General features: G+C 48.5%; 2 protein-coding genes across 7 annotated transcripts; both read left to right on the top strand.

Moving 5' to 3' along the window:
- Nucleotides 1-19,498: 19,498 nt before the first annotated feature.
- Nucleotides 19,499-51,016, top strand: CADM3 (cell adhesion molecule 3). 6 transcript variants are annotated; one of them, XR_013959507.1, is made up of 11 exons: nt 19,728-19,959; nt 37,373-37,474; nt 39,703-39,843; nt 40,341-40,493; nt 41,224-41,361; nt 41,696-41,866; nt 44,108-44,198; nt 44,553-44,722; nt 47,537-47,662; nt 48,708-49,102; nt 49,708-51,015. XR_013959507.1 is itself a non-coding variant. In XM_080649352.1 (10 exons), exons 1-10 carry the CDS (start codon nt 19,878-19,880, stop codon nt 48,824-48,826), a joined length of 1,293 nt encoding a protein of 430 aa, XP_080505478.1. In that variant the 5' UTR covers nt 19,702-19,877; the 3' UTR covers nt 48,827-51,016. The 6 variants fall into 6 exon arrangements, 2 of the variants coding, with proteins under 2 accessions (XP_080505478.1, XP_080505479.1); XR_013959508.1 differs by having other exon boundaries at nt 48,708-49,176; nt 49,708-51,009; XR_013959505.1 differs by lacking the exon at nt 37,373-37,474 and having other exon boundaries at nt 19,499-19,959.
- ACKR1 (atypical chemokine receptor 1 (Duffy blood group)) lies at nt 50,652-54,027 on the top strand. Its single transcript, XM_080649357.1, has 2 exons — nt 50,652-52,569; nt 53,007-54,027. Exons 1-2 carry the CDS (start codon nt 52,459-52,461, stop codon nt 54,003-54,005), a joined length of 1,110 nt encoding a protein of 369 aa, XP_080505483.1. The 5' UTR covers nt 50,652-52,458; the 3' UTR covers nt 54,006-54,027.
- Nucleotides 54,028-70,884: the final 16,857 nt, after the last annotated feature.

A 70,884-nucleotide genomic window follows, 5' to 3' on the forward strand; every position in this document is an offset into this window, starting at 1 on the left:
CCTGCCTGGAAGACTGCTATTCCTCTGGGAAGACTCAGCTCAGTCACCTCCTTTTCTCAATCTCCCCTGACATCCACCATCACCCTAAGCAGATTGGATCACACCCATCTTCACACTGTTACACACCCTGGGCATGTGGCTATTGGCGCACTGAGAACACTGTATTGCAATTGATTCTGTGCATGTCTATCTCCACCCAGTTGGTGAGCGACTTGAGTTCCTTCAACCCTTGTCAATCTAAGTGACTAGAATGGATTTCTGTCTCCCAAGCACAGAGATGGTTCCATAGTGCCTCAGTTACTTATTTTTATAACGGGAATATTAGATGGAAACTGTTAAAGTGAGACCTGAGAATTTGAGACTTCTGCTGTTCTACCTTAGCATGGTAGCTGAAACATTCAACTTTCTTCAGTCTACTGAATAGATGGGTTCCCATAAGCTTAAACTCAACATAGTTTAAGCAATACTAATCTTCCTCCATCCTAAAATACTACACCCCTCAAATTGGTTCTCCTGACTCCACTATTTCTTTCCATGGTTCAGCATTTTCCAATCACTCAAACCCCTAAGCTGAGAGCCACTCTGCCTTCTCCTTCTCTCTGGCTTCCCATAACCAACATCAAATGTGGTATCTCATTTCTTTCCTAATGCTCCTGCCCTAGCACAAGAATGTTTGACTTTGTTCCTGGATTTCTATAATCACTCTTTAACAGACCTCCTTAGATAAGCTTTTAAAAAATAAGTTTTAGTCACTCGACACATAAGCATATGGTTGCTTTAAAAAATTAAGCATAGGAGAAACCAAGATGGTGGCATAGGTAAACACCTAAACTGCTGCCTCACACAACAATTTCAAAACTACAACTAAAAGACAAAACGGACATCATCCACAACCATAGGAAGGCTGGCTGAGTGGAAATTCTACAACTAGAAGGAAAGAGAAAAGCACATTGAGACTCACAAGAGCTGAGAAAAACAGAGGTACGGAGCCACGCACACGGAGAGGGCTGGCAACTGAGTACGCAGCTGGCTTTCACAATCGGGAGGGAGACAAAAGCTTCTGACTGGAACTGAACTCCAGTTCTGGGCAAGACTCTGGGGACCCAGACTCATACGGGGAGAAACTGGACTGTCTGGCAGCGGGCGAAACTTGAGGGCAGCTTTCTCTCAGAGGTGCTTGCAGTGATTACCACGGGACACTGAGATCCAGGGGCCTCTTAGGGCAGAGCTGAAGGAAAGCCATTGCTGTCTGCTCTACCCTGAGACTCCGCTCCATCCAAGCTGAGCACAGAGGCTTTTGCAAATTTTGTCTCATAAGGGTGTCTCCAGCACAGAAGTTCTCCCAGCATAGACACAGCTGATCCTCACAGTCAATTGGCCTGGAGATCAATTCCTCCCAGTAATACCAACAACAACAAGACTGTGCACATATCCCACAAAGGGGTGCACCAAGAGTGTCCACCTCAGGTAACTGGGGAGGCTGAGCCACTGGGCCCTATAGAACACCTAGCACACAAGGCCACTCGATCAACTCAGGGAAGCAGCCAAAATGCAGAGACAAAGAAACAGGTCACAAATGAAAGAAATGGAGGAAAGCAAACAACTGGATATAGAGTTCAAAACCATGGTTATAAGGTTTTTCAAGAATTTTCTAGAAAAGGCTGATAAATTTAGTGAGACCCTCGAGGATATGAAAAAGGACCAACTAGAAATTAAGCATACACTGACTGAAATAAAAAATAATATACAGAGATCCAAAAGCAGACTAGAGGATCGCAAGAATCAAGTCAAAGATTTGAAATACAAAGAAGCAAAAACACCCAACTGGAAAAGCAAAAAGAAAAAGAATCCAAAAATATGAAGCTAGTGTAAGGAGCCTCTGGGACAACTTCAAGTGTAAAAACATCCAAATTATGGAGGTGCCAGAAGAGAGCAAGATACTGAAAACCTATTTGAAGAAATAATGACAGAAAACTTCCCCCACCTGGTGAAAGAAATAGATTTACAAGTCCAGGAAGTGCACAGAACCCCAAACAAAAGGAATCCAAAGAGGACCACACCAAGACACATCATAATTAAAATGCCAAGAGCAAAAGACAAAGAGAGAATATTAAAAGCAGCAAAAGAAAAACAGTTACGTACAAGGAAGCACCCATATGACTGTCAGCTGATTTCTCAACGGAAACTATGCAGGCCAGAAGGGAGTGGCAAGAAATATTCAAAGTGATGAATAGCAAGAACCTACAACCAAGATTACTCTACCCAGCAAAGCTATCATTCAGAATTGAAGGTCAGATAAAGAACTTCACAGATAAGAAAAAGCTAAAGGAGTTCATCACCACCAAACCAGTATTATATGAAATGCTGAAAGGTATTCTTTAAGAAGAGGAGGAGAAAAAGGTAAAGATAAAAATTATGAACAACAAATACATATCTATCAACAAGTGAATCTAAAAATCAAATGAATAAAAAATCTGATGAACAGAATAAACTGGTGAATATAATAGAATCAGGGGCATAGAAAGGGAGTGGATGGACAATCCTCGGGGGGAAAGGGGTGTGGGGGGTGCGGGAAGAGACTGGACAAAAATCATACACCTATGGATGAGGACAGTGTCGGGGGGACGGGTAAGGGCAGAGGGTGGGGTGGGAACCAGGTGGAGGGTAGCTATGGTGGGGGGGAAAGAGGAACTATTGTAATAATCTGAACAATAAAGCTGTATTAAAAATAAAATAAAATAAAAATAAAAAATTAAGCATACAACATAAACAATTATTGCCCCCTCTTATGTCTTAAATCTTATTCCCACCAGAGGAAAAATAATTTCTCTGCCCAAGTTTAACATGTATCTGAATAATAGTGTTATCAGGAAAATTGGGGTATCTCTTTCCACACTGAGTGCTGGGGTTGGAGACCTTATGATATCTCAAGAAAAAGAATTTTCTGAGAATGACATGGGAGGATGAGTGATTTTTATTTTTGTGGAATTATATCCCTGGGTTCCCAGAGTCCCATTTACCTTAACCCAGTCCTGGGAGAAGTGTAGCTGGGGTTTCAGTACCCCTGGAAGCAAAGCCAGGGTCCAGAGTTTCCATTCCACGTTGCAGCCAGGACCAGTTGAGCATGAGGCTAGTTCCGGTCCATTAGTCCATTGTGTGTGGGGCCCACATGGCTGTGGGCCTGTGGGCAAATACAGGGGAGCCAAGAGAGCATGTTCCCTACAACAAGAGGCCCAAGAGAGTCAAGAGCACAAGAGAGCTAGCTCCTTTGTTTAGGGGATTAAATATCCTAAATCTCACACCCTTGCAGTGGCCGTGCCTCTTCTGGTCAATGGCCTGTTCCCAGGTGTGACTGACAGGCAAGCACCTTCCCTATGTCACCCCAACTTGACTGGGCAAGCTTCTGTCTCCCCTCTGTTGGACCCCTGGGGAGTGTAAAGTTGTAGCTTCTTGGCGAAGCGGCCCAAATGACCTGCTTATAATGTCTGGCCTTCCCTCTGCCCCTTCCCTGTTGTTGGTAACCAGGTTAATGACAATGGTGTCTATGGGATATTATCAATGCCTGCTATGTGCCAGGCACTACTCAAAGCACTTTTTAAAAAATTTAAATTCTTTATTGTTGAAAGTATTACATATGCCTCCTTCCCCCCGCCCCCCCCCATTTCAAAGCACTTAAAATAGATTAATTTATTTAAGCCTCATCATACAACCCTAGTGAATATGTACTATCATTATCTTCACTTTCCATATAAGGAGAATAAAATCTTGAGAGGTTAAGCATCTAGCCCAAGGCCATACAGCCAGTAAGTAGCTATTCATTCGCTGTAACACACATTTACATACATATGAAATGTAACATATGCAAATGTCTGTTAGAAACAGCCTTTTCCCCCCTATTTTAGGCAAAGAGAATAATAGTATGTGTATTTTCTTTGTGTTTTTACTTACCAATATATTTATCTTGGTTATCTTTCCATGTTGGCACATATAAATTTACCTCATTGTTTTTAATGGTTATGTGTTATTATAAAGTCTGAATGTGGTATAATTCACTTAACCAATTCGCTATTGAAGGATATTTCCATTGCTCACTACTAAAAACAGTGAGGTGAACTGCCGCTTTCTATGTAAATCACAGCATTCGCGTGTGCATAGATCTACAGAACAGATTTGTGGAAACAGTGCAACTGGACAACCAAGGGTCCGCGCTGCCTGTCACCACTTGAGCCAATTGAGCAGAGACAGGTTGAATCCTATATGAGTGTTCATTCCAGTACTGCCGGCAGCATGGAGAGCAGTTGGTCGCCCACAAAAATCTGCTCTGCCCTCCCCTCCCCGCTCCCCCCCTTCCTCCCTCCCCGCCTGGCCCGTGGGCTGGTTATACACACACAGGAGGGAGAAGACAGCTACGTGCAGCTGCGAGCTGCAAATGTAACAGGGAAAGGGGAGGGGAGGGTCTGCAGTCGGCCTTCGGGAGCTCAGTGTCCGATAACAAGGTGGCTAATCTTCTAAAGGCGCAGCCCATTCCTGGGACCGAGACTGGTCAGCGTTCCTGAGAAAACTCCCGGAGCGGGTCAGGGCCCAACACAGCAACCAAATCAAAGCCTGGCCTGTCCTTGGCCTGTTCTCAAAATGTAGTTCCTTTCTGAGTCATGGACCCATGGAGGCATCTTATCTTTCTACAGCCTTGCTTCATCCTCCAGTGTCCCGGGTCTGTAAGAAAACTTCTCACCTACAGTTAGTGAGGTGAGTAATTATTAGACAACTGTAGCTCTAGTCTCATTACATGTCCTTCCCCACTCTCAATAGCACTGCTGGTATTTTCGTATTTAATTTTTTAAAATATATCTTTATTGACCCCAGAGAGGAAGGGGGAGAGAGAGAGAAACATCAATGATGAGAGAGAATCACTGATGGGCCGCCTCCGGCACGCCCCACATCGGGGATCAAGCCCGCAACCCAGGCATGTGCCCCTGACTGGAATGGAACCTGGGAACATTCAGTCCTCAGGCCAACGCTCTATCCACTGAGCCAAACCAGCCAGGACTACATATTTAATTTTGATACATACTGTCAAAATGTCTCCAAAGATGCTTCACAGATTTACATTTCCACCAAAACAATACATGAAGATGCTCGTTTCCCCAAATACTTGCCAACACTGGATATTATTCATCATTTTAATTTTTAACTATCTAGGGTCTCTTAGTCGCTTTAACTTGCATTTCTCAAAATTCAAATGCAGTTAATCATTTTTTCAGATGTTTATTGGGCAATTTTATTTTTTCTAAGAATTTCTACTTATATCTTGTGTCCAATTTCCTCTTCAATTGCTTTTCTTTTTATGTGTTGTCAACATAAGAAACATTCAAACCTGTAAAAAAAAATTGTGAATTTATCTGAGCAAAACTGTCAACAATTGCTGGGAAACAAAATCTCAACGGATTGAGATCATGCTCCAAAGAATGGCAGTTTTGCACCTTATTTTATATGTTACAATTAAAAGAGAAGACTTACAATCATTGGTGATAGGTTAGGGAGGCAGAAGAAGGCAGAGAGGGAAACCTCTGGGACTGGATGAAAAGTAAAATGGTAGACACGTACTTCCTTTACAGAGGTGGGTGCAGGATACTTCACAGTTAACAATTAACATGATAACAATAACAGTGAGATTTATGGTCTCCACCCGGGTGCACTGGTTGTGCCCCAAGGGGTCTGGAAAAGGGGGCGTTACACTAACAATATAAAGATTGACCTTTGTCAGGGAAGATTCTCGCCTCAGACCTAACTTACCCATCATAAACTGCTTTTAGTTAGTAAGTTTTAATCTCAGACCCTCTTTTATAGTTACGTTAGGTCTCTGAGTGTACAAGGCCATCATACAGGCCCTCCCTGAGCTTGTCAGGTGAGCATGTGGCCTCTTTTTATCCACAGTGTATTTATTGGATATTCTGCATATTACCAATTGAGTGCATTGCTCTATAAGCTGTATATAAAAATTTCCCACTCTGTAATCTACTTTTAAACTTTGTCTGTGCTGTCTACAATATATCAGTTTTACAAACTCATGCAGTGAAACTTGTCAGCCGTTTCCTTTCTGGATTCTGGGTTTTGTGTCTTGCTTAGGAAGGCTTTTCCCCACTCCAAGATTAAACATTTTTCTAGTTTTTTAAAATGTCTTTTAGTTGTGTTTTGTTTATAAAAGTGAACACTTCAGTACATCTGAAATTTGTGTTTGTCTATGGTTGGAGGGAGGGCTCAACCTCCCCCACCGCATAACCAGCTTATTCGAATGACATTCATTAACCAGTCCCAGCCCTGGTAGTATATGATGAAGGTAGCACTCTTCTTCGTCCCCGAAGTTCTCACGTCAGTTTGTCACTATGCTTTCTCTCCTGTCCCATGCAACTATTTGTATATTCCTGTGTAATACTTCAGTGTGTTCCTTGCTATAATTTAAAGTAACTTAGGATAGCTGGAAAACCCTCTTCCACCCCAAACGCCAAGTGTTTTCAATCGTGGCTAATCCTTTGACTTTATTTCCCATGGAATGTTAGAATTGACTGGTCAAGTTTCATAAAATAAACTATTGGGGTTTAGCATAGGATTACACTGAATTTACAGAGGAAGAGGAAGAAAAGATTAACATCTTTGCCATCCTGAATCTGAATGTTAGGGGCAAGAAAGGAATAGTGGGGACTGGCTATGGTTGTGGGAAATATTGATCATGCTCTGTTAACCATGATTGCCTTGTGTTGGTTAAAGAAAGGACATTCCGACCTGGCTGGGAGTTGTACACCCTCGGGACCTGGGAGTCAACCTTGGACCTGGGAGTCAACCTTGGAATGTGGTCCGTTCTCATTGAAAGATTAACACCCTTGTTGCCCAAACAATGGAGTCCCACTCCAGCCTCCTACTTCCCCATGCCTGTAATCCAATCTCCCTGTGTAATCTTTGTCCTGCCCTATATAAGCAGCTGGCTTATGGGGGGCGGCAGAGCAGATGTTTGTGGATGACCTGCTGCTCGCCCATGCTGCCGGCAGTATTGGAATAAACAGTCCTTTTGTGAACCTCTGAGTGCGTATGGTTTGTCGCTTCCCGCCGACCTGATTTCTGCCATAACATGAAGATTAATCTTTAAATACCAATTCAATCACATAACATTACGTTAAAAATATAATTCTTCAGTGTCTGGTTTTCAAGTCTTTCCCTCTCAAATTTGGTTTAAAGCCACCTCACCAACTTTATTACCCTTTATTCTCATCCACAAATTTTTTCAAACTGGTGTACTTACTGTATCCTAAAAAAAATCCTTCATTCCCCTTGCTAAACACACTATGCAATTAGGAGAGGGATGGAGCAGATGTGTCCTTGTCTATACATCTTCGTTCTTAAGCACTGGCATGTGGGGCCATCCAGGATCCACCACTACCCTTTAGCAAGACAAAAATAGCTGTGTTTCTCCTTATTAACTTAAAGAGATCTGACTTTGAGAGCAGAAATAGGGCATTTCTATGATTAAATAATCAATGGCAACATACTGCCTTTTCAGCATTCATAGGAGAGCTCGATGTTGAATAGGGCAACAGATAATAGGATTTGAAATTTAGAGACTTACTGGCATCCAAACTCTAAAAATGCATAATGTTTCCTACAGAATCTCTGACAGATGAGATAAATATTAGAAAGAAATGAGAAAAGGTTAGAACTGAGATAATACTACCTGAGAGGAGGAGGCTGACCTTACAAAGAGATACCACCTCATACCTGTTAGAATGGCTATTATCAATAAGACAAGTAATAACAAGTGTTGGAGAGAATGTAGAGAAGGGAACCCTCATACACCATTGGTTGGATGTAAATTAGTGCAGCCACTATGGAAAACAGTATGGAGGTTCCTCAAAAAATGAAGGCCAGAGCTACCATATGAGTCAGCAATCCCCCTTCTGGGTATCTACCTGAAAAAAATTGAAAATAATTATTCACAAAGTATATGTACTCCTATGTTCATTATGCAGCATTATTCATGGTAGTCAAAACATGGTAGCTAAGTGTCCTTGGGTGCATGATTAGGTAAAGATGATGTGGTGCATACATACAATGGAATACTTCTCAGCCATAAGAAAAGACAAAATACTGCTATTTGTGACAACATAGATAAATCCTGAGAATACCATGATAAGTGAAATAAATCAGATGAAAAAGGACAAAAAACATATGATGTCACTCATTTGTGGGATATAAAACAAAAAGCAACAAATGAACAAAAAACAAACTCGGATACAGACAACAAAAAGGTGGTTTTCAGAGAAGACGGGGTGAAGGAACGTTAATTGGGTAAAGGGAGTCAAATATATGATGTCTGAAGGAAATTCAACTTTGGGTGGTGAGCACACAATGGAATATACAGGTTATAATGAAGTTGCACTCCTGGAAGTTATATAATGCTATTAACCAATGTTACCCCAATACATTCAATTTAAAAATTAAAAAGAGTCATATATTTAAAAATAATTAAATAAACTTAAACAATGTTTTATGTACATGTTCTTTTTTTTAAAAAAAAAAATATGTTTTTATTGATTTCCTAGATGAAGGGAGAAAGTTAGAAACATCAATGAGAGAGAATTATTGATCAGTTGCCTCCTGCACACTCCACAGGGGACGAGCCCGCAACCCGGGCATGTGCCCTGACCTGGAATTGAAGACTTCCTGGTTCATAGGTCAATGCTTAACCATTGAGCCCCCCGCCAGGTTTATGTACATGTTCATAACTCAGAGCTAGATTGGCCAAGAAGCTGGGAAGAGGCTGCATTACAGCAAAGCGACCACACTGAGGGAGCATAGGATCAGGAATGGCGAGGGATCAGCGTGGCCACAGGAGGGCAGCAGAGAGCAGGCTAAACAGAAGCGCCCTGGGTAAGAATGAACGATTTATTGGAATTTCAAGTCTAGATCCAACCAGTACTTTATGTTTATTCAGACCGTGGGCACAGAGCAAGATTCCGTGGCACACCCCAGTAGAGCAGGGAACATGTCACACATGTGCTCCAAAGCGAAGGGGCACTAACTAACCTGCACTGATTTCTCAACTAGGAGTTTTGCGTAAATGTCCTCATTTAATCTTCACAGGGTGCCTACAAAACAGACAACAATAATGTCCAATTTTTAGCAAATGAAAAAAAACTGACCTCAAGTAAAGGAAGTAGCCCAGTTGGTATTCAAGCCCGGTGAGTCAAACTTCAAACCCACGCTCTGTCTCACTCCTGTGCTCTCTCTTCGATGAGCTGAGTCACGAGTGGCTCCTCGCAGCTGGACCCAGAGCTGTTTACTCTTCTCAGAGCAGGACACACGGTCGTCCCTGGAACGTCACAGTCCTCACCAACAGTACCTTCACAGGACTGCAGCGAGAACCCCTCCAGGTGCCTGCCTCCACTTCTGGCTCAGCCGCAGGAACAGCAGCAGCCATGGTCAGCCGGACAGGTATGTGCATGTGGGGACGCTACTCCACAAACAAGCCATGGGACTGGAAGCTCTGGTGGCAAATCGCATCAGATGTCACCTGGCTAGGCAACACTACTCTAGTAGTAGCAAGCTCTGGGCTTAGAAAGACCTTAGGACCAAAATGGACCACCGCTAACCACCAGTGAGCCAAAGAAAACAGAGTAAAAAATCAAGAATAACAGAAAAACATACAAGAGGGCCTGAAATAGCATCTCATGTTCAACTCATAACCATTAACCTTACCCACCTACCGGACCTGTTCTGAACCCAACTACCTGAGAAAAAAGGATCAGAGAAGAGATTCTGAAATGATAAAAGAATTGGCAGGAGGTTAAGACTCTTGGTCTCTTATACAGGAAGTTGAGGGGCAATTTAATAACAGTCTTAAAGCCTCTGGTTCTCAACCTTTCTAATGCCTCGACCCTTTAATACAGTTCCTCATGTTGTGGTGACCCCCAACCATAAAATGATTTTCGTTGCTACGTCATAACTGTAATTTTGCTACTGTTATGAATCGTAATGTAAATATCTGTGTTTTCCGATGGTCTTAGGCGACCCTGCTAACAGTTTTCAACCTGTGGGTCACAAACCACAGGTTGAGAACCGCTGCTGTAGAGCCTAAGACCATCGGAAAACACTGATATTTACATTACGATTCATTAACAGTAGCAAAATTACAGTTATGACGTAGCAACGAAAATCATTTTATGGTTGGGGGGGTCACCACAACATGAGGAACTGTATTAAAGGGTCGCGGCATTAGGAAGGTTGAGAACCACTGCCTAAGACATAAATTAACTCACTCAGTTTTCCTCCCCTCCCCCCTCCAGTCTGCCCTGGAGATGACCCCCAGCTGGTTGCCAGGGAGAAGGTTTGAGGAACGGTGGCCACTGAGTGCAGGCTGTTCCTGCCAGGCCCGGCCTCAGGTGACCATCCATCCCAGTTTGTCAGGGACTTCCCCACTGTCAGCACTGGAAGTCCTGGAAAGTGCCTCAGTCCCTGGCAAGCCAGGAAAGCTGGCCATCGATCCTAACCCCAGTCCCACACAACTCCAGGCTGCTGTGCACCACTGTCAGCATCTGTGGGCTCCACCCCATGGGCCATGCTGTGTATTGATGTCTGGGTTCTACAACCATGTTCTAAGTGTCATATGCACCTTACCCATAGGTTCAGACAAGACCACACTCAGTGGGTCCTATGCAATGTCATGATACTGTATTAGTGGTCCCCGGAAGGGTCAGGCTTCTTAAGCAAATGAGATGTATCCTCCAGTCCATCCATCCACCGCTGCCAGAATTATCGCTCTAAAATGCAAATCTGGTACTGACATTTCCCAGCTTAACACCCTTCAATGACTCCTTGTCTGCAGAATAAAGAGCAATCTCTAGCCTAAATTCCCGTCACAATCTAGCCACACTGTCTATACTGTTTTCCCCTTCCCCGCTTTTGCATATGCTGTTCCCTCTTTTGTAATGCCTGGTCCACTCTTAGTCATTCCTTCAGGTCTTCTGACAAATTGGAAAGTCTCTGACAAATGTAATCTCTGCCTCTTTTTTCATTCTGGAGTGACTTCTATACGATAGTACTGCAGCATTTATCCCATGGTGTAGTAATTATGGGTTTGCTTTGTGTCCCTACTGGACTAGAAGTTCCTTGAAGGTAAGTTTCATGACTTATTGACTCATCTTTGTATTCTCAAGATCCCAGTGTTTTGTTTTGGTTTTTCTTTTTAACATTCACGCCTATTTTATGCTGCTGAAAAGCAAAGCCATTACTCTCAGATTGGTTTTAGTAATCAAGTATTTTGCATCCCTGAATATTATCCCAGCCTTGACCCTTGCATTATTCCTCATGGATAAAATGAGGCTCAAAATGGGTGGGAGTTGAAGTGGGATAGTCTTTTTATTGTGTAATAGAAGAACAAAACCTGAGAGTTTATAATTTTTTTATACACTGCAACAAAACAGCTGGGACAAAACACCCAATTTCAACTAGCATTGTGCATTTCATATAAAAAATCAATAAACTATAAGTGAATGATCAGGACTTCTATTCTGAACACATGATTTTTTTTGTGTTCTTATTCATTTACCAGGTGTGACTATAAAATGGTAAAACTCTTGTTTGACTTTGTATTAACAAATAGACCAGAATGACACTGTTCAGAAATTCCTAGAACTACTCTTGGGGAACTGCCTTAAAAAGCAACGTATTAGTCCACTCATAAGCCATTTCTTATTACTTTACAACCAAATCTTGTTTTTGTGTTACCCAACATGAACCTGATGTTGAGTAATACAACATTTATTCTTAAGACTTGGATCCTAAAGACATTTGGCTATTTTCAAAATTAAAAGCCAGTCTGAAAGAATAAGAACTTCCCACAACTGATCAACTGATGATGTGCAAAAGGATGGGGCAGGCTCTAAAGCCAATTCCAATAATTATAAAATGTTCCTTGAATAAGTAAATAAAAATGTGTATATACTAGAGGCCGAGGCCCGGTGCACGAAATTCGTGCACGGGGGTGTGTGTGTGTCCCTCAACCCAGCCTGCACCCTCTCCAATCTGGGACCCCTCGAGGGATGTCCGACTGCCCGTTTAGGCCCGATCCTGGTAGGATAGGGCCTAAACAGGCAGTCGGACATCCCTCTCACAATCCAGGACTGCTGGATCCCAACTGCTCACCTGCCTGCCTTCCTGATTGCCCCTAACCGCTTCTGCCTGCCAGCCTGATCACCCCCTAACCACTCCCCTGACAGCCTGATTGATGCCTAACTGCTCCCCTGCCAGCCTGTTTGCCCCAGCTGCCCTCCCCTGCAGGCCTGGTCCCCCCCCAACTGCCCTCCCCTGCAGGCCTGGTTCCCCCCCAACTGTTCTCCCCTGCAGGCCTGGGTCCCCCCCAACTGTTCTCCCCTGCAGGCCCAGTCGCCCCCAACTTCCCTTCTCTGCTGGCCTGGTCACCCCTAACTGCCCTCCCCTGTAGGCTTGATCATCCCCAACTGCCCTCGCCTGCAGGCCTGGTCCCTCCCAACTGCCCTCCCCTGCTGGCCTGATTGCCCACAACTGCCCTCCCTTTCAGACCTGGTCCCTGCCTACTGCCCTTCCCTGCTGGCCATCTGGTGGTGGCCATCTTATGTTCACATGGGGGCAGCCATCTTGTGTGTTGGAGTGATGGTCAGTTTGCATATTACTCTTTTATTAGATAGGATAGAGGCCTGGTGCACGGGTGGGGGCCGGCTGGTTTGCCCTGAAGGGTGTCCCAGATCTGGGTGGGGGTTCCCTTGGAGCGTGGGGTGGCCTGGGCGAGGGGCCTGTGGTGGTTTGCAGGCCAGCCACGCCCCCCGGTGACCCAAGCAGAGGCCCTGGGATCTGGGATTTATTTATCTTCTATAATTGAAACTTTGTAGCCTTAAGTGGAGGCCTGGGCCAGCCAGGGTGTGAGGAAAGCTTGGCTTCCTCCATTGCCAGGGAAACCCAAGCCTCCTGCTCACTCCGTGGCCACAGCCATCTTGGTTGGGTTAATTTGCATACTCGCTCCTGATTGGCTGGTGGGCGTGGCTTATGGTTATAGCGGAGTGATGGTTAATTTGCATATTACTCTTTTATTAGATAGGATGTATATTACAATGATTCACCTTATTTTGGACACATTATATCCATAAGAACATATACATACCTATAGGGGTACACTAATGAAATGTGTTATATAGATACTAGAGGCCCAGTGCACAAAAACATGCACGGGGGGTGGGGGGACCCTGGCCTGCACCCTCTTGTAATCCGGACCCCCTCAGGGGATGTCCGACTGCCAGTTTAGGCCTGATCCCTAAACTGGCAGTCAGATGTCCCTCTCACAATCTGAGACTGCTGGCTCCTCACCACTCGCCTGCCTGCCTGCCTGATAACCCCTAACCACTCTGCCTGCCTGCCTGATCACCCGTAATTGCTCACCTGCCTGCCCGATCACCCATAACCACCTCTGCCTCAGCCTCCGCCACCATGGTTTCATCCGGAAGGACGTCTGGAAGGTCATTCAGCTGTCCAGTCTAATTAGCATTTTATGCTTTTATTATTATAGATATGTGCTTCTGAAACGAAATTTGTACACTGTGGGGAGGGGTGGTCCCTCAGCCTGGTCTGCGCCCTGTCTCGTAGTCTGGGACCCCTCAGGGGATGTCCGCCTGATCGGGCCTAAGCTGGCAGTCAGACATCCGTCTTGCAGTCTGGGGCTCTCGCAGTCAGGGATCCCTCGCTCCTTACTGTCAGCCTGCAGCAGAGCCTGGTTTCTGGCTGAGTGGCACTCCCCTGTGGGAATGCACTGACCACCAGGGACAGCTCCTGTATGAGCATCTGCCCCCTGGTGGTCAGTGCGCATCATAGCAACTGGTCATTCCGCTGATTGGTTGATTTGCATATTAGCCTTTTATTATACAGGAATATTTCAGCTTAATCTACTAGAATTAACTGAGAATCTATTCTTTGTCCATTTCTACACTAAGCAAGATTAACAAGATTCACGAATATATCACTCCTGCCCTCGAAAAGCTCACAGTTAGAGAAGAAAAACACATAGACTAATCATTGCAACACAGCAAAAGAAGTATAACAGTGGAAGTATATGGTCAGTGTGATGGTGGCGCCCAGCAAGGAGTGATTCTCTCTGGGTAGAGGGCTTCCCAGAGATGGTGGCACCTCATCCATGTTTGAATGGATAAACACAAGCACAAATTTCACCAGGCTTAACAAGATGGACAATCCAGGTGTAGGGGACAGTATGTGCGAAGACACTGTCACACGAAACCACATAGTGTGCTTTGGCCATTACAAGTCGTTTGATATTGCTGGAGCACGAATGCAAGTGGGGAAATGCAGAGGCTACCGATACAGATACACATAACCGAAAATGTGTATTTTTGTTTGTAGATAATTATGAGTGTCTACTGTCTTTCCAAAACACATCAATCAGCCCAAAATTGAAGCAATAGTAACACTCATATTTACAACATGGTTTTTATTTTATTTTCTGAATTCATCACAGAAATGTCCCTGGTCTCCACTCATATGTGTTCTATTCCCTGACTGCTATCTCGCCTCTTACACGTTTCTCCCTGTGCTCTAGTTCTATCGCTCCTTTTCCCCTTGTAATGTTTCCTCCCACATCGATGAGTCCAGTCTCATAGGTAATTCTTCTATTTTTTCTTCAGAAGCAAGATCAAATAATCTGTCCTTTTACAAGCCTTCTTGGCTAAGTCTACTGGTGAAAAATGTAGGCTTTGGAGGAAGACAAATCTGTATTTGAAACCCAGGTCTCTCATTCACCATCTTTGTGCTCTTGTGCCAATAACTTGGCTTCTCCAGGCCTTGCTGTCCTCGTGTGTGAAGTAATGTATACTGCACAGAGAGCATGTGAATATTAAAAGGTATAATACATTGAAGAGCTTAGCATATAGAACCTTGGCCTTTAACAGTCATTGCTAATCGTAAATTCACATTGTCCAGTGAGCTTCGTGTCTAAGTCCTGTACATACACAGGTGGTTGCACTGGCGTTTACCTTGACCTTCCCTGCCTGCTGATGCCATGGGAGGCCAGGCTACTGTGCTGCACAACCAACTCCAATGACGCCCCTGGGTGTGCAGGGTGGCCAGGCTGGAAAGGAGAAGGAGGCTTTTACTTTCACTTTGTTTCTTTTTTTTTTTTAAATATATTTTATTGATATTTTACAGAGAGGAAGGGAGAGGGATAGAGAGCCAGAAACATCGATGAGAGAGAAACATAGATCAGCTGCCTCCTGCACACCTCCCCCTGGGGATGTGCCCGTAACCAAGGTACATGCCCTTGACCGGAATCGAACCTGGGACCCTTCAGTCCTCAGGCCGCCGCTCTATCCACTGAGCCAAACCGGTTTCGGCTCACTTTGTTTCTTTCTAGTTTGATTGTTTTAACTTTATAAATACACTAGAGGCCCGGTGCACGAAATTCGTGCAAGGGGCTCGGCCCTCGCAGCTGTGGCGGCTTGCCTCGGCCCTTGCAGCCCTGGCTTCATCCAGAAAGTCGTCCGGAAGGACATCTGGAAGGTTGTCCGGCTGTCTGGTCTGATTAACATATTACGCTTTTATTATCATAGGTTATTTTAATGTTTCTAAGTGTCAGTGGGGTTTTGGGGCAGAGAAATTTGGGCTTTGTGTTTGGTTGGTTGGTCAGCTGGTTTCTACTTTGTGTTACTATTTAGTTGATAAAATCCAATAATATACTTGGGAGAAACTCAGTATGTTAGAAATCACTCCAGTTAGAATTAGGATTTTGAAAAAAGTATTTGTTGGTGGAAAAAGGAATGAGTACCAGCTATCTAGTCAAGTAGAAATTAAAGAGTGGATTTGAATTTAGTATTTACAAATTGCATAATCTAGTTAAACCTTTGTTTCCACATAGTTGTAAGGCAGCTAATAATGCCAACCACGTTAGGATGCTTTCAGGTACCTGAGTGAGATCGTGCACATGTAAAGTACCCAGTGCAAGTCGGCATCCAGTGGGTTCTCAATAAATGCTACCCAAGATCATTTTTATTATGTGCAAGTTGCTGTCCTAGTTGCTGGCTTATAACAGGTTAGAATTAAGATACTGGTTAAAATTGACAATTAATTTGGGTTTGGTATTAGGATTAGTGGTTAGAGTCTATGATAGATTAAGGCTAAGACTGAAATTAGAACTCAATGAAGGTTAGAATTAAAACCCATACAGAGCTTACCATTAAGGATGGGGCTCATTAAAACTGGATAGTGGAAGTAAGAAGCAGAATAGGGAGCACTGGTTTAGTTGGGTGGAAAATTAAAGAGGAAAACAACATGGAAAATCTATGTAGAATTTACTGATAAAGAACAAGTCACACAGAGAAGGGTTAGAGTGTGAAGCAGAACTGAGCCAAGTTGCTGAGTTGTTTTCCCCCCTCCAGGTGCTGCCATCCCCCTCCCAGAAGAATATGTAGTATTCACCCCACTCAGGCCGAGTCCCTCCTCTCCCTCCACAGAGGCAGCGTGGGGAGCGGAATGCCCAGGGCCCACACAGCTGTGTCCAGCCCAGCACTGGTGCCAGCTTCACATTCCACGCCCCCAGTGACCCAGGCTATTGCTGAGTGGACAGGGCATCCAGGAGCCAAAACCTGCATTCCCTCCACTCCCCTTCTCTACCTCCAACCCCCAGTTTTCACTGTGGCTACCAGTTCTTTAACCCCACCGACTACCTACTCCAGACTTTGTGCAAATCTCTGGGAAACACATATTGCAGCCACAGCATTTTCAAGTGGTAAGTAACTGCAGAGATCACAATCCAACATGGATACTTTTATTTTACCTACTTTTACTTGTAGGTCAGTCTTCTTTGTAAAACCCCATTCCTGGAGTGCCTGGATAGGGCACCTGTAAGATGCTGGGTGCACAAGAACAGTTACAGATAGGGAGTTATGCCAATGTAGACATCCACATCTGCAGGAGAAACGACCCTCTTGCTCTGAGCTAGGCGGGAGGGAGGAATTTCTCCTCTTGTACAAACTCTACAAATTGGGATTGTTTCTACTTATTCCTCCTGCCTCCAAGGGTGGGGCGTGTCTCCCCTATCCGGTGCTGGTAACCCTTTACTGTACAGCTACGTGAGCACAGAAAGTGACCTAGTGTCTCTGAGTTTCCTTTTCATCATCTGTTCAACAAGGGGTATTAATTAGGTAATCTTAAAGGTCTCTTACAACTCGAATACTCTTTTATTCTGTGATTCTAAAAGCCAACGACTGCTTACAATTCCCAGGCCTAAAGTGCTGCCAGACTGATGCTGATGATGCAGAAAAGGGGAAGGGAGCCAGGAGGAAAAGAGCATTCCAGAGTCTCATTTGCTTGTGCTCAATACTCTCTCTCCAGAACAGCTCTCCTGCTCTCCACCCACACTTGGTTCTGCTCCCAGGCAGTTCCAGGACAAGGCAGGCCTGGGCCAGCTGGGTCATGAAAGGGTTCAGAGAGAACAGGCCGAAGGGGCCACTGCAGAGCAGCGGATGCAGAAGACCATGAGTCAGAGGTGCTTGGAACCTAATCCCACACCCTGCCGTCCCCATCCCACTCATCCCCAGTCTCACCCCCTCACCCCATCCCCACACTAACCTCTTCTCTATTAAGCCCACTTACATGATCTCTAAGGTTTCTTCTAGCTCCAAAGGCAATACTCTTTATCCATCAAGATGCTTTAACTAGGATAGCCTGATCCTTCCCCTCCAAAGTCCCATTCTCTTTTTGAAACATACCTGCTCCTTGCTTTTCTCTGCATGATAAACGTAGGCCAACTTGGTCTCACCTCTTTAAGACAGTCCCGTTTTCCTATGATCTCCCCCTCCTCCACCCCATGGACCATCCTCTCCTCTCTCTTACACCCAGGTCTTTACATCCCTCAACCACACTACTCCCTCCATCTCTGCCTCTCAGATATTTCAAGGGGCCAGAGAACCCAGGGAGGAGGAATGGTTTGCTGTCACTGGCAGGGGTCAAGGTGGCTCAAGGTGGTCAAACACTGTACTGCCAGCAATTCTTAACAACTACTCAGCCACTCCGGGAATGTCCGAAAGGCAGGCAGAGAGCTCTTCTCCCAGAACCACAGCTAAGCTCTAGAAGCAGCGAGGGGAAAACCGCGGGGCAGCACCTGGCCATCCTGGAGGATGTCCTTGGAGAATATTCTCTCTTGGCCTCTCCATCAGTGACTAACATTTATATAGAGCTTTACTGTTTACAAAGTACTTCCCACATCCTTGTCCTTGCATCCATCACAGAGGCCTGAGAAAGCCTGTCTGAGAGGGAAAAAGAACCTAGACATGAAGGATTAGCAGGCTGAGGCCCAGGAGGGGACTCAGCACAGGAGGGGACTGGTCCAAGAGTTGAAAAACATGGGCCCAAATCCCTCCTCTAGGGACAAAACATTGCCTCACATAGAGAGAAGGCACCGTGAAGATCGTGTTGTTCCATGTCCTAACAAACACTTGTGTTTTCTACTCTTAACTGTCAGCATAACCTTGGGCAGATCAGTTAATGCCCTTTAGACCTAAGGTGTACCTGAATAAGAGGCTGAACCAAATATTTTAAAAGAATGCTTACAAATGCAAAATTATTGGATTCGGAGATTGTAACATTTAGAAGCTCGGTTTGAGCAAATGGACTCAGAAGGATCCCTTTCTGAGATAGACCAAGGCTCTCCAGAGATACTCACACTCAGGAACAACAGCCCCAGGGACTTGGCAGCCTGAGCCAAGGGGAGGACAGACACCCTGCCTCTCCTCCATACAATGTCTGGCCTCACAGTCAAGGGCTGCATTCGTCACATATACATTGGTCCTTAAAGGGAGCTTTCTCAGGGTCTGTAGATCAAACCATTCATTCAGGAATCTCACTCATGAAAACTTGAAAAAACAGGATCCTCTGAAAGATTAAGAAAAAAAAACCGGAAAAATACTGGAGGGACGGACTGGGAGTAAAGGGGGACATAGGGAAGATTAAGGGGAAACTGCTGAGCTGCTGTGTAGGCCACTGGGTTGGGTAGGAGTCTGAAGGGAAGTCACTGCTTCGGGGGAGGGGGTAATTTCCATGACAAGGGATGCAGGGAAATGTTCAGTCTCATGACCTGTGGGTTTGTTGAAAGATGCCTATCAAGGGAAATCGCCTGGGGCCACAGCTGTTGCCCTAGTGCTAACTGAGTGCCTTTGGGTGAGAGCAACTAGGGGGGTTAGTGTTTAGGAGAAGGTCAAGGTAACTGGTTACCCAATGGGATGCTGTCCCTGGGCGCACTGTTGATGGGGGACCCCCAGGGCTCTTTGGGATCTCAGTTGCCAAAGAGAAGAGGGAGGGGCTGGAGGGCCTCGGGCTAGTGGGCACACCCTGGTCCAGGCCTGCAGTGGCCGCTCCCGCCAGCTGGCCCAGGGCCATGCCAACTCCTTCCCTCCACCCCAAACCTAAGAGGGGTGCGCGCGGGTCCGTGGCTGAGCCAGCTCCCTCCCTCGGCTCCACACCCGAGCCCGGCTGGCGGAGCTCCCCGGGGAGAGGGCAGGAGACACCACGCCGGCGCGGAAGGGGTGTGGGGGGCAGTGGGAGCGGGGAATGCTGCAGTCTGTACCCCCCCCGCGCCCAGCCCAGCCCCCCGCCACCCCCCTCCACCCGAATGGTTTGCTCCAAGCGTCCTATTTAATCCCCGCGACTGCAGCAGCGCCAGCTCCCTCTCGGTCCAGCCTCGGCCCCGGGGTTGCAGCGGCTCCTGGGCGCCCCCTGGTCGGCGTCGCTGTCCACCTTCCCCGTGCCAGCCCCCGGGGACCCGGCCGCCCGCGCCCAGCAGGGAGCCCTCCGCCAGCGCGATGGGGGCCCCCTCGGCCCTGGCCCTGCTCCTGCTTTGCGCTTGCTGCGGGGCGCCGGGCTGGGCCAACCTCTCCCAGGACGGTGAGTGCGGGCGGGGCGGCGCCGGGGGAGGGGGCGGCCGCCGGCGGGGGTGCCCGCGGCACCCGGGGCCGAGGGGTTTGTTGGCTTTGTCTGGAACCTGGGGTTCAAGTCGCCAGCCATTGGTAGTACCCCCGTGTCTGTCTGAGCATCTGTGTCTCTGTGGGTCGTGGGTGTGCCGGGTGTGCACCCTCCTTGCACACCGCCGATGTGTCTGCGCGTGCCCCGGGCGGGGGTCTGCCACGGCAGCCCGGGGTCTGGGTCTGGGTGTGGGTATCCGGGCGTCTGGGTGTGCGCGTCTCCGCTGGTGTCTGTGCTGCGTTCCTGTGTCAGTGTCTGTGTGTGTGTCTGTGTCAGTGTGTGTTGGGGGCGGAGTGAGACAGTAAGGGCGTGTGTTGGTTGTTTGTGTCTGTGTGTCTGGAGGGTTGGGTGGCCAGTGCCACCCCCAAACTGCTATATGCAAACATTCCTGCTCCCCCACCCGCGGTGGACCTGAGTGGCCGGGGAAGGGGCCTGAGTGAGGCTGTGGAGGGGGCGTGGGCAAGGCGGGCGGTGGGGGGGGGGGTTCTCCTTGGAGCAAAACAACAACACCGGGCGGATGGGGCCCCGGGAAGGCAGCGTCGCCAGCGGTGGCCGAGGCTGGGAGAGCAAACCCAGGAGGGAGCGGAGGAGGTGGAGGTTGATTGGGCAAAAGGAAGGATCAAGATATTCGGGAAGCAGGATGCACGGAAAACCCAAAGCTTCCCAGAGCTAAACATTGATTTTCTCAAATTTGGGGTGGGGTAGCACACCTAACCCCCTAACCCGTGTTTGCAACTCAACCCTCCTTTGGTTTGTAATGATAGGAGGTGAAGGGAGAGTGCCGGGAGGAAGGAGGCGGGGCCAGGGGCGAGGGGACCTGGGGAAGCCCCTCCCCAGCCTGGACCGGCTATGTAGGTCAGCGTTGTGTGGGCACCTCGGCTTTCTCAAAGGCTGCTGATGGCTAATTGGGGAGTAGGGACAGTTTATAAGGAGACAGGAAGGCAGCCAGAGCTCAGGGCCGCGGGTCCCAGCGGAGGGAGGGCAGGCTACGGAGGGACTGAAGGAATGCATCCTCCAGTCACCAGCCCAGTCGGAGCTGGGCAAAGGGTGGGGGTGGGGGAAGGGGAAACGGGACCTTTGAGAGGAAAGGGATCCGGGGTGAGTGAGGGGGAGGATGGTAGCTATGCCCAGCCAGATGCCAGCGAGAAAAACAGAAAGAACCGCAGGGGAGGAAAAAAGGGAGGAGGCTCCTAGGTGATGGTCTCAGTGGCCAGGAGGGATGGGCACAGGGCGGGGTCCGGTGGAAAGGGAAGGGATTGAAGCTGGGGAGGATGATGTAGAGAATTTCATTTGAAGAAAACAGGCCAAGAGCCAGAGTGCTGGAGAGAGAGAACCACTCCATCCTGACCTCCTCCCCCAGCCCTGTCTCTAGCATGATAAAGGGGCTTCCCCCGCTGGGGGACACTGGGATCCCACTCCCTGCAGCGAGCGGGCTGGCTGACTCCTTCCACCCAGTATCCAGCAACGCACCCCAAAGGGAGCTCCTGCCTGAGTCACCACAGAGACAGCAGCCTCCCCTCTGCTGTGTGGATCCCCGTCCCCAGAGGCCTGCACGGCTGACCCAACTCACTGAGAAGGTGTGGAGAGTCAGGATGGAAGGCAAGTTAAGGGCAAGGCCAGGAGAGGCACTGGGCGTTTGTACCACCGTATCAACCCTCTAATGGGCTTTGACTTTCAACTCAGCCCCTGGCCTTCCCACCCTGCCAGCTGCATTTGGGAAGTGTGGGACAGGCGTGGCCCACATTGCAACTGTTCCGCAGTGGGAACTAATGGTGCCAGGCTGGACCCTAACCAGAAAGAAGTCATCCCGAAAGCTGTGAGCTCTTCAACCCTAGAACGTAAACACTGGAGAACAGAGTACATCTCTGTGCTAGCTCAGTCTTCACCAACTGCACTATTCTTTTCTGGTCCTCAGCTTGGGGACCCAGCTGCCACACAGGCGTAAGGTTGAGAGGAAGAGAAATGCTCTCTCCTCATATTTAAAGTATAGCCTGGATGGGGGAGATGGGGAAGAGGTCTGTTAACTAGGAAGAGGCAAAGCAAGCATCCTTTTCTTTGTGGAGCATTATCTGTCCAGACAGTGGGCTCATGTCTGGTGTGCAGTGTCTCAGGATGCTCAGATGTATGAGAGCAACAACCACTTAGGGTCTTTTATCTAAATTAATTCTATCTCTTAATTTTTGGATCTAACCATGCCAGTTCTGATAGTGGGAGGTAGGCGCATAGGTATGTTGCTCATGGATGAAGTCATTCAGACCAGGATCATGTAGAAGGGATATCTGGTACCCCTCAGTTGGTCTGGGGCCCCTGGGCAGGAAGCTAGGCGGCTCAGAACATACCTGGTAATGTTCGACCAAAACATGGAGATATGTGGTACGAAGGTTTAAGGAAAAGATACCTTAATGCACGGATGCTTGAGTGGTCCAGGGCATGTGGTAGAGCGGCTCGTGCCACTTACTGGTAGAGTAAGAAAAACAGATTTCATGTGCTACTGAGGTTTGTTGCTTCCTGGAGTACAGCATACATTTCTCAGCCTCCGAAGGCTGAACAAGGATGAGAGGATGGAGAAGGGCAGCAGTGATATCTGAGCCTGGCCATTAGTGCTGTGGCTAGAAGCTCAGGAACAGTGTAGACATTCAGAGTTTTCCACCTGACCCTTCCTTCTCACATTTCCCCTCTAGGAGGGGCAGAAGTTAGCAGCTCCAGGTGTGGGAGGAATACAAGCCCCATGAACTTAATTTGTCCTGTGGTTCTGTCTCTGGTGAGCATTTTGACATTCAACATTGTGACCAGCCTTCCTTGGGTTCTTCCTTCTCAAGTGCCTTCTAGCACTGCGTGAGGTGATCCAGTGCAGAGACAGAGGAGTGGGCAGCCTCACTTTGCTTTAGACCAGGTCATAGCAGGTTAACCTTGCACTGCACTGCCCCACACATGAATTTCTTTTCCCTTCCCAATGACCTTCTGTTCACTGCCATCCATTCTGCAGCCCCCTGGCCAGGTGCCCAGTGTAGAGATCATGCCCAGTGTGCCAGAGGAGTCCAGAAGGCATTCGCTCCAGAGCAGCTTCCATATCTGCTTGGCAGACCTACTCCACCCACTTTCTGTTCCTGGTTGCGGTTGTCACTGCTGTGTAGTCTCTTCCTGTTCCTGTTCTCTTGGGAAGGGTGTGCTCTCCCTCAGACAGATGCGTTTTCTGGTGCAGAGAAGTTGAGACCACCAGAGAGACACTGGTCTCCAGTTTAGCTAATTCCATGCAGAACCAGCCTGCCTGCGGTGGGGCCCAGCTGTGGACAGTCAACCATCCATCCAGCTGTTACGTCAGATTCTCTCCCAGAGTTCTCTCTAGAACTGAGCACTTTGGTTTTAGTAGTTCCCTCCAGGGCAGTGGTTTTCGGACTCTTTTTTTTTTTTTTTTAAAGATGTAAACTTCTTTCCCAAATAAATAAAACACATAAAGTTAATTATTCTTGTTGAAAGAGAGAAGTAAGAGTAAAAGTAGTCCTTTTACTCTTCTTCTTGGCTTCCCCACACTCCCCATAATCCTTCAGGCACAACCTGGACTTCGGCTACATAAGGTCTGAAATACTGTGCCAGAGACTGACAGTAAAATGAGTCAACTCACTACTCTTAGGCTCTCTCTCTCTCTCTCTCTCTCTCTCTCTCTCTCCTTCTTCCCCCTCTCTCCCTCTCCCCTCCTTCCCTCCCTCTGTCTTCTCTCCCCCTCTCTCCTTCATCTTCCAACTGAGGGAGGAAGAAGGTACAAATCTAATTTCAAGAGTACCTTGTTGGAGACATTCACTATTCACTTGGAGAGTGACTCAGTTCTGCAGCCATCAAATTCTACAGATGGCTTTTTTTTTTGGTGGGGGGGGGGCTGTTCTGATCATTTTGAAATAGCAGATTGGGTAGTTGAGCTATTGCTCTGTAAAACTTTAGATTTTACTTTGGCACTCCTTGCTGTCACTACTTTATTGCAGTCCAGATAATATGTAGAATTTGATCAAAAGGTGTTTTTCCTCAAGTCCCATGCTAGGGAAAAATATCTTCATAGTTATGGGGCTGTGGCTAGTTACATTCTTTGTTGTTTCCTGTTCTAGTAGAACTATACTGGCCCAGCTATCCCTTTTGTTATCTACTTCTAAGTAATGGCGTTTCACCTAAGGATGGTTTCTAGACTCTAGATTCTCCCTGAAAACAAATTGTGGACTGGACCAGCTCCTTACTTACTAGTGAATGAAAAATATCGGGTGATAGAATGTTTTGGTAATTATATTTCCTCCTTTGATTTTTTTCATGTTAAAATGTAATAATTTCAGTTTGACCATTGGCTATAGGCCCCTGTATTGGAACATTTGTTTCCTGGATGAGGTCATATCCTAGAAGTTCATCCATAAACTCCAAAATCAGCAGTAGTGGTGATTCCTTACAAGGGCAGAACCAGTTAATGCTAAGGGCTCCTATAACCCAAATAAAAACCCAGTTCAATCTTCTTTTATGACAAGGAGATCTATCCCTCCTAGCACTGAGAAACCAAGCTCTCAAGTGTCTTGAACACATGAAGCTGTTGAGGTTTTTACAAAATAGAGGCTCAGTAAAGCTACATATTCTTCACTGAAGCAACAAGGATTAAAGACCAAGCAGTTTCTCTTTATCAAAATTTCCCTCAGCCTAAGAAAAGTGACCAAATGCCCCAATTAACATAGCAGCCTCAAAGTCCTGAAAACAATACCCTTCTTAAGAGGCATGATCCATTTCTCCTTTCCATGTATGATCAAGACTGGAATATTCACATCAATTTTGCATACCTTAGAGCATCAATTCAGATCAGACTCTATCTTACTGTAATACATTTTGTAATACATTTTGACTTCCTCATGCCCTGTGTCTCTGAGGGGACACAGGCTTTGTGGCACCGCTTACCTCATTAGATGATAACTGCAATTTCATTCCTAATTGGTTGTAGCAAATTAAAACCCTTTCCACCACTAATACTTAGGTAATTTGTCGTAATTACTGTAGCTCATGTTGACAAATTAAGTCTGGTGGTAGTCCTCATTTTTACATACTCTTGGCTGTACATGTGACAGGTTCAAACAAAGTACTTCGGGAGGCCTATCAGAGCGAGTGATGGGTATGGAGCATGATCTTATCAGATGCCCTGGTGTCTGTTCCTTTAGACTGATTGTTAGAGAGCTGGTTGCCTTCACCCCTGGTCCCCCTTGCTTCCCTGGTTCTTTGTGAACAAACTACCTGTGCTTTGAGCTCTCCGAGGTGCTGGCTCCTGATGGCGACACGCCAGACTCTTCTTGTTGCTGTCCACGGTCCTGCTCTCCCTTCCTGCTTCATAATCGCTGCTCTCCACAAGACACACCTCGGAACAGTGTTGGAATCTCCCTCCTCCACTACAGCCACACACACACGGGATCTTGGTGATGGTCCCTGGCTTGATCCACCAGGAAAAGGGGAACAAAACCTTGAGCTATATATGTGGAGAGTCCTCACAGCCATCTAGCCAACTGTAGGAGGGGACAGCAAAAACAAGCGATTCTGATTTTGAAAAGAATTGTTGTTTGAAATGTTCAGGGCACTAGAGCCTAGAGAGTGACCTCAAAGGGCCTTAGAAGAACTGGGTGTTTTGTCATCTATGGACTCGTATGTTAAAAACAGAACTACAAACAGACATGTTTTAGATGGAGACGGGATTGCTCATGCACAATAACCACACAGGCCCTATAAATGGGGAATGCAAAATGAGTCTTACTCAGTTTATAAGCACAAACATTTTGAGCTTAAAACCACTTGAGCTTGATGACCAGTGCTAGCTATCCTGTCATGGAGCTTCTCTTTCCCTTTCCCTCAATCTTAGAAGTAAAAGCAAAGACAACCCAGAGTGATGGGTTATCAGAACAGATACTGGAGGGACTCAGCATATGAGAGGCACAGAAAACAAATATCAAAACCCTGAGTCATGTCCCCTCTTACTGCAACCATCTTGTACAGAACTAAATGGGCCTTAAGTACATTAACCATCCCATCCATCCAGAGCCCAAGTGCTTGGCCAAATCTCAGGAGCTGCATCTTTAAACTGGATTCTGCTACTCTCTTGGGGTATCTGCCAATAAGTGGATGACATCAAGGGTGGCAAGGAGCCGAGAATGCTCAGCCCCTGCCAGTCTGGGACTAGGCAGCTAGTTTCTCCCATCACAGAAGAATTGCACGAGCTTCTCTCCTTCTAAGTGCTCACTTCCCGGTGTCAATGTCTGCATAATAGTTCATATAAAAGTTAATACCAATGCATGACTTACAGCAGAGTTTGGTTTGGGAATCAGGCTTCCAGAATGAATTTTGGGGACCCCTCTTACATTTCCTCATTTGAACCCAGGAGAAACGTCATTCTTCAAGGACAGGTAATAGAAGTGATTTATCTCCATGAGCAAGCCTTTCGGAAGACAGAGTTAGGGTTACATAACAGCTGGAGTATCTTCCATCTACTCCTCTCCCTGGGCCCCTATTCTCAGGAATAGCAGATGTGTTTCAGAAAGGATTCTAGTGCAGAGGTTCCAACATTTTGTTCAACATGTGTGTCATTCTTCTATGTGAACTCTTACCTCTGGGATCATTTAACCCTATCATCGCTCTCCATCTTTCTCCTAGAGGTCTTCTCTCAGGATTTGTGTGTTGTTTTTTTCTTACTCTAGCTAGACCTACACTAATTGTGTATTGATTAATAATCATAAGCACCTTTGGCTCATTTACTTCGAGTTCAGGGTCAGAACAGTCAGATGCATCACCTTGCCCTAGGGCCGTGGTTGGCAAACTGCGGCTCGCGAGCCACATGTGGCTCTTTGGCCCCTTGAGTGTGGCTCTTCCACAAAATACCACAGCCTGGGCGAGTCTATTTTGAAGAAGTGGCGTTAGAAGAAGTTTAAGTTTAAAAAATTTGGCTCTCAAAAGAAATTTCAATCGTTGTACTGTTGATATTTGGCTCTGTTGACTAATGAGTTTGCTGACCACTGCCCTAGGGGAGAGAAAAAGAAATGAAGGCTGGTGTCTCAGCCTGTCATGTCCAAGCTAACCATGACTTAGCTCTCCACTCCTTTCATCTAGTTCCAGTTACTGGCAAGGCAGAATGAAAACGAATACTTCCAATACCAGATTGCATTGGGAATAAGCAGATCCTTGCTTCATACATTTCTTTTTCTTCTGTGCCCTGGCTCTCTGCTTCTATTCTGACTCTAGAATTCAGGCCAAAGCCTCAGGTGGGGTAAAAAGCTACAGAGGTAAACTGGTTTATTGAGTCTCTGTCTTAAATACCTGGTACTTCTTGCAAACCCAGCAAGACTCTAATAAATACATGATAACAAGTAACTTGAGACTTAGTATAGCCTAGGTCAGCCTTTGAAGAGCTGAGGGCCAAGCTCTTTTATTATTATAAAATGCGGGGCCAGTTATACCATCTGCTCCTAATCATCTATCATCTGTTCCTCAGAAAATGCAAAAATGACAGTGGGACAACTGTACTTACTCGTTCCTACCAGTTCTTACTCCAGTTCTTAAAGATGAAATCTTCCCAAACACATATGTTTCCTCCCCGAATTTCTATCCTGTAATATCAGACAAATATAAAAAACCCCATCACAAAGCCCCTGGGCTCACATATTCTCATTTATCCTCCATGGCTGCTTACTGCCAACGCTCTTCTGGTTTCCAAGCCCTGGAGTCCAATGTCAGTAACAGATGGACTGAGCCTCAGCCCTGGGGAGGAGAGGATCTGGCCCTCTCCTGGGGAGTGTGAGCAGAAAAGAGAGCCTAGATTCTGCTTTGGGGAGAAGATCTGCATTTAAGCCATATGGTTTTCTGGAAGTAAGAGGTTCTGGTTATTAATGGGCTTGTGAAAATGGCTCTGTATCTGGGTCATAAGAAAAGCTGCATGTTTATGTCGGGAAAAAAATGAAAACAGATATATGAATAGTGAAATCTGTAGTGTGCCATGTATGTTGAGGGACACATATTGAAGGGAAAAAAGAACATAACCGAGTTGGAATATATATGCACATTGAAAAAGAGACACCCAGTGAAGGTTTAAGAAGAGAGAGGAAGAGGAGGTCTTTGGGTCAGAACAGTGCTATTTGCCACTCTGGACGGGGACTGTGAAGTCTGTAGATTTAGAATAACGTTTCTGTTTCACAGAAGAGTTAAATTCCCAGGAAGGCATAAAGTAAGGCTGATTGAACAATGTGCCCCCCTCTGAAAAATACACATTTTTAAGTGAAAAAAAAAGTGAGGAGAATAGACCGAATCTCAGATAGGATTGGGAGACAAGGGGAACCTGAGTAGTGTGGGTGTGGAGCATGGAACACATTATTTTCCATGTAATGTTCTAATCACTGCCCTGAACCTGTCATCCACACCCTGACAGATCGCCCAGGGAAGGGAAACCATAAAAACAAGTCAGTAAAATCAGAACCAGCAGAGATAAATGCTTTCTTGCCTGACTTCTAACAAATTAAGCTTTTTCACAGCATAGTAACCTACCGCCCCAGGTCATCAGGCTGAGAAGGCAGAGCCTGTTGAAAGAGGGGATTCATCCATGCACTCAAACAACCATTCGGGAGGGTCGGTGCAGGCTCTGGAGCCTGGACTGAGATCTCTCACCCTCAGGGGATCAGTCCATCCTTTCCTTCTCCCCGATGCCTCTGGGCTTGCGTGCCCTTTTGCAGCCCCGAATTTCCCACAGTTACTAGGAAACATGTTTTCCAACCAGCTAAACTGAATTCTGCATACCAAGTGACGCTGTTATGTTTCCTTTCCAAGTATTTCCTAAGATAGGGGAGGTGGTGATTTCCCCCTAGTTTTATTACATCCGTATGAAAACAGCAAGATAAATTTAGCAGAGGGATATAAGTGCCTGCACTCGGTTCAAGGGGCATCTCAAAGTTCAGGTCAACTCTGGCCTCCTGACTCCATTGTATTAGAATGGAAATCCCAGGTCGTTCTGGTCCTGATTTCTGAGTGTGTGAGCCTGGGGGGAAAGAAATGAGGAAATGGGGCAATGGACACTCCAAAAATGTCTCAGGACTGAGTGATTGCAAGGCCGGCTTTAGGAGCTCACCGGAGAAACAACTGATTAGAATCAGACCCTGCACAGGACCCCTCTTTCCAGAAGCAGCACGTCCTGAGCCATCCCTTTCCTCTGTCTTGTCTCCCCTGCTAAGCCTTCGTACTGACACGAGGTGCTCAGTCCCAGGAGCAAGGAGCTCAGGCTAGGAAGAGGCTCCTTGGGAACAGATCCCTCTTCCTTTTTGTTTCCTAACTGCAGTCTTTGCTACAGCGCAGTATTGGCTGCAGAGGGGCTTGTTTTTGTTGGGGGCAAGCCCTGGGCTCCCTCCCAGCACTAATGCATGTAGAACACTGACTCAATATCAAATCAAAGCAACAGCTGTCCCCACCTCCTTCTTGCCACCCACTTCCCAGTCTCTGCTCCTAGGAATCTTAACTGAGTTTCTCAGGGCCTCCTCAGCCTACTGCAAGCCTGCTCTGCCTCCAGCTTTTTTTCCTCTCTCTAGCTCAAGGATAAGACATGCTTTTCTGCTTTTTTCTTTTTTAAAATCTCTTCTAGTCTCTGAAAAATCTCCTCTAGTTTCTGTCTCCCATTTTTACAGTCAGGCTAGCATTCCTCCAGCTCTCCACTATGCCGATGCCAGGACACACACACACACACACACACACACACACACACACACTCAGCCTGTCCTTTTTAACTCCTGAGGGCAGGGAAGTGGCTTCTGCCCCTTGGCCTCCTCTTTTGTGAGAACTGAAACCTGCCTGTCAGGTCCTGGGATTTGTGAAGATGCCATTCTTTGCATCTTCAGGGATTACATCCATAGCTCACTGCAACTTCTCTAACCTGCCTGGCATTTAGTTTAATTTCCTTGAGGTCAAGGATCCTGGGGTTTCTCACAACAATACATAGGGAGATGGGGATCAGAAAGGGTAGATGTCACTGGAAGTGAAATTACACTAAATGGAAACGTAACCTTTGAATTAGCTGATGCAAAGACCTGCTTTCAAATGGCAGTGAGTTCAGGAGGCCAGGCCATAACACAGCTCCCACCTGCTGCCGGTGTTACTGAGCTCAAGTTTGTAAGCCTCTCTGAGCCTCATTTCTTCATCTGTAAAATAAGAGGGTTGCCCTGGCTGGTGTGGCTCAGTGGGTTGGTGCATCTTCCAGTACACCAAGAGGTTATGGGTTTGATTCTCAGTCAGGACACATACCCAGGTTGTGGGTTCGAGCCCAAGTGAGGGAGGCAACAATTGGAGTTTCTCTCGCGTGTGTGTGTGTGTGTGTGTGTGTGTGTGTGTGTCTACCCACTCACTTCCTTCCCTTCTTCTCTCTAGAACCAATTAAAAAATAAATAAATAAGAGGGTTGCGCTAAATGCTACTTAGGATTCTGGTCAACTCTAAAAGTTTATGCTTCTAAGAATCACAGAAGGGAAAATATTTTGGGAAGAATTAAGTGTAACAGAAAGAGGTGAGGAATTACTGAACTCTGGTTACAGAGGTTTAAAAGGATATCAGTTCCATCCTATCTGGTAGAATAAAAAAGATCTTAAAAATAACCACAGCTGGCCATTAGGGGTTGTAGAATATGACCAGACATACAAATTGATGGCAGGTTTTTAGGAAATATACAGAATATTCATGACATATTAAAGTTGGAATAACTGGGTTATTGTTTGTTGTTTGTTGTTGTTTTTTTTTCCAGTGGAAAGGGGGTTAACACCTAGATGAGCTTTTTGTTTTAACCCCACCCTCAGGCCCACCACAGGCAAGCTAGCCAGAGGCCTGCAAGGTTCCCTTCTCCCATCCGGCCTGGAAAAGCTCAGCCACACACCATTCCAGGCCTAGGAAACAAAGCCTCTCATTTGCAGCAACCTGCTTAGGATGGAACCAAAGGTGTCTGCCAATGCCCAACAATAAGCCTGTTTGAGCGCCTATCAGCCCCCGTCGAACCTAAATCTTGGGTCGTCTAACAGTGCAGGTTATGTAAATCCTGGCCTCCTTGCCCATGCTTTTCCCAGCTGCAGGGCTGAGCAGCAGGTGAGGGTCTTCTCAGAGCGAAGCTTCTATTCCCACCTGTTTGCACTTACACCCTGTAAGCCTCCTGGGAGAATAAAGTAAAGCTGAGCGTGGCGACTTCAGGCCCAAGAGGCTGCTGGGAGCCAGAAGGAAAGTTGGTAAACAAGACTGCCGAAAAACCAGACAGCAACAGGAAGAACATTGGAGGGAGGGAACAAGGAGGAGCAAGAGCTCAGTAGTCCAGCCAGAAAGAGGGTGGAGGGGGCAGTGAGCTGGAGAGCAGGCCTCGCTCAGGGAGGCAGGCAGGCCGGCCAGCTGCTGAAGCGTGACTGAGCGCTGAAGTTCTGAAGGAAATGTGACCTGGAGCATATCCGAGCTAAGCAAGGAGATCCTTCGGGATCACACAGCCCGGTCCCCGAGGAACAGCAGAAAGAGGAGGAAATGCACAGACAATACCTGAAGTCACAGATAATCTCAGATGACAGCGTGACCCCCACCTCTGTGGCCCCAGCTTTTGTTTGATTGCACTGTAATGCTGGGAATATCAGGGAGTTGGGGACTTAAGGAAGGGCAGACAGAGTTCGAAAGGAATGGAGGGCAGAAAATAAGAAATATTTCGACGCTCAGTCCCTCAAAGACTTATACTAAGAAATTGCACCATGACTTCATAGGAGTAGTGTGATTTCTGCCAGTCCGAGGGCATCTGGAGAGTTAAGGGGAGTCCGTTTTGATCAGGTTATTGTGCTCTGAAGTCTCTCAAGTCAAAGTGACTCCCCAAATCTTGGAGCTTTTGCCTAAATCAGGACTCAGATGGGATTGGCTTCTGGGCATAAAGAAAAGCTCCAAGGCTAAGCTCTAATTCTGATTTTGCCATGGCTATTCTCTTTAGTGTGTGGCACAAGATTTTACTATGTGTCTGAGGTCAGGGAAGAATCAGGGCCCCAGCATGGGAGTAGGTAAACCTTTCTAAAAGTGCCTCCCTGCCCTAGCCGGTTTGGCTCAATGGATAGAGCATCAGTTTGATTCAGGTCAAGGGCACATATCTTGGTTGCGGGCTCAATCCCCAGTAGGGAGCATGCAGGAGGCAGCCCATCAATGATTCTCTCTCATCATTGATGTTTCTCTCTCTCTCTCTCTCTCTCCCCCCCTCTCCCTTCTTCTCTGAAATCAATAAAAACATATTGAAAAAAAAGTGTGTTCCTTAGTATTCTGGACCACAGCTCTCAACATATTTTTCCCTTGGAGATAGCACTCCTCCACCCACCTGTCACAGTAGTCATGAGAAATAAGTAGGCTGAGATGAAGATTATTTTTAACTCTGTGGTTAGAGAAATGCTGACTCATCATCACCATCACCATCACCATCACCTCTTACTCAGGGAGCTGATTTTCTCTGGTCTGTGAAGTGGGGGTCTGGACCCAAGCACGGTCAAGGACAGCAACAGTTATGTGGGAGAGTCCTGTCCCCTTGTCCCACCATCCTAAATGTGCACCTGTGCACACTGATCCTCAGGCCAATGTACCTTAGATTCCCAAGATAGACAGGGCAAGGAAGATATAAAACCCAAGCAATTAGAGATTGTGCTGGCACAGAGCCTTCCCTACTAGCATCATCTAAATTGGAGAGATAATACATTTTTATTCATTGGAGTCACTTATTTACTTATTCAATAAACATTTATTGAGCACTTACTATGTGCAAGGTGAAAACCTCAACCACAGGTGCCACATTAGTAAGTTTCCAATTCTACCTCTGCTACTCTTAATATGAACAATCAATCAGGGCTATGTTGTCCTTTAAAATGGTGGGAATCCTAAAGGTACTTGAACCCATGGGAAAACAAACCAAGAATTCAGAACCTCCAAGGCAACTGAGGGCAAACAGGAAGATAATGTTAGTTTTTAGCATAGGTGTTAGAGTGCTATGAAAACATGGGACCATAGTTTTAACTGGACATATCGGTAGCTTTGGTAACTAAAGAGTCCCACATTGTAAGGCTCTTAAGGGTGCACGAAATAGCCCCCAAAGGTATGGATGAAGATATGTTAAGAAATCCAATAAAAAAATACAACCAGTGGGTACAGAGTGTACTACCATCACCACAAGCATTCATTTCCAACTTGCTATCCTGTTGTTTTTTTAATCACATTGCAGGTGAGGGTGTGAATACTTTTTGGGCGAGTCACCCTTAGCCAACAGTCTTCCCCCTGTAACCCTTGCCCTAGAACCACAGATACAAAGGCATGCTCTGTGAAAGAAGGCAGTGTCAGGAAGATGTGCAGAAAGCCTGGGCTTCATGGTCAGAGAGATCTAAGTTTAAAGCCTGTCCCAACTCAACACTTTTGAATCCATCATCTAGATGAGTTACTTAGCTTCTCTTAGCCTTAGTCAGTCTCTGAGTCCTAGTTAACTCATACTTACCATGTAGAATACCAACTAAATGGGTCACCCTGGAGTAATGAATACAGACCAACTAACTTGGATCTTGAGACACAGAGGGTGACCGATGAATATTGATGCCCACCACCTTGTACACTTCCGGAACTTCACCTCTGGATAGGCGAACCTCTTGGATGGCCTATTTGTTTTTACTCTGTTTTGTTTGCTACTGCCTCTTCACTGGCCAATGTTGAGCCTAGTTCTCACAGTAGAAAATGCTCACTCAGCCTCTCTGTTTCATTTATTAAATACATATTTCAAGCCCCCTCTATGTGTAACATGCTGTATTAGGTTCAGTACTGGATACAAAAATGAATCGGATATCAACCCTACCTACATGATTTGTATAATTTTTGAGGGAACCCAAACATGCAGTACAAAGTAGAGTGATGCATAATTTAAGGAAGGCAGACGAAGTGTTGTAACTCAGAGAAATGAGAAATTATTTTCACCAGGGACAATCAGGGAGACTCTTTGAAAGTGATGCCACAGAAAATAGGCTTCAAGGATGAATAGCGCTTAGATGTGTGAAGATGGGTGAAGGGCATTGTCAACAGTTATTGTAGGAATGGGGATATATGCAAGAAAGCAAAGGTTACAAAAAGAATTCCAAATAGAGTCATATGTCTGGATTATGGGTGAGTAAGTAAAGGAAATACACAGCTGAAAGGCACATTGGCATCAGCCTGTACAGGATCTTAAAGGCTAGGCTAACAAATCTGGATATGATCTGTAGACAATGGGAAGTTAGTGCAGGGAAACTATATGATCAATATGACCACCTAGTTTTCTATGAGGGGGTCCTCCCCTCACTAACAGTCCTGTGGCTTCAATCTCTTTGTTCCTTCCAAAGCCCCTCCGAGAAGAATTTTCACTGTTTCCACTTCCAAGTCCACGTAGCCCTTTCAGAGTCCTCGCAAGTTTTCCCTTCCAGTCTGACTCTATGGATGGAATTGTGTTGATGTCTTAAATAATTGGCACGATCTAAATTCAAAGAAAGGCACGAGCCTTTCACAACCCAGGAAATAATTTCTTCTACTTTTCCTGTTGATAGAATTATAATTACTCCTCTGCTCCCACGGAGTGGCCATTCATAATTTATCATTACAGGTGTACGATTTTACACAAAGGGAAAGAAAACTTAAGTATTTCGCAAAATTAGAGGAAGAACTGTCACCCCAGGTGCGGAAATAGAACATATCGCTCTGAAGCAGTTTCTTAAAACACTACAAACCAGAGTTCCCTGTAGCCTGCAGGGACAATACATCAAGCACATCACAAATATCGGAGATCATTTGGTTAGTTATCATTCCCATCACCTGAACAATTTAGTTAAATTTGAATGACCCAATCACCATTTTATTTATTCATCCTATGCAAAAAAAAAAAAAAGAAAAAAAAAAAGCCAGCAAAATGCGGGAGGAGGGAAGGAATGGAAGCAAGGAGAACAGAAGTGAGAATGCAGAACAAAAAGGAGCAGGAGAGTAAAAACTAAATCCATGCTGTGGGTCAGAATACCCACTCTGCCTGATTAGGAATAGGCATAGCACAGTGCCAACTGAGACAATGACTGACCAGACCAATTAAATATGCCAGGGCCCGCTATGAGCTAAATTTCAAAGATACAGACATGAATAAGGTAAGCCCCCTGCTCTCAAGCAACTCAAGGCTTAAATGAGAAGACTGAGAATTAAACAAGTAAATTGCAATACAATGGCCGAAATGCTATAAGGAAAAGGAGCTGTTGAAAAGCGTTGAGAGTACCAGCAGAGAGAGAAGGAGGGTCCTTGAGAGTTGTTATGTGTACGCTTTTAGGTGAGTCCCTGAACCTCTTTAAACCTCGTCTCTAAAAAGCGATTATGTCTAGTTGCTTATCTTTCAAGGTTGTTTTGACATTCAGTGAATTCATGGTTGAAAATCCACTCTGCAAACTGCAAGCCCTGTGCCAGCGTATGAGATGCCTATTTCCTCTGTTCATTTGAGCAAAGGCCCACTCGGTGCTTATTCTGTGCACTCGGTTCTCATACTGTGGGCTGAGCACTGACCCTCCCTGGTGCCTCCCTTTCCTCCACCACCCCAAATTTTAGCACAACCATTTGGCTTCCTACTGTGTGTTGAAGCAGCACACCCACAAACACACACACCACTGAAAAATAAGATGAAACACTCACCAACTTCAGGCTGCCTCCATCCTTGATGTCCACAGAAGGCAGCAGGGTGAGGTCCGGGCACCCGGGGAGGGTCTGTGCTGGGCGGGAGAGCCCTTGTCCTCCCTCTCCAGCCACCTTTCTTTCTCTGGTCCTCATCTTTGCTGCCTTTTCTACCAACACGTGCCCTGTCCCCTTTCTGCCTGTTCTCTACCTGTAACAGACTTTGTTTTCTCTGCTTTACTCCCCCTCTCATTTGCGCATTAACACTTCTGTCTGAGAACAGAGTAATTTCTAAATCTCCAAGAGCATTTCTATGAGGAACTCAGGAGAGGGGGTGCCTCCATGAAGGCCTGTGAACCCTGAAACTATCTCTTAGAGCCCACATCCAAATGCAAAAAAAATACCTTTAACTCCCCCTTCTTCCCTCCACTCCTTATCTCCTTTCCCTTCCCCCACCTTCCCTTCTGATACATCAGTCCTCTGCCCCCTTTCTTCTCCAAGGACCCTAAGCCCCTGTGCCACTACTTTTTTTAGTGCCATTCTGCCCCTCCCTACACCTCCCCTGCGCATCCCCTAGGTGCCAGCTCCCCCTTCTCCTCTCGCCCTTTCCGCTCCCACCACCCTCCCCAGGGTCTCTACCGAGCAGGCTGCCCCAACTGAAGTAGTGCTGGAACACCGGCAAGCAGCTCAGAACTCTGCTCAGCAGCCGATGACCTCACTGAATTTTGCGCACGTGATTGGCTACTTCTGGGCTTATGGCGGGAGACTGAAAAGATCCCCTTGTTTCTTTGTCCCTCTGCCCCTTCAGGTTGGATTGGGGAAATAGGCCCTTGACACAATGTAGTCACAAATGGTTTATGGGCTGCTTGCTAGGAAGAGAGGGATTTGTTGTGCCTGAGGAGTGAGCAGAGTCAGTGATATAAGTGGGCAATTGGACTGAGAATGAAGGAGGCAAACTTGAGAATTTGAGCACCCAGTAGAAAGGTGAGACTCCGGGAAGGTTGTGGGCAACTTCTGCCCTCACTGTGGTGTCTGTCTTTAGAGGTAGGATCTTAACTGAAACGAATAGAACTTTGGATTTGGATCAGGCATTTAATTTCTGGTCTTTGTTTTCTATTTATAAGACCTTGGGCAAGTCACTTCATTCTGTTTCCACTCTGCAAAGTAGTAATAATGTCGGAGTGCTGCTTTTACAGGCCTTTTAGAAGGATTCATGTGAAAGTATTTTCTAATTATTAAACCTCTCATTATTTTAGTAGGTAATAGAGTGAAGCAGAGAGAATCCTGGCTGAGGAATGAGAAGTCTTGGTTTTCTTTAGTTGTCGCTGTAGTGACCTCCCCCATGTCACATTTAACCTTTACACGCTGTGAAGTGGGAGAACTGGACCAGTGGCCCCTAGGAGCTCTTTTGGCGCTAACGTGATCTGATTGACTGTAGAACTTAGCATCCTCCTTTAACTCACCCTTGGGAGGGAGAGTTTGCTTCCTTTTTCAGCACTTTAGTTAATGTCGCCTTTTTGTGAGAAACGGCCTTTTCTTGGGCAATCGGTGGGCCTGCTTTTCACGGGGGCATCCTCTCCCCCACCTCCACCAGTGAAAGTGTAGATCCCACACTACAGCAGTGCCTATGTAGGGCTCATCCTTGATGGAGATTCTCTCCCCAGGCTACTGGCAGGAGCAGGATTTGGAGCTGGGAACTCTGGCTCCACTCGACGAGGCCATCAGCTCCACACTCTGGAGCACTCCTGACATGCTGGTCAGTCAAGGTGAGAATCCAGGCCTCCTCATCTCAGTGTCTCTCAGTGCCCGCAACCATCCTCATGTCACCTCCCACTCATGCGGCCTTCACCCTGTGTTCTCCTCCTCTACTTTCCATCTGACATTGTAGTTCTTAGTTCGACACCAACATCTCTAGCACCTACTACTTCTTCCTTTAGACCTCTGTGTCCCCTCACTTTTTTTCTAAAAACAGAATGATTTCAGGAGGAGTGTATTGCTCAGAATAAAGAGGTCTGGAAGACATAGTCAATGCATAGTTTTCCTGTGCATTCCAAATGAGGAAACAGGGACAATGGGATTACTACTCAAAAACTGACATACAGCGAGCAGTAAATGAAAGGCTTCCCAAACCTTTCATTGAGATACTTAAGGAGTATACCACTCCCACATTTACTCAGCCAGCTCCATCTAGGGGTCATTAATCTCATAGTCATAGTTTTAATTCTAATTAGATGATTACTTGAGGGGCATTCCAATGACATAAGCACTGCATTGAGTGTAAGAAGAACGAAGTTCCAGTCCTAACTGGAATCATTGAGAAGTAGAATGAGCTTAGGCCCTCACTGCACCTCCATTGTCTCATACATGTAAAATGAGGGAATTGGATCCCATGATCCCTAAGATCCCTTTCAGTTCTGATTCAGGTTCTAAACACTGAAATGGTGGCCAGGCTCCGTGCTTCAGTGGAGACAGCTATCCCGAAGCCCCGAGAGCAACTTCAGCACATGCACTGGGAGCTGTGGTGACCAAGGGGCACTCATTGTAGTTGGAGCTGGAGCTGTGGTGACCAAGGAAGAAAGGAATAGCAGACAGGGGAGGGGTACGGTCTGGGCCACAGGGAGCATAGGGATCGTCTGAGTTACTCCATTAGGAAACCTAGGAATTACGTTTCTTGGCTTCCTATTCAGAGGAGAGTAATGCTGGTTAAGTAATTTTGCACCATAGAAGGAATGCTGTAGATGTTTCCGAATCAGCTGGGAGGTGTTTATTTTAGTTCTGTGAAGGTCAGTGCTGTTGGGTCACAGAGTCAGTCCTGAAGAGGAGGGAATCAATCATGGGAATCAGAGGCAAAGCTGCGGGGAAATGGAGCAATGACACTGGGAGGAGGAGCAAGTGTCACGCAGTCCAAGGGGCTCACAGTTGACACCTGACTAGAAGGCACATTTGGGATTCAAATGGCTCATCCATATGATTTCGATATCTGATTAGTCCTTTTATGTTTGTTTGTTTGTTTAACATGACTAGGGAGAGAGGAATTAGAAAACATCTTTCAACCACATCGAAGGGAAAACTAATCCTCTAACACCAGGATGGTGATGGGGTTTGTATGTTGGGAAGCGGGTGGCACTAACACTGAAGAAATATGTTAAGGGAGCTGATGAATGAAGGGCAGCTATTGTTGGAGGAATTGAAAAGTCGGTGTCAAATGTTTCCGTTTTTTAAAGCTGTTTTGTTTGTTTGGCTTGAAGTTGTATCAGCTCCCGCTTATATAAGTGAACGTGCCAGCCAAGGGCTGGCCTGGCCTTTTGTTCGCTTTTCGTTTGGGGATTATTAGTCCCAACTGCTTCTCCTGTTCTTGCTTCTATAGGCAGGTGGTGGCAGGAAGGCGAAACATGGAATGACAGATACATATGTGAATGTGTAGACTTTTCAAAGGTGAATGGTAGACCTCTATCAGAAAAGATACATGTGGAGTGGCACGTGTAGATTTGGAGGGCTTTTTTTTTAAAAAAATATATTTTATTGATTTTTTACAGAGAGGAAGGAAGAGGGATAGAGAGTTAGAAACATCGATGAGAGAGAAACATCGATCAGCTGCCTCCTGCACACCTCCCACTGGGGATGTGCCCGCAACTAAGGTACATGCCCTTGACCGGAATCGAACCTGGGACCTTTCAGTCCGCAGGCTGACGCTCTATCCACTGAGCCAAACCGGTTTTGGCATGGAGGGCTTTTATTCTTCCAAGTGTGTGTGGCCATGTCAGTTTATTAAGCAAACATTCAACAAGTAACTGTTTTCCTGTGCATTCCAAACAAGGAAATGAGGTCCCCCCCCACCACCACCACCTCTGTTCCTTCCCCCTGTTCCTTCCTCTGTGATGCCTTAAGAGACACAGAGACCTGGACCTTGGCTGGTCTGGTTTAGACCTTGGCCCAGAAATGGGTGGAGAGACTAGGGCTTGCTCCGGAAATTAACCCTCTTCTACTCCTGCAGACAGTCAGCCCTGGACATCTGATGAGACAGTGGTGGCTGGTGGCACCGTGGTGCTCAAGTGTCAAGTGAAAGACCATGAAGACTCCTCCCTGCAGTGGTCTAACCCTGCTCAGCAGACTCTTTACTTTGGGGAGAAGAGAGGTAGAGCTGTCTCTCTCTGTGGGAACTGTGGGCTGGGGAGGGGGCTGCAGCACCGAGGGGAACGGTCCCTGTAGCCCAGAGGCTGAGACAGGTGAAGGTATGGCTATCTGAGGGAACAACAAGCCATGGGCTCCCCAGCTGGTTTCAGAGAAACTTGGTTATTACAGCTCTGACTAGGGCCATTCATGGTCTTATAGGGTCCTGGGTGGACTTTACCCCGAAGGAGCAGGAAGAGACAGCCTAATCTAAGTGTTGACCTGTGAGTCTCACAAGGAAGCCCTCGAGATCCAACGTACTTTTCTGAGTAGATCTGAGGCTACTGTGACCAGTGGCCCAGGAAAACGACCTAAAGTCTGTTGAAACTCAGGAGCATGATTTTCCCCCTGCCCCAAATCACACTATACCCCTTCCCCCCAAAGAAGCTGACCTGGGGTGGGAGATAAACATGAAAGGTGCCAGTAAAGGCCTTGCTTCCCACTCTCCCGATTCCCCGCTAGCCCTTCGAGATAATCGGATTCAGCTGGTGAAATCCACGCCCCATGAGCTCAGCATCAGCATCAGCAACGTGGCCCTGGCGGACGAGGGCGAGTACACCTGCTCCATCTTCACTATGCCTGTGAGAACTGCCAAGTCCCTCATCACTGTGCTGGGTGAGGCTCCCCAACCCCAGGGTCACTGCCACATGCTCTGTGCAAACAAACCTCTCTAGGTGGGTCCCCAAAGGAGTCTAGAGCCAGGCAAGACTCCGAGCCTTTTGGAAAAGTTCAGCTCACGTTCCTTTTGCAATGGAACAAAATGGAAAGAGCACTGACTTCTAATAATTTCTCCTCTACTTACCGTTTGCTCTGGAACAAACCTCTTACTCTCTCTGAGCCTGAACTTCCTAACCGGTAGCAGCAGGATGATGATGTCTGTTCCACCTAGCTCCCAAGGTTATGTGAGGGAAACATGGGAGGTGCATGCAGCGTGTGCTTATAATGTCCAGGTTGAATACCACAGTTGCTTACCTGCTCTCATCCTATATTTTATCCTATATTTCAATTCCCTTCTTTGCTTCCTTGAGCTTCATACTTATTCTGTGGCCACCCCATTGGCCTCTGGGTTGTCAGGTCACATATAATGTATCTCCACACTACCATGCCTCCTCCCCGTCCCCCCCCCCACCTCCCCCCCCACCCCCGTTCCCCCATCTCCTCGCCCAGAGCTTTCTTCCTGGTCCTTAGGTAGGAGATCAAAGAGAACGATACCTAGTTTTCTACCCATCATAAAGCACAGTAGGACCGAGGTATCCTCACCCCCAGAGAGGCCATCTGAGCAGGGAGAGCCGGGTATAACCTCCCGGCCTCTCCTTCACATCCTGCCCACCCCCGTGCCCGGCAGGAATCCCACAGAAGCCCGTAATCACTGGCTACAAGTCATCGTTACGGGAAAAGGATACGACCACCCTACACTGTCAGTCTTCTGGGAGCAAACCCGCAGCTCAGCTCACCTGGCGGAAGGGTGAGCAAGAGCTTCATGGTAAGTCCCTCCGGCCTCGGGGTCACAGGAGGAGGTGTGCTGGGAGGCGGAGAGAATGAGAGAGGGAGGGGTGCATGTCTGCATGTCTGTGTACACGCCAAGCATGATGGAAAAGGAAAAAGCGGGAATGACAGATATTGTGTGTACACTCATGGGTGTATGTGTGTACACATCCATTTCACAACTTTCTAAGTTTGTCAAAGTTGAAACTCACCATCTGTATGTCTACAGTGGGGCCCACACACTCTCTGTGTGTTAGGGCTCACTCTGTTTCTGTGTGTGTGTGTGTGTGTGTGTGTGTGTGTGTGTGTGTGTGTGTGTTTCTCCACTCCAGGAGAACCAACCCGAATACAGGAGGACTCCAATGGTAAAACCTTCACCGTGAGCAGCTCAGTGACGTTCCAGGTTACTCGGGAGGATGACGGGGCCGACATCATATGCTCTGTGAACCATGAATCTCTAAACGGAGCTGACAGATCCACCTCTCAACGCATTGAAGTTTTATGTATGTCATGGGCTTATGGGTGAAGACGAGTCAGGTATGAGATGGGGTGTGGGGAAAAGGAAAGTGGTGATGGCTGTATGTGAAGAAATAGGCACAGATACCTGGGTAGGTAAAAACAAAATGAGACAAGAGGTGGTAGGATAGGCCAAGGGTTAGCAAATTTGTTCTGTAACGGCCCCCGTAGCAAACATTTTAGGCTTTGCGGGTTATATGATCTCTCTCTCAACTACTTACCCCTGCTGTTTTTGCAGGAAAGTAGCAAAGATAATATGTAAACAAACAAACATAGCTGTGTTCCAACAACATTTTATTTACAAAACCATGTAGCTGGCAGGATTGGACCCAGTGGGTAAGCTGGCCAAGCCCTGGTTAGGCCAGTCTGATGCAACCAGCTTGTAAACTGTAGTGGCAACTACAGCAAATCAGGAGTCAGAAGATGTGTGTTCTAGTCTGCCCTCCGCTACTTATGAGCCATGTGATGCTAAGAAAATTGCTTCACCTCCCTGAGCTTGATTCTTTACTTGCTAAATGAGAAGATGAACATGGGGATTACTAAGGCTTCTTCTTGATCTAGCTTTTGATGGTTTCGAGAAAATGCAGGCCGTAGGAAACGCAATCTCTCCGGCATCATTATTCCCATATCTTTTCCTAAGTACTCCCCTATCTACCACAGCTCTTTGATTTTTCCTGGGATTCTGACCCAACATGTCCACGATCACCATCACTACTCTTAACCTTTCCCAGGATCCTCCTCCCTCCATGGAATCTGCCTTGAGGATGGACAGTGAACTTCCCTCCTCTCCGGAGGAAATTTGGACATTTTCAAACAGAGCTTTCTGAGTGGTGGAACCAAGGGGGAAGGAAAATAAAGTCCAAAGCTGAAAGATGAAGAGTTGTAAAATAATGTATTTTTTTTTCTAATTCATCTAAAGGCTGGGTGTTTTTCCAAAATAATTAAAACCCTTAATCTCTTTCTTGTGGGAGATACAGGCCTGACTTGAGGGCCATTTAAGTCAATTGCTAAACTTGTTGCTGAAACTTGGACATGAGGTAGATCTGGGGTAGCATCACTTCCCATTTATCAGACTCTCAATTAGGAAGCTGACGACCCGGATTCTGGCCTCTACTTCTGTGTTATTTTCACCAAAGCATGTCATCTCGTAGTGGCTTCTGCTTACTTCTCTGAACTTTCTTGAGGATAAATGAAACAATATCGAAAGAAGTGCTTTGTAAACTTAAGTTCTATGTTGCTATGATTTGTTTATCTGATTGTTAGTTCTGAGTGTGAGGCCCCTGGCATTGGGTTTCTTCCTCTGAGTCTGGGCCCAGGCCAGGGCTAAGGAAGCTCTCCCCTGTCAGAGTCCCAAAGACTTCTGTTAGGTACCGGCCATCTGGCAGTTCCTCTCCAGGGAGCTTTTTGGCCCACCTGTGATCAGTGGCCAGTCGACAAATGCTATACTCCAGGCACTATGCTAGAGGTTTCTGCGGGGCCTGCTTCTCTTTGTCCCGTTTGATTTGACTGAAACACGTTAATTAACTGGTTAAGCTTGGTTCTGTCTTAGAGGAAGCTCGGCCTCTTTACCTGTTCTTCTAAGCCAGCATCTGGTTGTACTGTTCTCCGCAGCCATCTGGACCTAGCCTCCTCAGCAGCCCTTGGGTGTCAGTGGCAGATGCCATTATTCCTTTGCAGAGCCCGTCTATATTGTGTCAGTGCCTTTTTGCAGCCAAAATAGGCCCCCCATCTCTTGCTGTTTCAAAGCTCTCACTTCATTTTTGGGCTGACCGTTAAAAATTCTGTTTTATTGTCTTCCACTGGTTTAAGTTCCCCTACAGAACAGAGAGGATTGAGAGACTGTGAGCTCAATAGTCAAGTTCAAGTGTATTTGTTCTGTCACAGCTATGCATTAAGTTCCATTTATGCGCTGGGCAGTGTGCGAGGCACAGATGAACCAGTGGCACACCTTCTTAGCTCTCTGTTAGACATGACTTAGGTCCTCACCAAGGACAGACCCTCCAGAACCCTACCTCTACCAGGTGGCAGCACCAGGCCCTCCCACATTCAATGGCAACAGCGCTCTTTGTTCACAAGACGCAGGGGGAGCCAGGTCTTGGTTCTAAGCCGCGTGGACTCCCGAGGCATCAGGGGTGGAAGCTGTGGTGTGTGACAGGACGCTTTGGAGATCAAGGCGATCTCCTGAACACTGTGGGCGTCTTGCATTGACACCATTTCCTTCTGCACAGACACACCAACGGCGAAGATCAGGCCAGACCCTCCACATCCCCGCGAGGGCCAGAAGCTGTTGCTGCACTGTGAGGGGCGTGGCAATCCCGTGTAAGAGGAGTCATTTCCTGGCCGCCAGTACAACTCCATCCTCTCAGATCGAGATCTTCACATAACGTCTTCCTATCGCCTCTGTACTGTCTGAGCCTCTCATTTTCCCTGACACTAACAGCCATCCTCTACTTCTACTGCAAAGCAGCAGAAGTGGGGAGGGGCCACCCCCTGGGTTCCCGGCAGTTCCCATAAAGAACCCCAAGAGGTCACCCTCTCCCTGCCTCTAAGCAGCTCAGTGTCTCCGGCCCCTGTAACCTCTCGAGCTTTCATCGAACAGCCCCTGACTTCCCTGCTCCGTTATTTTTGTTTCCCTTTAGCTCCCTGACCTATTCCCTTGTGAACTCTCCACAGTCCCCAGCAGTACCTGTGGGAGAAGGAGGGCAGCGTGCCACCCCTGAAGATCACCCAGGAGAGCGCCCTGATCTTCCCTTTCCTCAACAAGAGCGACAGCGGCACGTACGGCTGCACGGCCATCAGCAACCTGGGCAGCTACAAGGCCTACTACACTCTCAACGTGAATGGTGAGCCACCTCCATCCCCCCCGCAGCCCTCTCTCCCTACACGCTCTGTCCACCCTACACGCTCTTCTTTCTGTCACCTGAGAGCACCCCAGATGGTGCTTTGGAGTGGACTAAAGGGACAACAGCCCCCCATGGAGGGCCTGAACACTCAGGGGCAGATCCCCTCTGAAATGTGCAATGAGGAAAGTTGAACAGGATGTAGGGCTCTCCGAGGCCTCTGTTTAGCCGTGAGGACTCAGTGGCACCATCTCCAACCCCTGCACTCACCTGGCAGCAGGAATAGTCATCCTGCGTTTACCCACCGAGCCTCTCACGTATGGCGGTTGATGCATGTCCCTTTGCAACAGGCTATTCTCAGACTTGCTTCGGTGACTGCGACAGAATGCATACTCCTGCAGACCTGGGTCAAGGCCGGACGTGGAGATAAGTTTGTACTCTGTTGAGAAATAGTCGGAATCTTTTCCCAGATACCATACCTTCTAGAGGAACTAGGCGATGCCTCTTCTCTGACATTCTTACCAAAGGTGCAGCCGTAAAACCCAGGTCAGGAGAAGAGACAGCTAACGCAGAATTCCCTTATGGAGAGTGGGCAGGTGATTTTTTTTTTAAATATGTTTTTATTGATTTCAGAGAGGAAGGGAGAGGGAGAGAGAGATAGGAACATCAATGATGAGAGAGAACCACTGATTGGCTGCCTCCTGCATGCCCCCTACTGGGAATGGAGCCTGCAACCCAGGCCTGTGCCCTGACTGGGAATCGAACCCTGACCTCCTGGTTCATAGGTCGATGCTCAACCAGTTAGCCATGCCGGCTGGGCTAGGCAGGAGATTTTTTTTCAGAACCCAATAGCAGTGGAGTGGGGTCATGCCAGAAAGTCTTATAAGCCTTTCCTGAGAATAAGGAAATGCACTGTCAGGGGAACATCGAGGCTCCCTTGAGTGAAACATCCATTAAAGCCGGCCTAATCAAGCCTGAGGACACAAAGTAGGAAAGAGAAAATATATAATAAGGAGTCAATGAGGCATCAAGACAAGCTGAGTCGGTGGAAAAACAGCAGTTCTCCCATGGACAGGCTCCCAGGGACAAGGGACCTGAGTGTCCGGCTGGGGCGGAATTGACCCCGGGGCAGATCTCAGCATGGGGGAGACAGTCTCAGCACAACAAACAGAGCCAGAAGCCTAGAGCAAGGACGGGCACTGAGGTTCGGTATCCACCCCCATATCCCTGCAGACAAGCTGGATGATGATTGGCAGCCAGAGCAAGTTCTTGTGCCCTGTGGTTGGCCTCTTGCTGGTCCTCTGTGCCCTGTGCTGGAAAGAGTCTTGTTTAAACTGCTTCCAGTGCTGACCCCTGATGGTAGAATGAGTTACTGCATCTTCTTGCAGGAATAGCCTAAGCAGTGCTGACTCCACCTGCCTGGAATGAAATTAAATGTCGTTCCAGACAGGGGCCTTTCGTGGAGGACCCAGGAGGTCATGTTGCTATGGGAACCTGTTTGTCTAGGGAATTTCCGTTTCCCTAATTGCTAGAGAAATTACCCAGGATTTGTTTTTATTGGGGACTGTGTCTCACGTACTCCCCAGGAGAAGGGCAGTGGGTACCTTCATGTTGCTTCCTGTCACTTACACCATCACACGCCCCCATCATATCATGGAGCCCGAGGATCATCCTCTTCTTCCCTCCCAAGTGGAACATGAAAAACCAGAACATAAACGTTTTCTTTTTAAATAAGGCATAAGCAGGCACGGCGCTTAAAGCTGGCCTGATCAAGCCTGAGGAGACAAGGTGGCAGAGACAAAATATAGAATAAGGAGTCAATGAGGCGTCCAGACGCAAGCTGAGTCTGTGGAAAAACAGCAGTTCTCCCATGGGTGGGAGTCACATCAGTGCTGACGGTAATGTTGGACACATCAGCACTGCGTCCTGGGCCTGGGCCCTGTCTTCCCGGGCCTTTGGGACTCTGTCCTGGCTGGTGCTGTCCTGGGCATGCCTGGTGGGCATCGATCCTCCATGGATGCTGCTATCAGTTCGCTATCCGATGGCAGAGACATCGACCATCCTTGGAGGCATCACGGCGGGACTTCCATAATGGAAATCTTCAACTTCCCACAGACCTTTGCATGGTGGGAAGGAAAATGCAGTCGCAGCCCCTCCTGAGGAGACTTGCTGGAGGGTTGGTTTTGCTGGAACTCAAACGCCTCCGCCGGGGAGGAGCTCTGGTCTTCAGGACAGGGGTCGCCCTCTGTCACCTTTGTAAGGTGCATCTTACGGAAGTGCCCAGTTCTGGGGTCCATCAGTCTTTTACTGCTCCTTCTCTATCTGATCGCAGGGCAAAGCGTTAACAGGTGGAGAAGCCCCTGTGGAGAATCCATCTCAGAATATCAAGCGGACAGAAGAGTATGAGGGAGGGAGGATAGGGAAGGAATACTCGGAAAGCCCAGAGATTAGAAGAAAGAAATATAGAAGCAGAGGCAGACAGGAGAGAGAGAGAAAGTTCAAGAGATGATCTAAACATTCAAGTGATGAACTTTGACTTTGTGAAGGTCAGACTTCAGGGCCATGAATTCAACTTAAAGGGTTAATTGGAGTCGATGTATCTATTTATTCATGAGCACATTAATGCTTGTAGACATTACTATGTCCCACACACTGTGTGAGAAACGTAAGAAGGCCCATCCCCTTGCTGAGTGACGCCACTCCATTTTCCCGGCGTTAGCCTGTGTTCCCTGCCATGTGAGACTGTGTGGCCAGGTCGGAGATGCTGGGATATGGGGTTTCTCAGGCCTGACTGTGTGCATTGCCCCTACTCTCCAGATCCCAGTCCGGTGCCCTCGTCCACCAGCACCTACCACGCCATCATTGGCGGGATCGTGGCGTTCATTGTCTTTCTGCTGCTCATCCTGTTCATCTTCCTCGGCCACTACTTGATTCGGCACAAAGGTCAGATGTGAGGGGGAGTATGAGGGGAGGTGGGTGCGGGGAGGGAGGCGGGTCGGCTCGGGGAGGCAGGTGGGAGCTGGCTGCAGGGAGGGCCTTCGGGGACCAGGCAGCCCCTTCGAGGTTTGAGGAGGAAGAACGCAGGCATCTCTGTAGTGATGGAGCCCCCAGGCCCCTCAGTGGAGCTCACTGCGTTTCCATCATCCACAGAATCAAACCTTCCCACTCAGTCAGCTGCTGCTCCCACGCTGCTCCGCCACCAGGCCTCTCCGCCTTCAGCAGGGAACAGCGGAACTCTGCATCTTCGTGCCATTTCTTGAGACTTTCCTGCCTTTCTGTCTGGCCTCATGTTCCTTGACCTTTGATCTCCTTGCCCCTGGTCTCCACAACATCTCTCTTCTTTTTTCCTCTCTCCTATACGCACGCCATCTCGCTACCCTCTCGTCACGTGCCTTCCTCTCAGATGTTCCCCTTGTAACTTCTAGCTGCAGCCAGACTACCCCGGCTGATCACGTGCTGGCCAGCTCTCTACTGCACTGCACATGGAGCCAACATGCCAATTTCCCGAGCACCACCTTACACACAGACACACACACAAGCACACACATTATGCACACATGTAAATATGCACGCACACATGCAGATACTTGTACATGCATGCACATCTACACACAGGCATGCAGACACATGCATGTGTACACATGTACATATATGCACACATACACATATGCATGCATATATACACATAGACATACACCCATACACAGGCACACATACAGACACATGCACATCTACACAACACACTTATTTTTTTTGCCAGTATTATTGAGATTCTCTATTTAAAGGCAGCACTCATTAATTCATAGGGGTGCAGTCGGGTGAGGGATGTTGGCAGCAAATGCATGTTAGGTCTGATGGGGAGGAATAAAGCTCTGACCAGGAGAGGCGGGCCAGGAGCGAGGTGTGGGTGGGTGGGTGGGGGCGTGGGCAGGGGGCTTCAGAGGTGTGGAAGCTGCTCCTGGAAAGAGGAGCCTCTGTGCCTCCCTAGGAACCTACCTGACACATGAAGCTAAAGGCTCTGACGATGCACCAGACGCGGACACAGCCATCATCAACGCAGAAGGCGGGCAGTCGGGCGGGGATGACAAGAAGGAGTATTTCATCTAGGGTGCCCACTCACCCTGCGCCCCTGCAGGGGCCCCACGGGGACTTCTGGGGCCATAACCACCTCGGACTTGTACAGAGCAGCCCCGGGGCCGCCCTCCCGCTTGCTCCCCGCCCCCACCCCTGTACAGAATGTCTGCTTTGGGTGCGGTTTTGTACTCGGTTTGGAATGGGGAGGGGGGGGTGGGGAGGGAGGGCTGCCCTCAGCCCTTTCCTTGGCTTCTCTGCATTTGGGTTATTATTATTTTTGTAACAATCCCAAATCAAACCTGTCTCCAGGCTGGAGGGGCAGGGGCCCTGGGGCGAGAGGAGCAAAGCCCCCGGAGCTTTAGGAGAAGGAGGAGAGGGAAGAGGTAAGGACAAGACTGGAGCAGGGCTGGTTTATGGGGGGCGGGGGGCTTGCACCAGCCCTCTGTCCTCTGTGCAGAGCAGCTGCCTGGACTTCTCTGGGGTGGGGAGGTTGTGAGCAGAGCTGGAGGGGGACAGAGACAGTGCCTCCCTGCTCCCCTTCCACTTCCCTGGAAAAGGAACGAATGGGGTTCCTGAGGAGGGTGACCTGCAGCCACACAGAGGCCCAGGGCGTCCACATGGGGAGGATGTGGTCCCCGCCAGGAGGGATGGATTTGGAGAGACAGGATGTCGAGATGGCCCACCTACCCTTGTCCCCCGTGATGTAGGAAGCCAGGCCCTTTACACAGGAGCTGCCCTTGGGGGTCACAGGGCAAGGCGGCCCCTTGTTGCTCCAGCAGCTGTGGAAAGGCCACTGTCTGCTCCCCTGCCCAGGGGCCCTCACTCACCCAGCCCCGGACTGTTGCTGGGCAACCACTCCTCTTATGGCATTGTTTACCAACTCCTCCTCCCGCCCTGTGCCGCTGCCCCTCCAGGTCCTACGCTGCCCCTCAGCCCGCCCCCCCTTCCCAGCAGCCAGGCAGATATAACCACAAAAACACTAAAAGGAGCTTCGCTGCACTGAGCTGTTTCCTGCCCAAACAAAGAAGATAATGTGAACTTTGTGAGTGTGTGGATGTGTGTGTTGTGTGCACATCTGTGTGTGAGAGGCAGCAAGCGGGTCCTGGCAGGTGGCGGCCGTGGAACCTGTGAAGGAGGGCCTTAGAGGAGAGGACTCCTAGCCAGCGGGGTGCCTCCCCGCGAGGCTGTCTCACCCTGGCATCTCCATGCCACCCCAGCGCCCGTCTGCCATGGAGAAGGCAGTTCCGGGATGTGTTCGCGCTCAGTTGTCCATCGGGTCTCACCCTCAAACACGGAGCATGAACCTCGGCCCCGTCTCCCTTCTCGGAGCTTTGGAGTTAGGGCCACACCTTGCTTTGCGCCCTCGGCCTCTCCCTGGCCCCGAGCCTAGAACCACCACTGGCCCTTCTGTGCCCGGTGAGCTGAGGGCTGGAGAGAAACGTCCCTTCTTCCCACCTCCACCCCTCCTTCTGATGGTCTGTCTTCCTCTGTGGCCTGAGCTGGTTGCCATAGAGATGAGTTGCTCAGGCTCCCTGTCCAGCCAGCCGCCCGGCCTCAGATCCCGGATGCCCCTTGGCACCGCTGTCACCCTCGCCCGGCATGTCCTCCCTGCTGACACCCAGGGGTGTGCACAGTGGGGCAGCTGCATCCGCAGGCCTGCCCACCCCTCGGTTCAGGTAACACCATGTGGCTTTTCCAGCAGCTGGTTAGGGCCCTGGGCGCACAGCGGCCCCTCCAAGCCAAGGCTCTCCCCTCACAGCAGCGGGCAGCCCAGCGCCCCACCGGCCGGGCTCCTGTCTCCTAGCACCCGCTTTGGGGAAGTTGACTTTGCCTCTTTGAGCTGAATCACTCTGTCCATATTACACAGAAGCCATATTTGTACCGGGAGTGGGGGAAGAGGGATCATTGTGTTTGTGTGTCTGTCTGGGGTGGGGGTGGGGCCGGGAGCAGGGAGGGGACCGTGTATCTTTATAACCTTTCTAACTCTCGTATGCTAATATCAGAGGGGCACCCTCAATATATCGGATCACCGTGTCGCTCGCTCGGCTGCCTCCTTCTTGCCGCTCTTGCTCCCGTGGGGATGCGTGTCTAAGGGCTGCTCGCCGGTATCCCCTGCGCCTGTATTTCCAGGGGTGGCGTGGGCCTCACCGGGGCCCTCTCCCAAGGGCATCTCTGTATGGAAACAATACAGCTCTCCGAGGGAGAGAAGTGTGTTCACGCCCTCTGGCTGGGTCCTTGCTTTCCTGAGGGTCTGGGGCGGGGCATCCGACGGCTCCCCCTGCCTTCCACCAGACAGGATGGGAGGAGCTGGAGGTGAGGGTGAAGATGCCACCAACATCATTCCAGGACAGTTTCAACAGGTCCCCCAACTCGTTTCCACCCCCCTCCCCCCGCCATGGAAATCCTGAGCTAGTGTCCCGGGAGAAGAGGGGACGGTCTTTGTAAGGCACCCGGCCTCTCGCCCCTGGGCTTCCCTGCTCCACCTGCAGCGCCCCGTGGGGATGGGAAGGAGGCGGTTGGCAGGACTGGCGTTAAAACACCACATGCCTCCTTGGACCAACGGAACAGTGTCGCCTAAGCAGGCCCTCTACCTCCCCATTCGACTCCGACACGCCATCACTCATCTCTTCCATGTCCAGACTAAGTCTCCCTAACTGAAGAAGTGGAACGTGGGGGTGAAGGGGGGACGAATTGGCAGAGACCCTGGGAAAGCATCTGGGGGAAAGGGGTTACCTAAGAGCCGGTGTGTCGGCTTAGGGGTTCCACCTTGGGAGACACTCTGCCACCACCTGGAGAGAAAGGGGCTCTCCCCCCTCGAGGAACCTGACACAGGGCTGAGGTCCCCGCCAGAGCAGCAGCTGCAACAGCCCCTGTGTCCCCCACGGACATGAATAGAGGTTCCGCCAGAGGCCACAGGCCCCTGAATAGAGGTTCCGCCAGAGGCCACAGGCCCCTTGAAAAGATGCTCTACCTTCCAGACCACGTGTTCTGCTTGTTCTGAAAGGTGCCTTCACTGCACCCCTAGGTGATGAGGCACATGCCCCGTCACCCTGCAGTAGCTTCAGTGGGCAGCCCTCCCTCCTCCCACAGTGAAACAGCCAGAGCCAGACACCTGGGTCAGGTATGTGCACAGGGACACAGCACACGCCACCCACAGGTAAATGAGCCCTTCTCACACCCGGACTCCTACACAGAGAGCCCCGCCCCCCAGCCTCACCCTCAGCATCTCAGGATCCAGCCCAGCACCACTAACACTCCTCTCGCAAACGTGGCTTTTGAACCATCTTTCACTGGCTCAGGTTCAAGGGGTGGAGGACAGTGAGCGTCATAAGCTGCCTTTCCCTCCAGCTTCCCAGCATGCCTCTTATCTCTGTCTCACATTTCACCCCTGGCCCCTCTTCCTTCCTTGAACCCAAGGAATCCTTCTTGCTGGAAAGCCCTTGGCTTCTCAGCCTCCCTTTCCACCTTCGGGAAAGTACCACCTTCTGGTCCCCACCTTCTTCCTTTTCCAAGTCCAGGACCCCACCAGTGGGATCCAACCTCAAAACAGGAAGCCGAGGGCCAATGCCCTGTGAGGGCCTCAAGCTTAGACAGGCAGTGGGCGTGGGGTAAAGGCTTCCTGCGTGCCCCCACCCCGTGCCACCCAAGGGCCCTGCCCAGAACTGATGGCCTTCATTAGTCCGGCGCTTATCTTGGAACCACAGCAGGTGACAGCTGCCCAGCTCCCTCTCTGCCTGCGTGAGCCCAGCAGTGGCATGGGGAACTGCCTGCACCCGGTGAGTGTGGGGCGGAACCCACAACTCTGCCCCTCCTACCCCTCTGCCCCCTCCCCTGCCTTTTTCTTTCTTTCCTTCCCTTCTCATCTCGTATCCCTTCCCTCGTCTCCCCTCTCTTCTTACCTCAGACTCCCAGGTCCCTATGTTTTTCCTCCTCATTTGTCTTTCAGTCAGTACCATCCAGGCCCCTGGCTGCCCTCCCTGGGACTCCCCTACCCTCCAGCCCTGCCCCTCTGCTCTCCCCTGGCTGTTCCATGACTCTGCCTCTGCAGGCGCCCCAGTCTCCGCTGTGATGCCCTTTCCCACCAGCCCCACTGCAGCCCCGTGCTCTCCACCCCAGGCTCCCCCTGCCCCTCCTCTCCCCTCTGGTAGCCTCTCATTCCCCAGAGACCAGCCGGGTAACTAGATGTGTGATTGTCCCTCCGGGGACCCTCCAGGTGGACTCCTTCACCGATGACAATTCGAGTAACCTTCCCTTTGAAGATGCGCATTCGGCTGAGTGGAATTATTCCTTTGAGACCTACGACTACTCTTCAATGGACGCAGCGGCCCCCTGCCACTCCTGTAACCTGCTGGATGAGTCCTCGCTGCCTTTCTACGTCCTCGCCAGCGCCCTGGGCATCCTGGCCAGTGCGGCTGTCCTCTTCGCTCTGCTCAGACCCCTCTTTCACCGGCAGCTCTGTCCTGGCCGTCAGCTCCTCCTCACACAGCTAGCCGTGGGCAGCGCCCTCTTCAGCATCATGGTGCCCATCCTGGCACCAGGGCTCAGGGGTGCCCACAACACCTACGTGTGCCACCTGGCCCACTTAGTCTGGTATGGCTCCGCCTTTGCCCAAGCTTTGCTGATAGGCTGCCATGCCTGCCTGGGTCCCAAACTGGGTGCAGGCCAGGTCCCACGCCTCATCCTGGGGCTCACTGTGGGACTTTGGGGACTGGCCATCCTCCTGGCTCTGCCCATCACCCTGGCCAGTGACACTTCCAATGGATTCTGCTACCTGTCATCCAGCCAGGGCATTCTGAAGGTTCTGCACACTGCCAGCTGTTTTGCCATCTTTGTCTTGTTGCCACTGGGTTTATTGGGAGCCAAGGGGCTGAGAAAGGCATTGGGCAAGGGGCCGTGTCCCTGGGTTGATGTCCTGTGGCTCTGGTTCATTTTCTGGTGGCCCCGCGGAGTGCTTTGGGGATTGGACTTCCTGGTGAGGTCCAGGTTCTTGGTGCTGTCGTCCTGTCCAGCCCAGCAGGCGCTGGACCTGCTGCTGCACCTGGCGGAAGTCCTGGCGATCCTGCACTGCGTGGCCGGGCCCCTGCTCCTGGCCTTCTTCTGCTACCGGGCCACTCGCACGGCCCTGCCCTCCTTGCCCCTCCCAGCAAGACAGTCCTCTCCTCCAGACGCCCTGGGAGGCAAATCTAAGCTCCCTTCCTACCTGCCAGCCTGAATTAAAGTCTGTGCTGCCTTTATGAAGCTGGTGGTTTCTTATTTTGTCTGGGGATAGAGAAGAGAGGAAGGAAAATGGAGCGAGAGACAGAGAGATTGATTTCACGCCAGGTTGGCCTGCTGGCTTCTGTTTCTCTGGCTGGCTTGGGGAGTAAGTGGCTGATGTGCAAACATCCTCAGGGCACACAGGTGTTTTCTCCAGGTGCGCGGGTGCTGCCATCTCTTCCATGGGGGAAGAGAGAGGGGACCAGAACAGGAGGGGAGCAGCTAACCCTAAAAAACCAGAAGAGATGGCTTAGCAGGTAAGGAAAGAGAAACTGCTACAGAGAGCAAATGAACGAAACATAGAAACTGGAGAAAGCAAAGCAGAGAAGATCAGAGGTGAGCCCAGAGCACGACTTCCCCCCCCGGCTGGCCGGTTCTGCCGTCCTCTGTGCCTTCTGTCTCCCTGACACCTGTTGGCTTTGTTTAGAGATCAGAGTGGCAGTGGGAAAGGTGGAGAGAAGCATCCTGGAACCTCACAGAGTCCAGGGAACATGTCAAGATAATTCTAGAAGCCACTACCTAGAAGTCATTCTTCTGAGGTTGATTCCTCAGCATGACCTTAATCCTCATGTGTGTGAGCATGTGCATCTGTCTGTCTGGATCTGTTAAAACTCACATCCATGTTAGATGCATACATATAATAATATGTTGACATGTCTGCTTACTTCCCATTAGTGTGTGAATTGCACACACCCGTGTATGTGTGTGTGTGTGTGTGTGTGTGTGCGCGCGCGCGCTCACCTACCTCAGCGCCCCCACCCCCACCCCCGCCCTGCTCTCCATCCCTGTTCCCAGGACATAGAATTGGGAATTATGACACACTTCCTACACATATGTTTTCTTTACCCCAGTTTCTGTGCCTAATCTTTTCTGTAGAGGTTGTATGTAGGGAACTAAAAATCAAGAAGTTGTGCAACATGAGAAACTTAAAGGAGAAGAGGCCTGACCTGATTAATTTCTGTTTAGAATGCCCCAAACTTCTCTTTCAAATCTCAGCTCTTGGAATAAGCCTTTTCTCCCCACACAAATCTTTTCTTCCACCTTTCACACGATCCCTGTGCCCTGGGCACCTCTTCCTTAAATGTCCCCTGATTTTTTGGCTGCTAAGCTTAATCCTGGAGGCTTTTTCTTAACCCCTATCCAGCCACATTTAGGTGATGATTGTAAGAACAATGAATCAGCCCCTCTACCTAGGGGAATGACTTATACTGCCACCAACAAATTCACCCTCTACCCAAGATATATCACACACACACACACACACACACACACACACACACACACACACACACGGAGTTCCTCTCTAACTCAGTTAAAAGCTGAGGAAAGTTGAGAGGGTCCCTTACATTGGAATCCAAATGTGGTCTTTCTGTTTTTCAAAGGTGAGCTATATCTGGCTCCTGCCCCACACCAACTGCCTGACTCTTTGGGCTCGGAGAGACCTAGCCGAGTGCAGGAGAGGCAGAGATGCGCTAGAGCATCCTAGGCGGACAGCACGAGAGGCCCTGGGAAGTGTCCTGGGTGGGTGCAGTGACAAACCCTCCAAAGCCCCCCACCTCCTGTCTCTTAGTAGCTACTAGGTTAGCTGCTGATTGGTGCATGCTAAGTGGAAGGGCAGGATGTAGGGACTGATGGAGATGCGGAAGGCATTCTGAAAGAGAAAGGACGGGAAAGAAAGTGAAGGAGAACAATAACTTACAAACCTAAATGACGTTAACAGTTCCTGAGTGTGCTCCAGTTTTCTTTTTCCCTTATTTCCTTTTCGGCTTTCTCTCATAATCGCCCTTCCAACCTGTGGCCACCCACTCAGTCCTACAGACATTGCCCAACTCTCTCACACGGGGGAGGATGGCCTAGGTAAGGGGAAGGTGAGGGTGTCTTTGACTTGCTGACTCGCTCAGTATCAACCCCATGCGAGGGAAACTTCATTGAAGACCACTGGCCTTGTCTTAATAATTAGGCTGTCTACCCCGGTTCAGGTCTCCAGGTGAAAACCCCTCCTCGCTCAGTCCAATGAGCAAGAATCCCAGGTGATTCAGCAGCCGTCCCATCCCTCAGGAAGGAAAAGCAGAAGTGAGAGCCTGCCACCTATCAGAGGTCAGAGCTGGTCAGATACCCCCCTCCCTAAAGTTACCTCCTCCCCATTCTGCCCCTGCCTGCTTTGCCTGGTCCCTTCAGGGGCCTGCTTCTCCGCTTCTCCGCTTCTCCTCCGTGTCATCATCTCATCATCTCGGCTGCGTTTAGGGAGTCTGGAAAGCCTAAGGGGACCTGACCTCAGGCACTTCTCCAAGGCATCCCTCAGAGTCCTGCTACCCAGCCCACTTAACCCACTGCGTGCCAGCAAACACTTCAACCTTCTCCTGAATCTTTTATGCAGCCCTTCAGGAATACAGATCCTGTTTTCTTAGAGCCCTTAAGCCTTTAATCTCAGGGTTGGCCGGGATGTCAGCTGTATGAGAGTTATTGGGCCTCCTGAATAAAAAAAATCCTCTCCGGGAGACGAAACCCAGGCAGCAGGCTCCTGGGGGCACACAACCCCCAGGGAGGGGTCGACCTGCATTGGCTCCTTTAAGGAGAGAGACTTGTTTTCAAGGGAAGGTTGGAGATCACATTGATGCCCACTGTTCATTATTCCCAAGCTCAGGCCCCTCCCAGAGGATTTAGGAAACAAGGAGCTTGTCCTCACCCCCTTTTCCTTTCATCCCCCATCGTCCCAGCCTCACCATCACCTTCCTTCAGAAGCCACCCTCAGAGGAATCCTAATTGAAAACTTCACTGGGATTTTAAACCCAATTCATCGCCAACTCTAATTGCCAGGGATTTGCAAGAAAACCATTACAGACTACCTAATTATTCTGACATCAGCAGCCCTCTGTCTGGGCACAAGGAGAATCGCAGTTTTAATTAACAATGCATCTTGCAGATGAATGTGACTGTTTAGGTTAATTAACAAGTTCAAGTCCTTCTAAATCATCTCTGCACATCGTCTCTGTGGTTTGGGCAGGAAGGGCGTTTAAAAATAAGTCCCGCAGAAAGGCATGTTAGCTTTTATCTTTCCTGTGATTGCTTGGGGGAAGGATGAGGCAATCTCCAAGTGAGAGAACGGCACTTGGAAACGGGTTTGGGGAATTTGGAGGCAGAGTTTTAGGGGGTTTTGGACATCCAGATGTCACACTTCGATTTAGGAAAGCTTTGAGACCTACTGGTATCAATGAGAGGGAGGAGCCCTTGTGATTTTCAGATACCTCTAATGCACTGTCCAGTTGTTTGCGGACTTGGTTTCTGGCATGAGAACCCCAACTTTCCCCTCACTGCCCATTTCGCCTCACTGTTCTGCGTATGTTTCTCCCACAGTCTGGGGACGCTTCAGGCTGCCTACTCCCAAAGATTTCACAGATTCTGTCCCAAGTGCCACTTGTCCTTCTCTAGGGCGATTGCGTGTACCGTTTTCCTAAGCAGTTCTCTGGATTCCAGAAGAATGCACTGTGCGTGGCTTCAAACAGCACCCCCCGGAAGGACCTCTGGACTAGGTCTATCCACTTGGGGGGAGGAGGGGCGGTAAGTCTTGGGAAACATGATGAAGTTATGAAGTCTCTCCTTAGGAAGATAAAGTATTATGCCCCACGTTTGGCATTTGGTTCTTCCCTCCTGTACTCAGAGTTTGACTCCGGCTTGTACGCTGCCTTGTAGGACTTCCAGGACCAAGCATGGCTTCGTCTCCCCTTTGCTCACCAAGCTTGAGAGGCCCAGGGGCCTGAGGAACTGCCTTTGAATGGGCAAAGCCTGTTTCCATTCTAAGAGTCTTTGCACCAGACATCTCATCTATGTGGAATGCTCATTCCTGTGTCATTCACATTGCTGCCCTTCTTGGGATCTCAGTGCAAATCACCTTCTTCCAAAGTGACCTTTCCTGCCCTAGGCGGTTTGGCTCAGTGGATAGAATAGCAGCCTGCGGACTGAAGGGTCCCGGGTTCAATTCCGGTCAAGGGCACATGCCTGGGTTGTGGGCTCGATCCCCAGTGGGGGGCGTGTAGGAGGCAGCTGATGAATGATTCTCTCTCATCATTGATGTTTCTATCTCTCCCTTTCCCTTCCTCTCTGAAATCAAAAATAAAAATAAAAATGACCTTCCCTGACATCCAATGGGGTATAGCCCTGACTTCCCCATGATTCTTTCTTTCTTTTTTAAAAAATATATATTTTATTGATTTTTTTACAGAGAGGAAGGGAGAGGGATAGAGTGTTAGAAACATCGATGAGAGAGAAACATCAATCAGCTGCCTCGTGCACACCCCCTACTAGGGGATGTGCCCGCAACCAAGGTACATGCCCTTGACCGGAATCAAACCTGGGACCCTTCAGTCCAAAGGTCGATGCTCTATCCACTGAGCCAAACCGGTTAGGGCTCCCCATGATTCTTCACCAACACACCCGGGACCTTCAGCGTGGCCTTCATCGCACCCTGAGATTCTGTTGGCGCTTCATTTGCTTGCTCACCAGTTTGTTGCCCATCTACTACCTCCTCCCACCGCTGGAAAACACGTGTCCTGGGTGCAAGAACTTGCTTAGTGACTGGAGCATAGTGAGAGGTCAGGAAACGTGCTGAGTATGGGAATTAATTAATTCTGTAGGAATCAAACATGTTGCTCCACCCTGGACAGTTTCAAGTCTCATGGAGAAGAAGAACAAATAGGCAAAGAATCAGTGCAGAATAACTGCCTCTAAACAGCGCTCTCTCCCCAGGCCTCCGGTGCCTCTCCCAGGCCAGCCAGTCATTTGGGGACCAAAGAGACTGAAGGATTGTTCGTACACAACTCCTGGTGTGTGCACCTGCTTTGCGTGTCCACATTTGGCTGGCTGGCACGGGAGGACTTGGCTGCATTTCTTGAGCCACACACTGGAGGGGCTTTGAGACACAGTGGGCTTTGGACAGTAGGGAGAGCTGAGAAGGGCTGTGGTTTTCATCTAACCTGAGGAAAAGCGAGTCCCAGAGACTGCCCTAGAGTTCCAGCAGACAGTCATCCATTGGCTCAGAATCAACAGTGGTGTCTGGCCACCTCCCTAGATTTTATCACACGCAGCCAGAGAAAGCCCACACCCTCCTAGGGCCGGAAAGTCATTATAGTCTCCAGGGTTGATGTTTCTTTTTCCTTATCACTTTTCCCTTCTCCTCTTCAGTTCCAGCTTGGCACCCTTGTCCCCTTCTCCATCTCCCGCCTTCCTGCACTTTCCTTTCTGTATGTAGTTCTGGGTAACCCTTTAAGGCACCTGGGGTTTAGAGCTCATTTCACTGAACAAATGTACTGAGTGCCTACTAAGTTCAAGACACTGTGAGTGAGAGGTACCTGCCAGTTTTCTTCCTTGGTTCTCGGGATTTCCTAGCCCTCTCCTTAGTAACCCTGAACATACTTGGATCCCAGGACCCACTGAAAACCCACCAGCCTCCAGTCGCCTAGACTTCCTAGCCCAGGCCTCGACCACACAGCAAAGACCCTTAGCACAGTGCAGAGCCGCTTGTAGGTGGCGGCCCTGCAGTGCTGGCACATTCTGGAACGTTCTTAGACGTTCTTACAGGTGGGTGGGTGGGTTCTGGAAGCCAGGACAATGAGGCTGATTACCCAGAGGAGAAGCCAGGGGTGTGGGGCATTGGAAAAGGAAACATTTTACAAATTAGTTGGCCCTTTTCTGTCTGTGACCTGAGAAAGCAGGGAGGGAGAAGTGGACTCTCTGTTATCAGCCTGGAAGCTTCCAAGAATATGAGCATATTTCTCCTCCTTCACATCCACTCCTTCAAGACCCAGAATGGGGTTGCTCATGCCACATTGTTGGAACATGCTGGGAATGTGAAAGGAGCCGACTGGCAGGAAGTTCACCGCGATTGCAAAAAATGCAGAAATTAAATACAATTTAATAGGCTTAACGCAAAAATTAAAATTTATTGCAAGACAAAAACAGGATGGAAGAAGCCTGACTCAACAGACATTCTTATGAAAAAAGAAGACAGAGGTTTCATCTGGCCATGGGCTAAAGATGATTCAATAGCATGTGTGGTGACCAAAAAGCGAATCAGACTCAAAGTGCATGAAGAGACACAGTGTTCTAGTACAGGATGGGGAAATTGGGGGAGAGGGGGGAGGGGGAACTACATCACGCACTCCCACCCTGGACAGGCCATTTTTGGGACTGAGAGAGCAGGTCTGGTTACCACATGTTGAAAGTGACATTAACAAATTATCACTTTTAAAAGGAGCGTGGCCAACATGAAGACAGTCCAGAGGCCACAGTACTTCTCTAAGGAGGGGCTGAGGAGCAGGAATGAGAGGGGATGGGACGCTGATGCTGGAAAAATATAGAAAATATAGCTGAGTGGTCGCCCTGTGAAATGAGCATTACCCATGTAGGTAGCTGTAGCTTTACAACTAGACACATTGGATGGGAGGAAATCACGGAGATGGATTTTGACCACATGTGAGGAAAGGCTCTGCACAATTGGATTACGGATTGCAGGGAGGGGCTGTGGCATTCTTGTTAATGTAAACGCACACACCCAAACACTCCCCACACTCTGTTCTCCACTCTGCTCAGTGTTCTTGTTCTACAGTGGGGAGCGTATGAGGTGAGGGCCTTACTCCTGTGCAGTTTACAGACAACTAGGGGAGGCAGGCATTAGACACTAAGCAAACACGTAAATTACAAATGCCGTTATAAGAGAAAAGACCTGGTGCCACAGAAGAGAATGCGAGGATAGAGCTAAGCTGAGTTCTGAGTTCACAATTACAGAAGGTCTCAGTTTGAGGCTGGGTAGTAACCGATATCAAAACAGAGTAGAGGGCCCCCCCCATGCATGGGACACAGCCAGAACCAACCCAACAGCTTTCCCCCAAATTGGCAGTGTGTCCGAATCACCTGAGGAGAAATTTTCAATAGCTTTTTTTTTTTTACTCAATTTTAAGATATTCTGAATCAGGTCCTGGTTGGTGTGGCTCAGTTGGTTGGTCTCCTCCCATACACTGAAAGGTCGCCAGTTCAATTCCAGGTCAGGGCATATACCCAGGTTGTGGGTTCGATCCCCAGTTGGGGTGCATATGGGAGGCAACTGATCGATGTTTCTCTCTCTCCTCTCTCTCTCTCTCTCTCTCTCTCTCTCTCTCTCTCTCTCTCTCTCTTTCTCTCTCTCTCCATTTCTCTCTCTTCCTAAAATCAACATGTAAAAACTGATCCTCAGGTGAGGATTAAAAACAAAAAAGCTATTCTGAATCAGAATATTTGAACTAGAAGACTCTGAAAACTCTATGATAACATGTTAAAGGAAAGAGCTAAATAAAATGCATATTCTTTGATTCTGGTGTCTGGTCCTACTTATGATGACTTTAATCCAGCCTTGGGCAAACTACGGCCCGCGGGCCGGATCCCGCTGTTCTATCCGGTTCTCTTGCTCTCCCCTCCTCTCCTTTACTTTGAATTTATATTAGTTCACACAAACACTCCATCCATGCTTTTGTTTCGGCCCTCCGGTCCAGTTTAAGAACCCATTGTGGCCCTCGAGTCAAAAAGTTTGCCCACCTCTGCTTTAATCTCTTTGCTTGGATCCTAAAATTAAAGTTCTTTGGTTCAGAGCTGAGATACTTTGGTCTCTTATGGACCTGGTTTGTTAAACAATGAAGGGATTCTTTGCCAGATATACATCTGACCTAAATTTTTCCAAGAGATGGGTACCATTCCCAACACCAGTTGCTGCAGAAAAATTGTAGCTGGTGCCTGGGGTCCCTCTAGTGGTCAGAAGCTGTCACTTCCGTTCCACTTCTCTCCAGACCTGGGTTGGGCCGGAGAATCATTTGATGATATTGGCTCTATGAGGACGCACGTGTCCTCTGAAAAGAAAACAGAGAAGCCTAAATACATATTTTAGAAAGTTCTTAACCAGAATTAATGTTAATAAATAGCGGCTGTGGAACGAAGGGATTGCGTACCAACTATGCCCTGCCCCTTGTTGCCAGGTTTGGGTGATTTAATTTAAATAACTTTTTTTCAAACCAGCGTAGACAGCTCCAGGAAACCCAGCCGCCGGTCAGGGATTCTGAGGGCCATTTTTGTGCCCTGCATGTTTGAAGAGAACACCGGGTGGAGTTGGGGACATGGGCACTGGCCTTTTGAGCTGCAGCCAACTCGAGCTTTCATTTTCCCACTTGGGAAAGGCAGGTAAGGATACCTGTCCTGCCTTGCTCACAGACCTGACATAAAGACTAAATGAGCCAGCAGATGGGGAAGCTGTAAAATGAGTTACAGCTGGGAGGAAATACACTGCAATTAATCTTAAAGAAGAGTTTGCCCTGCAGGTAGTTGGAAAATCTCCATTGCCTTCCGGGCCATTCCACCTAAATGTGAGTTCTCGCAAATGCGCAAATGCGGTGACTTACCAGAAGGTGCTGGAGGGCTGAGAGTTACCCCCCCCCCACCTCTGTCCTTGGGTCTCCCCTTGGCTTAGTGACCAAAGGGCTAACAGAGCCTGCCCCAGAGAGCTTGGTAGGAAGTTCCCAGAAAGTGTTCTTTTAAAAGAGCCCATCAGTGGGGGTGACGGTAATGGTGATGATGGGGGCTGTTGGCAGGCAGTTTGCAAGCATTTGGGCTGGCTTTTGCTACATTACTTTTTTGCTCCAATATTATTTAGGGCAGAGCATAAAATGTTCTTCCCCTGCCAAAACGCAGTGCCATTTATTATACCTACCTCGTTCCGGGGACCCTGAAAAGACCACACTCTGCTCTTCTCACACTTCCTCTCCAATGATTTCTGTCCCTGGGAACATAGCATCTTCCGGATGCTCTTCATGGAAGGTAGAAGAATGGAGAGAAGTGGTCTGCTCAGCAGCCCCTGAGCTTCCCCCAACTCTTTGGAAATATAGGGTGTCCCCAAAAATATATATGCACTTTGAATGGTCATAGTCAGTGTTTATTAACATACAGTTCATTTTCAAAATGTAAAAGAATCTAGAGAAATGAATAATTACTTTTGTCAATGCCTGTTTTCAAACTGATGACCATTCTTGTCCAGGAACTGCTGATAACATGAAGCAATGGAATGGCAAACATCAAGAATCATTTCATTTGGTATTTGTGTGCCCTCAATTTGTCAACTGTTGCTGGGTTTGTACCGTAAACTTTATCTTTTGTGTATCCCCATAAAAAAAGTCTAGTGGATAAATTTTCTTTGTTCAAAGCTTAGTCTGACTTCATCCATTATTTCAAATCAGTTAAACCTGAAAAGACGTGAAAATTAAATGAATTATCAGCTGTTGAAGTGTGAATACATTTTTTGAGGCACACCCTGTGTCTCAAAAAACCCCACAAAAATGTATACACACTTTGGTTTTTTGTTTTTGTTTTTTTTTTTTTTTTTAATATATTTTATTGATTTTTTTACAGAGAGGAAGGGAGAGGGATAGAGAGATGGAAACATCGATAAGAGAGAAGCATCGATCAGTTGCCTCCTGCACGCCCCCTACTGGGGATGTGCACGCAACCAAGGTACATGCCCTTGACCGGAATCGAACCCGGGACCCTTCAGTCCCCAGGCCGACGCTCTATCCACTGAGCCAAACCGGCCAGGGCTGTTTTGTTTTTGTATACACATTTCGAATAATTATAAAGGCAGTGTTCGTACTTAAACTGTGTTTTCAAACTTCCAGTATCATTTTAGGATGAGTTTCCTTTGTTCAAAGCTTAGTCTGGCTGAAAAGAAACTGTTAGGTCGCCGAAGGAGAAAAAAAACAGGAGGCCAGAGTGGTGAGGGATCACGTTATTCGATTATCTGCACACCAGGTGGCTGAGCCGGGGTGGCTCCAGCCCCCAGTGAGGGAATTCAGCGGCTTTTAAAGGACTTTTGGCGGGCTTTTTCTGGGCGGAGGCTTCTTTGTCATACCCGGTGGGGAGATAATGGAATGTGGTCGCAGCAAGTGAAATGTGGTCTCAGCAAAGGGAATGTCCATAGTGAAATGGCCTCAAAAGCCAGTTCCTGGGGGAGGGGTATTGATTCAATTGCTTGATCAAACCTAACCGAAACATCAATTGAGCTGTCACCTATTACAGTGTGTATACATGTTTCAGGGACACCCTGTAGATTAACGCCACATATTCTACAGCCTTGCCACTTGAAGTGTGAGCTATGGGTCACAAGAATGGTATGACCTGGGAGCTTATAGACAATACAGACTCTCAGAAAGACCTGCACTTGAACAAGACCACAGGGGACGTGTTTGCAGATGGAGTCTGCATTGCACACTTCGTTGCATATTCAGGGGAGCTCTGTCTTTACCCAGGGCCCCACCCCTCCCCCGGCCCCCAGCAGAGGAGAGGCCCTGGCTCCCCGAACTCCTCCTTCTCCAGACTCCCCGCCTTCCAAACTCCACTTCAGAATTCAGGGGTTACCAGCGCCAGGAGCAGGCCCTGCACACACTTGGTCCCCATGCTTCAAAGTGGGAAAAATGAAAACATCTCTCTCTTTGCTGCCAGGCTCTCTCTGCCCCCAAAGTGTAGACTTTCTTCAAATATTCCCCCAGAAGGCAGAGGCCTGCGGGCTGTGGGCAATGGGAAGACAGCCCGTCTACCTTTCCTTCTTCTCTTGCTCTGGGTGGTCTCTAGGAAGGTGACTGCAGGGGTGTGGGTAAGTCAGATGTGAGGTGAGGGCGGGATCGGAAGCGACCGAGTGTCCGGTGGGTGCCAAGGAACTGGCCACAAGTCACAGGATGGCAAAGTGTCACTCCCTCGAGGCAGTGGACAGACCACACATGGCCTCACCCTGTGCACCCACAGGCCCGGGCAGGCACGTGTGCGCAGCCACACACGGTCCCCTCGTCTAGACCCCGTGTCAAAGCACCGTGCTTTTTCAGGCAGAGGCCAGGCTGCCCCATTCCCAGTGGCCAGGCCTTGTCTGCATTTGGTGCCACAGACTTAACCCCAGGGACTTTCTCAGACCAACCTCTCCCGTGATCTGAATGGGGCAGGGCTGGCCTCATAGTTCAGTGTCTGCTCAGCCACACTCCTCCGCGGAGCCCTCCCCTGGAAGCTGTTGGAGATGTCTCTCTCGCGAGGAAACCTTGCCCTGGCCTGTGCTTCTCTGTTAACACAGAATCCCTCTGAGTGGCAAGGAATTAAATAACGGACACTAAGTACAGGTTAATTGATCGGAAATGTTGCCCAAAGGAGGGTCAAGGGCAACAGGAGGAAATCAGGCAGCTGAGGAGGAACAAGGAGCCAAATGAAGGAGGAGCAGAGAGGGAGGGACCCCAGCGATAAACTTGACCGCCTTGTAACTGTGCCCAGGAGGAGCTGGGGTTCACAGAGCAGGATGGCCCCCTGTCCTAGAGGAAAACCAGGCCTTAGCCTGGCACCTATCTGCCCCTCCAGCCTGTCCAGTTATGGGAAGTTCCAGATACAGGGCATGACCAGCTGCTCCCCAAAGCAAGCTTCTTCTCTTGGGCCTCTGTGCCTTTGCACAGGGCTGCTCCGTGGCCTGGGAAGCACGGCCTACCTCCTCCTCACCGAGCCAATGCCCAAACTTGCTTTTCAGACTCAGGTGCCCCCTGACCTACAGCCATCCTCCCTGTCCCCGCAGGCCGCACTGGTGAGTTGGGTGCACCTGTTCCGTGCTCCCAAATCATCTCTGGTATAACAATGATCACCTGTGCTATTGAGCCTCCATCCTTGTATGTCACTCCCGCTAGACTAGGTGTCTTAAGAACAGAGTCTAGCCCGAGCTGGTTTGGCTCAGTGGATAGAGCGTTGGCCTGTGAACTGAAGGGTCTCAGGTTCTATTCCGGTCAAGGGCACGTGCCCGGGTTGTAGGCTCGGTCCCCAGTGGGGGACTTGCAGGAGGCAGCCGATCCACCATGATTCTCTCTCATCATGGATGTTTCTGTCTCTCTCTCCCTCTTCCTTCCTCTCTGAAATCAATAAAAATATATTAAAAAAAAAAACAAAAAACAAAAAACCACAAATGTATTAAAAAAAAAAAAAAAAAAAGAACGGAGTCTATGGCTTTCTTACCTTTCAATTTCTAGAGCTGAGCCCAGTGCTGGCACACAGTTTGCATTTTGAATGCCTGTTGTTTGTATTAATGCATATACGGAGGACAGAGGTTAAGTAGCAAAAGGGGAAAATGAGGTCTTCCAATCAGAAATGATGCAACTCGTCCAAGTAAAAATAGTTAGAAACCAGAAGAATCGAAAAGTTGAGCCCAGTTCTGTGTTCCAGAAGGACTTCCAAGCCTTGCTGCTTCCTCTCTCGCACCAGCTGGCAGTGAGTCATACAGCACAGCCCTGTTGCTATGTTTTTCGTTGTAGATTGGACATTCGGGTGTGGCCTTCTGGGAGGGACCTTAACTCGAGTCGGGCTCAGCTTTCTTGTTTCCGGGCTGATGGCCGGGGCTCAGGGTGTGAAAGGTTCCTGTTTACTGGGATACTCAGAACAATGTGACAGTGTTGTCTTCTTGTCACATCACGGTCTGGGCAGGAGGGAGATGGAAGGGGCTGAGGATGAGGAAGGGGACAGGAGACAGAAAGCCCGCCTTGTCCAGATTAGAGCAAGCTGGATTAAAGCAATATGTATTGATTGACCATGAGCCTCCCTAGGTGCCCTAGCCCCTTCCGCAGACCCCAGCTGCCTGAACAAGGCCTGGAGAATGAAGGCTGACTCTCTAGCCACCCCTCAGCCTAAAAGGGAGAACTAGACAGAACCATCACGGAGAGCCCACTTTCTTCTGGCCTCACCACGTGGGGCCACATCCAGATGGAGAACATAGTTAAGAGGGTCACATGGTTGGATATATTTGCATGTGTTTGCATATCCTCACAAGAACATGTAGCTCATTCCCAGGCAATTTTCAACGAAATGTGATTATTGTCACCTTCAGGTTGTCATGGATAGATTTTGCTCCTCTCGCTTTCCTTCTCACCCACGCACAGACCCCAAGCCCAGACACTGGCAAGTGTGTGCCAGTGCCATGGGGCGGGGGGGGGGGGGGGGCGGGGGGGGCAGACCTGCAAGGGCACCGGAGTGTGCAGCCTGGGGCAGACAGGGGCAGCAGGGCAGCTCCCCCAGCCTGGCCTTAGCCCCACCCCTCCAAACACTGTGCTCAGACTAAGATAACGACTACACTGATTGGACGAGAACATGCAAACCAGACCTTTTCACTGTGAAGGTGACAGGCGATACAAACCCTCTCTGCACACAGGGCAGAGGGCACATGACGAGCATGATGGAAGTATGAACTGTGAATTCAAGCAGCAGGCTCTCAGTCCTTCTACAGTCTTTTCCTCTTGATCCTATGACCCCCAATCCTCTCACCTGTTCTCATAGACCCACGTTTCCTACTATTTGGCACACAGTAGGTTCTTCCCAACATCCTTTCCTTGGTACAGAGGCTCAGAAAGATCCAGAGGGAGTCTATGAAGTCTTTCAGGCTGTAAGACAGTCTGCAGGCACAGGCCAGAGGTGGAGAACATAAAGGATGGGGTCCTTGATATTCTCCCTGGTGTGGAGATGAGAGGCTGAAGTGAGAGAACATCAGTGTTTTTCTTCTTTGGGTTGTTAATTCAGAGAAAAGACTCTCCTTGCTGGTGATTCTTGGTAGTTTGAATACTCAGCAAGTAAGTTAAATGAGAGAACTATTTTAGCAATTTTATTGATTCCTATTTTCCTATACAAATTTGCCGATCAACTAATGAACCAACAAATATCTTCTGCGTGCCCCAGTTAGCCCTGAGCCTACTAGCTGAACCATTAGCAGGCAATCAATAAATACTTGCTCATTTTGTGGATGCAGTACAGGTGCTGTACTAATTGCGATCATGGGATTCAGAAATTGAACATGCACAGGCCCTTCTGAGGTATTTTAGTAACAAGATAGGAAAATTCCTTGGCAAGTAGAGTGTGGAAACTGAGACAGGTGGCTGAACACACTGGCTGAGCAATTTACGGCAGATCCAGAAGGTCACCTCCCTAGAGACAACATCGAGGCCTCAGTTGTATTTCAGCTCCAGGCCCAGAAAAGCAGCAAAACCAAGTGGGTGATGCCTGGACCAGCTGCCGTGACTAAGGACCCTCTTGGCACTGACCGATCCTTGGAGACCACAACGCTGCAAGGGCACAGCTGGAAAACGGATGCCTATTCTGCTCAAGCCCTCCCCGGAACCTCCCCTAAGATCCCCGCCTGCAAGAAAGAGATAAAAACCCTCAAAACAAAGTGCTCTGTCTCCTCCCTGGGAACATGCCGGCCCCTTTCCCTTCTCCCTCGTCTTCCCTCTTCTTCCCCCGCATGTGCGCATCTCCTAAACTCTAAGGGTCCCCACAAAACTCACAACCAGGGGAGCAACGGGCAGCAGCAGCTCATCCTGGGCTAACCTGAACCTGTCTCTAGGGCCCTTTCCTCTGGCTTCCCAGTGAGCTCGAGCAGCCCCACCGAGGTCGCTCCTGTTGCTTCTGCTAGGCTGGGCCCTTCCTGGTTTCACTGCCCCCAGCTTTAACAGGCAGACGCTCAACCACTGGGCTCATCTTGTGAAATGTTTCCTGCAGGAAGTCAAGAGCCCACACACGACTGGCCGGCCCTGGGCAGACCTGCTCAGGGCCAGGTCCCCTGTCTGGTAACACTGGTACCTAGGGACTCAGAGACCGTAAAGATATTTGAGATATTTTATTAGTATTTCATAACCAAAGGAATGTAATACAATTGTTGAGAGCAAAGGCATTGAAGTCAAAGATCAAAGTTGAATTCCCAGTTGTGTGACCAGGGACAAGTCGCAGAACTTTGCCGAGTCTCAGTTTCCACGGGAAGTGGGTTAGTAAGTACCTATTACCCAGGGTTATTTAGAAGATTAAATTGGGTCACATGCAAAGAACTTAACACATTGCTGAGTAAGACGTGAAGATGTAGCTAAAATACACGAAAGTCATAATTAGGTACCAAAATATATGATTTAGAGTTGCACAGCTTTTAGAACTAGATAGAACCTCAGATACCTTCTAATCCAATGTTTCCCAAATAATGCTCTTTGGATTATTGCCGGTTTGTGTGGAATTTTTTTTTATCAGTTTGTAGCAAAATGTAGAAAGAAAAATATAGTGTAGTAGTCGACTATTTTTTCTTTGGTTTGCAGTTTCCCTTCTTCAATGGGCTGATAAAAGACAGATGGTAAGAGTGTTAATCCTGCTGGAACCAGTTTGGCTCAGTGGACAGAGCATCAGCCTGTGGACTGAAGGGTCCCAGGTTTGATTCCAGTCAAGGGCATGTATCTTGGTTGCGGGCACATCCCCTAGTAGGGGGTGTGCAAGAGGCAGCTGATTGATATTTCTCTCTCATCGATGTTTCTAACCCTCTCTCCCTCTCCCTTCCTCTCTGTAAAAAATCAATAAAATATATATATATTTTTAAAAGAGTGTTAATCCTATGCCAGTCCTCCACTTATTACTGTTCTTCATGCAATTGAAGTCTGAGGACCGATGTTTTATCAGACCAACCTCCCATCAGCAGAGCAACCTCACATGCCAATCTCTTGGTCCCACTGGAACAATTTCAGGGCCGGAGTACTGTCCTGCTGGGACACGCCCTCCCCATCGCCCCGCTTTAGACCCAGATAGAGCGAACAGAACAAATCTAACCCTGTTCTACACGATTGCCCTTGAGAAGGTGGAGGCAGCAGCCACGCAGGAGCCTGGAACAGCCAGCAGTGTTTGCTTTGTACTCAGTTCCAGTTCTGAGCATGCTGGTTTCCGCCTCTCAACTTCTGATAAACAGGCGCAGGAGCATCTCCTGCTGACGAGTCCTGTGGGCATCAAGGAATATAACCCAGAACTGAGAACAATGCAGGCAACTCGATGAGGAAAAGTGAGACAAAGCTGGACTGGATGGCCTTCAGGGATTTGGGTTCCCTGATTCTCACTCCTTTTCCCCTCCTCACAGCACAATCGTGTCTTGTTTCTCTCTGGCCACGTAGCATTTCCAGAATCCTAGGGCAGCTATTATTCTGGAACAGCTAGAAGCTTTTCCTTTCATTTTGGCTTCAGTAATACAGCAGTGTTTATAATTTATTCTTTTTAACTAAACAATCTTCTCCTTGGAGAAAATGGCACCAAAATAAGATACTGAAAGGACTGCCTTTCCTTTGACATCTGTTCCCATTTTACTACCTCTATTACGCCCATTATTACCTCCTTCTTCTTGTTTCGTGGAATATTCACTTTAAAAGCCACATGCGGACCTGTGCATTCTGCTCATTAACCTGCGGATAGAAGTAGAGCACGGAGGTTAAGAGCATCCACTCTGGAGCCAGCTTGCTTAAATTCAAATACTGACTCTGCTACTTGCTGGGTTTTTTTGGTTTGTTTTTTTTTTTTGTTTGTTTGTTTGTTTTTGTTGTTTTTTTTTTTTTTTGGAACCTGGATCAGTACTGAACCAGTTTGTTTCTTAGATTCTTCATCTGTATAAACAATTTTATACTTACTTCATATTGTCCTTCTGAGGAATCAATGAGTTAACATGTGTAAAGTGCTGGGAACAGTACCTGGCACACAGTGAGTGACTCCTCAGTAAATGTGGGGCATTAATATTATGACTGTTCCTATAAAACCATGTGAACTTTTGGATTTGTTGTGAGTTACATTTTTCTTATTGTATCTTTTATGCATGTTTTTATTCAATCAAATTCATCAAAGAGCTCTTTATGAGGTCCCATAGATTTTGTTTGCTGCCTTCTCTCTCTTTTTTAAATTAGGATGACTTTGAATTATTTTATTTGAATTTCATTTTTTAAAGAAATGCCCAGTCCATTGAAGAGTGGAGCTCCATC

This window comes from Plecotus auritus (genome assembly GCF_963455305.1).
Source record: "Plecotus auritus genome assembly, chromosome: 12".
NCBI lineage: Eukaryota > Metazoa > Chordata > Mammalia > Chiroptera > Vespertilionidae > Plecotus > Plecotus auritus.

Coding starts and splice junctions, on each gene's coding strand:
- CADM3 (XM_080649352.1), top strand. CDS start 19,878: ATGGGGGCCCCCTCGGCCCTGGCCCTGCTCCTGCTTTGCGCTTGCTGC. Junction 19,960..37,372: donor GGCCAACCTCTCCCAGGACG/GTGAGTGCGGGC, acceptor TTCTCTCCCCAG/GCTACTGGCAGGAGCAGGAT. Junction 40,494..41,223: donor GTCCCTCATCACTGTGCTGG/GTGAGGCTCCCC, acceptor CGTGCCCGGCAG/GAATCCCACAGAAGCCCGTA.
- ACKR1 (XM_080649357.1), top strand. CDS start 52,459: ATGGCCTTCATTAGTCCGGCGCTTATCTTGGAACCACAGCAGGTGACA. Junction 52,570..53,006: donor TGGGGAACTGCCTGCACCCG/GTGAGTGTGGGG, acceptor GGGACCCTCCAG/GTGGACTCCTTCACCGATGA.